The 72,089-nt window shown below is 42.7% G+C and overlaps 2 protein-coding genes and 1 pseudogene across 6 annotated transcripts; 2 read left to right on the plus strand and 1 right to left on the minus strand.

The window, feature by feature from the left end:
• Nucleotides 1-4,566: 4,566 nt before the first annotated feature.
• Nucleotides 4,567-23,602, plus strand: LOC115153031 (tubulin--tyrosine ligase). Of its 5 annotated transcripts, none has more exons than XM_029698041.1 (8): nucleotides 4,567-4,783; nucleotides 5,108-5,196; nucleotides 10,728-10,806; nucleotides 10,934-11,166; nucleotides 11,427-11,562; nucleotides 11,759-12,028; nucleotides 12,221-12,364; nucleotides 22,057-23,602. In XM_029698041.1, exons 3-8 carry the CDS (start codon nucleotides 10,745-10,747, stop codon nucleotides 22,259-22,261), a joined length of 1,050 nt encoding a protein of 349 aa, XP_029553901.1. In that variant the 5' UTR covers nucleotides 4,567-4,783; nucleotides 5,108-5,196; nucleotides 10,728-10,744; the 3' UTR covers nucleotides 22,262-23,602. The 5 variants fall into 5 exon arrangements, with proteins under 5 accessions (XP_029553901.1, XP_029553903.1, XP_029553902.1 ...); XM_029698042.1 differs by lacking the exons at nucleotides 4,567-4,783; nucleotides 5,108-5,196 and adding exons at nucleotides 7,765-7,864; nucleotides 8,225-8,368; XM_029698043.1 differs by lacking the exons at nucleotides 4,567-4,783; nucleotides 5,108-5,196 and adding an exon at nucleotides 7,762-7,864.
• Nucleotides 23,603-35,342: 11,740 nt separating this feature from the next.
• LOC115153665 (DNA-directed RNA polymerase I subunit RPA2-like) lies at nucleotides 35,343-41,356 on the plus strand (annotated as a pseudogene).
• nanp (N-acetylneuraminic acid phosphatase) lies at nucleotides 41,271-42,984 on the minus strand. The gene is made up of 2 exons (XM_029698044.1): nucleotides 42,767-42,984; nucleotides 41,271-42,608 (listed from the first exon to the last, which is right to left on the minus strand). Exons 1-2 carry the CDS (start codon nucleotides 42,854-42,856, stop codon nucleotides 41,967-41,969), a joined length of 732 nt encoding a protein of 243 aa, XP_029553904.1. The 5' UTR covers nucleotides 42,857-42,984; the 3' UTR covers nucleotides 41,271-41,966.
• Nucleotides 42,985-72,089: the final 29,105 nt, after the last annotated feature.

Raw genomic sequence — 72,089 nt, forward strand, 5'->3', positions numbered from 1 at the left:
GAAAAAACTAAACCAGTGTTTATTCGCAGTGCTGAGCTAATATTGTAATGTTAGCTAATGTTTCATCCCCTCTTAACTGAGGTGAATGAATTAGCTATACTAGCTAGTAGCTACAACAGCCAGGTCAGCTCTATCCTCTAGCTATCTGTCAAATAGCGATATGAAGTGGCTATTATTACTATAGTACTGCAGTTGTTTGTATGGAAATGTTTTTTAGCCTTAGTTTTTTCCAGTTTCAACAGAAGTAAATTAACTTGGCTAGCTTTCGCCAGCTGATGTACCGTTAGAGCGAGAGCTGGCCAAATGTTGGCTAACGTTAGTTATTATTTTTTCCTCACTCACACTAGACCTGAATCAAATTATGAAACCATCAGCCAAATGATTAAAGATTGATATTCTGATGTTTTTTTCAGTGCAATGTGAGTTTTTATTAGACAGTATGGCAATGTAATGTTATTGATCTGTCAGTTTCTAGCTAATTCCCTACTTTTCACACTGACATAGTAATAAACAGCTCTAACGTTACAGGCTTCACTGTCATGGTGCACAGTAGAGGTCTTCGTGGGACCAATCTCTTCATTCCGCTCCCGCCAGCCTGCATCTGCAGCTTTTCATACCACACTCCGTCTGACTCCCACCCGCTACCGCAAGAACTGGTCCCAAACCCAACCGCAGTCCCGCCATGTTATTTTAGTGATGCAGCTCACTTGCCAGCCATGGTCCCAGCAATTTTGCGCCCTATAGGCAATATCATATGCGCAAAAATAACTTTTTCACATGGCCCTTACATGGCCCGAACTTCCACCTTGTGTATTCTACTATTCTAACTCAGTAAGTTGAGACCCCGACTGAGTTCCTCCAAAATGTTTTATATTTTTTTCAGTTTTAAAGCAAGTTTTCTGCAGTTCTACACATTTTGCCATGGGGCGGAGAGAACATTTAGCAATTTTATAACAAATTCCATGCAATTCTACCATTTTGCCATGGAGTGGAGATAATGTTTTTTCCGTTTTGAAGCTCATTTCCTGCAATTCTACACATTTTGCCATGACTTAAGCCATGTTAATAATATCTGAGTGAGAGTAACTAACAAAATCAATACGGGCCCCCTGGAGGTCAGGGCCCCTGGGCAAGTGCAATGCGTGACCGGTCAGTATTTGGACATGATAGCTGTCTAGACTAATTTACAAATAAAAAAAGTGTTAGCTGACATGGCTAATTGAGTGACTGTCTTTGACTGACATAACCAAATTTCGAACTTGCACCTTGTGCATTCTACTAATCCGCTTATGTTGCTTATGCCTGGAGCCAGCCCTGACTGTACCTACTGTTTTTTTTGTGTCATTCATTTATTGTGGCCACCAACAATTGGAATGTGCATGCGCACGCACCTACTGTGCGGGAGTGTGTAGTCCACAGGAGGTTGGTGGCACCTTAATTGGGGAGGACAGGCTTGTGGTAATGGCTGGAGCGGATTTAGTGGAACAGTATCATTCCATTTGTTCCCGTTCCAGACATTATTATGAGCCGTCCTCCCCTCAGCAGAGTTCACTGTTGTAGTCGATCACGTTACACTTACTTTGTGATACAAAAAACAGTGTGCTGGCTGTGGTGTAAAGGGAAGTTAAGGGGGGGGATTGCACCACCAACTAACCCTGCACCTATATCCCACTCTCCTATAAAAACATAATGTTAAGAAGCCAACCTTACTGAATGACATATTATTCAGATCACTTTGTATTGGCCTACTACTCACAGGGAACAGATCTCTTATCCTTGCCCATCATCCTCTACTCTCCTCCATGCCTCAGCATACGACACCTTCTGCACTATGACCCTGACAACCTCTACCTGTCTCTCTCGCACCTGACACTTCTGATCCCCAGGGAACCCCCACAGTTGACACACAGCTTTTTCCAATGATTCTACACACTCCTTTGTTTCATGCCCTCCTGACCTGCACACTTCTTACATCTTGGAATCAGTCCTTCCTACACACTGCTGCAACATGCACATAAGCTTGGCATACATTAGGTGGCGTCACTCCTCACGATTCTCGTCCTTCAACGAAGCTGTGATTTGTAGATCTATGTAGCTATGCGGAGGGCTAGATGAGACTTATGTTTAACACTTGTGTAGGATAGGTGTAAAACACTATACTCAAATTGGGCCAAATCCTGAGCCCTCCCATCTTACAGAGCTCAATGATAGTCCATGGTGCCATCTGGTGGTTAAAATATGCAGTGGCAAGAAAAGGTATGTGAACCCTTTGGAATGACTTAGATTTCTGCATAAATTAGTCTTAGAATTTGACCTGATCTTCATTTTAGTCACAACAATAGACAAGCACAGTGTGCTTAAACTAATAACACACAAATTATTGTATTTTTCTTGTCTATATTGAATACATCATTTAAGCATTCAGTGTAGGTTGGAAAACATATGTGAACCCCTAGGCTAATGACTTTTCCAAAAGCGAATTGGAGTCAGGAGTCAGCTAACCTGGAGTCCAATCAAAGAGAAGAGATTGGAGATGTTGGTTAGAGCTGCCCTGCCCTATAAAAAACACTCACAAAATTTGAGTTTGCTATTTACAAGAAGCATTGCCTGATGTGAACCATGCCTCGAACAAAAGAGATCTCAGAAGACCTAAGATTAAGAATTGTTGACTTGCATAAAGCTGGAATGGGTTACAAAAGTATCTCTAAAAGCCTTGATGTTCATTAGTCCACGATAAGACAAATTGTCTGTAAATGGAGAAAGTTCAGCACTGTTGCTACTCTTCCTAGGAGTGGCCGTCTTGCAAAGATGACTGCAGTAGCACAGCACAGAATGCTCAATGAGGTTAAGAGGAATCCTAGAGTGTCAGCTAAAGACTTAAAGAAATCTCTGGAGTCTACGATACGTCAAACACTAAACAAGAATGGTATTCACGGGAGGACACCACGGAAGAAGCCACTGCTTTCCAAAAACAAAACATTACTGCACGTCTGAAGTTCGCAAAAGAGCATCTGGATATTTCACAGCGCTTTTGGCAAAATATTCTGTGGACAGATTAAACTAAAGTTGAGTTGTTTGGAAGGAACACACAACACTATGTGTGGGGGAAAAAAAGGCACAGCACACCAACATCAAAACTTCATCCCAACTGTAAAGTATGGTGGAGGGAGCATCATAGTTTGGGGCTGCCTCAGGGCCTGGACAGCTTGCAATCATCAATGGAAAAAATGAATTCCAAAATGTATCAAGACATTTTGCAGGAGAATGTTAGGTTATCTGTCTGCCAATTGAAGCTCAACAGAAGTTGGGAGATGCAACAGGACAACGACCCCAAACACCAAAGTAAATCAACAACAGAATGGCTTCAACAGAATAAAATATGCCTTCAGAGTCCTGACCTCAACCCGATTTAAAATGCTGTGGCATGACCTCGAGCAGTTCACACCAGACATCCCAAGAATATTGCTGAACTGAAACAGTTTTGTAAAGATGAATGGTCCAAAATTCCTCCTGACCGTTGTTTAGGTCTGATCCACAACTACAGAAAACGTTTGGTTAAGTTTATTGCTGCCAAAGGAGGGTCAACCAGTTATTCACATACTTTTCCCACCCTACACTGTGAATGTTTACACAGTGTGTTCAATAAAGACATGAAAATGTATAGTTGTTTGTTATTAGTTTAAGCAGACTGTTTGTCTATTGTTGTGACTTAGACGAAGATCAGATCAAATTTGATGACCAATTTATGCAGAAATCCAGGTAATTCCAAAGGGTTCACATACTTTTTCTTGCCACTGTAGCTAATAGCAGAACATTGATAGTGTACTGTGGGAATTCAAATATATTTTGTTTAATTGGGGATAGTCCGGGCCAGTCCAGTAAGTTCAGTTCAAGTCTAATTAGTCCAGTCTAGTGTAGTCTAGTCAATCAGTCATGTCTAGCCATGTGTCCAAACAGGCTTTGACCCCGGACATTGCTGTGCATTGCTTTTCACTATATGTCTCATAATTTTATATATAAGATCTGCTGGGTATTGATTGAATAGGAGGCAAGCTCAACTGACCATTATTAGGCAATACTCTCAAGAGAATAAAATACATTAAATCTGCACATTCATTCAGAGATTACATCTGTATCCATTTCAAACAAAATAGAGGTTTCATTTAGACAAAAAAAACTTTCTCTATCAAAACCTTTTGACCCTTAGAACAGAGTTTCTAAACCCAGAGGCGCAACATTTATTTATTTATTTCACCTTTATTTAACCAGGTAGGCAAGTTGAGAACAAGTTCTCATTTACAATTGCGACCTGGCATAACATCGCGAGACTTCCAGGAACGCTTGCGAAACAGACGATGCAGACCGGTTTGGGGTTTGAGAAGTCAATGGCCATGTTCGAGAGGATCAAAAACTGTAGTGTATCATGGGTAAATTGTGACTGACTTATCAACAAATAGAGTAGTTATTTATGATGCAAAGTTATTTGTAGATCAGTCAGTCGGCAGCCAATTGAGAGAAGATAATTTACAACTAAGGGATAATGTTTGTCATAAGTAGTTGAACATGTAATTACTCCAACCTCATAAAATTGACAGACTGACGGTTTTTTTTTTTCGTAAACAACTTCATATTGGAGTTCCTTTCATTTGACGGCCTTTACATGCGCAGTTCGGCGCAAGATGACTGTTAGACCCGATGACGTTATTCTGCGCATGAGCTTAGCTAGATCGTCACTAGTTACCACAGCTACAAAGTCAGATGGCCTGTCTACACAACCAATCAGGTGAGGGAGTGTAATAATATTTCAAGTTCAAGTTTGAGGTTCAATGGTGCTTTCAAGACAATTGCGAATTTGGAAAGAAATTTGGTCAAATCATGACGTCAATGATCTTCAGGTCGGAAAGTCTGAGTTCTAGAAAGATGCAAGTTGCCGACTTGGAATTCCGAGTTGATGACCGTTCAAAACTATTTTTTCCCAGTCAGAGCTAGTTTTTTTCCCTGAGTTCCCAGTTGTCTTGAATGCACTGAAATCAGAAGACAGAGATTTCCGAGTTTCAAGTTGTTTTGAATGCGACACACATAACTAAATATGCCATATTCAAAACAGCTGAGAATCAGGACGTTCAAGACAACTGGGAACCACCAATACATTCGGCAACGCCACTGACGTTCATAACATTGAGAAAGGACAAAAGGGTAAGTTGTCTTTTTCTTTTTTTAGTTAACTAAAATACTAGTTGCAACTCTCATCTAAAATTAGCTAGCTAACTAGCATTCCATTCCAGCCACAGAGTTATTCTATTTGATAGAGCAACGTTTTTAGTTTCTCTACAAGCCTTTCATTATAATAGTAATATAGCCTATCATATTCTTTCTATATTTATTTGTGTTTTTTTTTGGGGGGGGGGGGGGTTAGATCAGCTTCAATATTTCGGCTTCCATCAATGTAATTGTCTGCATCATTTCCTATATACACTGCTCAAAAAAATAAAGGGAACACTTAAACAACACAATGTAACTCCAAGTCAATCACACTTCTGTGAAATCAAACTGTCCACTTAGGAAGCAGCACTAATTGACAATAAATTGCACATGCTGTTGTGCAAATGGAATAGACAACAGGTGGAAATTATAGGCAATTAGCAAGACACCCCCAATAAAGGAGTGGTTCTGCAGGTGGGGACCACAGACCACTTCTCAGTTCCTATGCTTCCTGGCTGATGTTTTGGTCACTTTTGAATGCTGGCGGTGCTTTCACTCTAGTGGTAGCATGAGACGGAGTCTACAACCCACACAAGTGGCTCAGGTAGTGCAGCTCATCCAGGATGGCACATCAATGTGAGCTGTGGCAAGAAGGTTTGCTGTGTCTGTCAGTGTAGTGTCCAGAGCATGGAGGCACTACCAGGAGACAGGCCAGTACATCAGGAGACGTGGAGGAGGCCGTAGGAGGGCAACAACCCAGCAGCAGGACCGCTACCTCAGCCTTTGTGCAAGGAGGAGCAGAAGAAGCACTGCCAGAGCCCTGCAAAATGACCTCTAGCAGGCCACAAATGTGCATGTGTCTGCTCAAACGGTCAGAAACAGACTCCATGAGGGTGGTATGAGGGCCCGACGTCCACAGGTGGGGGTTGTGCTTACAGCCCAACACCGTGCAGGACGTTTGGCATTTGCCAGAGAACACCAAGATTGGCAAATTCGCCACTGGTGCCCTGTGCTCTTCACAGATGAAAGCAGGTTCACACTGAGCACGTGACAGACGTGACAGAGTCTGGAGACGCCGTGGAGAACGTTCTGCTGCCTGCAACATCCTCCAGCATGACCGGTTTGGCGGTGGGTCGGTCATGGTGTGGGGTGGCATTTCTTTGGGGGGCCGCACAGCCCTCCATGTGCTCGCCAGAGGTAGCCTGACTGCCATTAGGTACCGAGATGAGATCCTCAGACCCCTTGTGAGACCATATGCTGGTGCGGTTGGCCCTGGGTTCCTCCTAATGCAAGACAATGCTAGACCTCATGTGGCTGGAGTGTGTCAGCAGTTCCTGCAAGAGGAAGGCATTGATGCTATGGACTGGCCCGCCCGTTCCCCAGACCTGAAACCAATTGAGCACATCTGAGACATCATGTCTCGCTCCATCCACCAACGCCACGTTGCACCACAGACTGTCCAGGAGTTGGCGGATGCTTTAGTCCAGGTCTGGGAGGAGATCCCTCAGGAGACCATCCGCCACCTCATCAGGAGCATGCCCAGGCGTTGTAGGGAGGTCATACAGGCACGTGGAGGCCACACACACTACTGAGCCTCATTTTGACTTGTTTTAAGGACATTACATCAAAGTTGAATCAGCCTGTAGTGTGGTTTTCCACTTTAATTTTGAGTGTGATTCCAAATCCAGACCTCCATGGGTTGATAAATTTGATTTCCATTGATTATTTTTGTGTGATTTTGTTGTCAGCACATTCAACTATGTAAAGAAAAAAGTATTTAATAAGATTATTTCTTTCATTCAGATCATGTGTTGTTTAAGTGTTCCCTTTATTTTTTTGAGCAGTATATATATTTACCTTAAACAAATGCACAACCTTTGGAAGGAAACACTGCAAAGAGCTTTGGGTATTTACATTTTAGTCATTTAGCAGACGCTAGTATCCAGAGCGCCTTACAGTAGTGAATGCATAAATCTTTTTTCCGTACTCGTCAACCATGGGAATCGAACCCACAACCCTGGCGTTGCAAACACCATGCTCTACCAACTGAGCCACACGGGACTTAGAAAATTGACATGCAATTCCAATCAATTATTATAATAATGTTTTGCCATCTTCCGTAGCTTGAAGACCATGCCTTTGCACAGAGATGGAAACTGGTAAAAAAAAAAAAAAAAAAAAGCTGGACTGCAAGGTGATAATAAACATCGCACATGTTATCTGCTTTACTTTCTTGGTTTTAAGGTAAATATGAAAAAGTATATCTACTTACTGTTCGTAAAAGTCTATTGCTGCATTTATTTAAGATGTAAAAAAAATAAAAATAAATGACCGTAGTAAGTGCCAAATAAATCAACAGGGTTGAAATCATCTTAAATTAGCCAAAAATCAACAAATTTAAAAAGGAAAAAAAACTGAACATTTATGCGAAAGTGTGTATGTTTTACTTGTGAATTACTTTTCCGTTTGTTTAAATGCCATTTTAAAATCAATACAGCTGTAGTCAGACACAGTGGACGCATCATAATACCCATAAAACCTAGCGGCCAAACACAGCAATGGTTCCAATTGTCTTTCCACCATTCATTTTTTACATAGTGAATTTTACAAACACTTCAAATTAAGTACAGTATGTGTTTGGTGTAATTCTTTCTCGGACAAGGTGAGTGTTATCAATATATTTGTCTCAATTTACCCTAAAAATCGAAATGCTAATTAGCAACAGAGAAGACCTCAGCAAGACTACAAATTCCTGCAGGAAGCTCCTGCATATCATCTCTAGCCAACGCTTTCAGCTTCGTTCACCAGTGCGATCAGCTAGGAACACAAGCATTTCGCTAGACCAATGTGACCAATAAAATTGATTTTGAATTGAATAGTGTTTAACTTATGTCCCCTTTCTCTGTCTTGGCTAGCCACTGACTACACCTTAACTAGTTAGCAGAGCAGTAGATAAATATTTTTGTATTACTTAGCCTAGATAATTGTTTGTATAGTATGTCGACTCTGGTGTCTATTTCAGACCTTATGACATTTTTCAAGAATGAGCATTAAAAGGGGAGAAGACTGCTCTAAGTCTGGCCATGTGGAGAAGTGCAGCTCTTGTTAGGGGCAACTTACCGGTTTGGTCAAGGCCAGCATGAGGGATAAAGTGTATCCTGTGTCGGTGAGTGTAGCTATTAAGTTTTAGCAATACAATGTGTTCTATACAGCTGTCAACATTCTACAAGGAAAGAGACACGTAAACCTACAATATTTTGGGTTAAGACAAGTTACTATGAGTAAGGGCAAACATCATGATAAACTTGCAAGCTGGGTTTGAATAAGACATCCGATTATCACTTTGCATGTAGAATATTTTGTTTTATTATAGCTAACAAATAACCAAATCATTAATGGATCACGAGTTATCAAACATCACACTCCCTCATCGGATTGGTCGGATTTGTGGCCGTTGTAACTAGTGACGACTGCTAATGTGCTAGTCGGAACTAGGAAGCTCTGAAATAAGCAACTTGCTAACTGGTTGTAGTTATACACGTGCCGCGTTCAAAAATGAGGCTGATATTTAATCGGATGTATAAATATGATACCCTTTTAAATAATCGAACGACCTAGAAAAGCACTCATCGCTCAGCATTATTTACAAAAATGTAACGGACGTTAATGCCGTAGGAGTACATTTTCTGTGAAAATCACTACAATACATGAGCTTTAGCTATCACCCTGGCCTGGCTAAACTATCTAGCTACTAAAAATAAATGACTAAATAAAAAATATACACAAAAATGATAAATAAAAAAAAATTAACATTTCTTGCGACTTGCCTCTCTAAAATGGGGGTCCGCACCGGGATATGCAGTACATCAACATTTCCGTTATACCCAAATTGCTGCTGTTATTATGAGGAAATATACAGTTGAAATGTAAATGTAACTGTTGATTTTGAATCTGCAGAAGGTATTTCATTTGATTACCTTAAGTGAGGTACCAGAATATAAAGACTACAATAACCACAACTGTGAACTCGGAAATCTCCGATTTACTCCAGCGCGTTCAAGACAACTGGGAACTTGGGGAGGGAAACGAGCTCCGCCTGCGAACAATCGTTTTGAACCGTCAACTGGCTTCGTTCAAGAGCTCAGTCTTTCCGACCTGAACATCGACGTCATGATTTGAGCTCTTATTTGTCGAGTTCCCAGTTGTCTTGAAAGTTCCTTAAAATAACCTTTACAGGAAAACGTTAATCTCTTTTCATTGGTTGTTTTTTTGTCTCCCAAGTTAAACAGCTAAAATCTTAGGAAAGTACCAGTTTACATAGATACCGATTTAAACAACAATTAAAACATATATTCAGCTACCGGTAAACGACAGCAAGTTAGCTAGCTACGTAACATTAGCAAGCAAGCCAGATGGGAGAAGCCAGAGGATCTCAGCCAGACGTGGGACCAAGTAACGTTAACGTTGTTAGTCAGGCACACCCTAAATCTGGGCACCCATGACTGAAACGTAACGTCAGGCCAGAGTCATGCAACATGAAATAGTAAGGACTTTTGTGATCATGAAAGACATTCACTAGCAACAAGAACACGCGAAGCACTTTTTTTCAGAACCTGGATATGACTGTCTCATCATCATGCCACAGACACATCCGTCCGCGAGATAGCGTTTGCCAGCCAGTCTGCTAAATTCAATAGCTACACCTGGGCTAGCTAGCTAATAATTCGTTTTGATGTGTGCTTTTGCACATATACTATTGTTGTAATATGAATGCACCGATGTATACATTTGTCGCAAGAGACGAGAACAGCACTATTTATGCTGAAGTTTCCAAAATTCTCGTCGCAACTGGACAATGGAAGAGACTGAAAAGGGATAATCCCAGATTCAATTTGATGTTGGGCGAACGGAACAGACTGCCATTTGGACGGCTTGGTAAGAGTAGCACTTTTGGCATACTCAGTAAATGGTATTGCATGACTTTGAATACCTTTTGGAGTGTCAGTATTCTTGTTCTCACCCTCAAGTTGAACCCATGAATTGTGTCGCATGAAACAGCTAATGTAGAGATCTGATGGAGGCCCATAGTAGATACACACACCACCAGTACTATTATGGCACTCACTGCATCGTTCCCAGCCTCCTTGTGAGTCTAACCAGGACTGCTGCATTATGCAAAGTACAAGAAAGTTATTCCCTTATACCACTAATAATGTTCCTTAATTATTTTTTGTGGCCCACCCCGTTTCACTTTATGATTCATATTTTGGGCTTGACTATCCTGGAGCCTATAGTCTATAGACTATATTGGCTACTATGTTACGAAATTTAAACCTTATCCTGGTGACGTCACTGAATCACATCCTGTGCGGATAAGTAAGAGAATGCCACAAGTAGGCCCTATTGGACACATTGAAGTTTGACTACAGAGAGGGAAAAGGACCAGACGCATGCAAAATGCTTTCCTGTTTACACCGCCCTATTGTCATCACTTTTTTTTTCATGTGTTTGTTTATCCTCCATAGGTCATGAGCCAGGACTGATGCAACAGGTGAATTATTACAGAGGAGCAGACAAGTTGTGCCGCAAAGCATCTTTAGTCAAGTAGGTATTTGAACTTTGGTATTGAAAAGGTTTGTGTAATAATTTTCACTCTGATACTGTAATTTTCACTCAAATTCTAACTGATGCTGTAAATATCATCAATATCCTCTTTCTTTACATTATGCAGGTTAATCAAGACTAGCCCAGAGCTTCCAGACCCCAGCAACTGGTTGCCTGAATCCTACATCATCTATCCTACTAACCTAAATACCCCTGTCGCTCCTGTAAAGAATGGCATCAGCCACCTGAAAAGTAACCCCAAGACAGATGAAAGAGAAGTTTTCCTGGCCTCTTATCACTCAAGAAAGGAAAGCGGAGAGGGAACAGTGTGGATTGCCAAGTCATCTGCTGGAGCAAAAGGTACATCCCAGTCATCACGTCTGAAGGCTCGAGTTTCTATTGACAGCTGGTACTGCTAGATATTGTAGTCATTGGGCACTATGGGGAAAATATAATAGTATAGTTGCCAAAATAATCTATTTTTTTTTAAGTTAATGCTTGCCTCATGTTTTTGGAAGTTTCCTTGGACTGCCCAGTGAGTTACAAACTCTTTATTGGCAAAATATGTATTCCAAGGATTGTATACAAAGATTAGGCTTGGGTTGGTTTTCTTGTTCCAGGTGCTGGAATTTTGATATCCTACGATGCAAATCAATTGCTGGAGTTCATTGATAATCAAGGGCAGGTTCATGTCATTCAGAAGTACCTAGAAAGACCACTACTGCTGCAACCTGGCAACCGTAAATTTGACATCAGGTAAGCAGCTGATACTGATATTTTTGTGAGTGATAGCACATCTAATGTCTGTTTATTACATATTTATTACCAACAAAATACCATATAGCCTTATAAATACACAATTCAGGCTCTCTGAGGAACAGTAACAGAAGCAATGTTATTGCTGGGGTTTTGCCCAGTAGTCTCTAACTCTGCGGGTTTGTATTGTTCTTAGGAGCTGGGTGCTCGTGGACCATCAGTACAACATCTACCTTTACCGGGAGGGTGTGCTGCGGACGGCCTCGGAGCCCTACGACAGCGCCAACTTCCAGGATATGACCAGCCACCTGACTAACCACTGCATCCAGAAAGAGCACTCCCAGAACTACGGCCGCTACGAGGAGGGCAATGAGATGTTCTTCGACGAGTTCCGGCAGTACCTGCTGAGCACCCACAACATAGCACTGGAGACCAGCATTTTACCTCAGATCAAGCAGATCATAAGGTAGCTAGCTACTTTTCTTCCTGTGCTGTGATGTTTTAATTAATTGAAGGTGGAAAAATACCCTCTTTTGTCAGATGACCTTGCCAACATGACCTTTCCCTAACATGCATAGTTCTACAAATAGCTGTGTACAGGTATTTGCTACACCACTACTCAGACTCCTGACAATGGTTGTTCTGTCTGGTCTCCTAGGAGCTGTTTGACATGCATTGAGCCAGCCATCAGCACTAAGCACCTGTCCTATCAGAGTTTCCAGCTCTTTGGCTTTGACTTCATGGTGGACGAAAGCTTCAAGGTGTGGCTGATCGAGATCAATGGAGCTCCGGCCTGCGCACAGTCAGTATTATTTTATATCCTTCTCCTCCTAGTGGTCATATACACATATACAGTGCATTCAGAAAGTTTTCAGACCCTTTCCCTTTTTCCACATTTTGTTACATTACAGCCTTATTCTAAAATTGGTTAAAAACATTTTTTTAACTCATCAATCTACACACAATACCCCCTAACGGCAAAGTGAAAACAGGTAGTTCGAAATGTTTGCACATTTATTAAAAATAAACTGAAATACCTTATTTACGTAAGGTTCAGACCCTTTGCTATGAGACTTGAAATTGAGCTCAGGTGCATCTTGTTTCCATGGATCATCCTTGAGATGTTTCTACAACTTGATTGGAGTCCACCTGTGGTAAATTCAATTGTTTGGACATGATTTGGAAAGGCACACACCTGTCTCTATAAGGTCCCACAGTTGACAGTGCATGTCAGAGCAAAAACCAAGCCATGAGGTCGAAGGAATTGTCTGTAGAGCTCCAAGACAGAATTGTGCCAAGGTACAAATCTGGGAAAGGGTACCAAAAAATGTGCAGCGTTGAAGGTCCCCAAGAACACAGTGGCCTCCATCATTCTTAAATGGAAGACGTTTGGAACCACCAAGCCTCTTCCTATAGCTGGCCGCCCGGCCAAACTGAGCAATCGGGGCAGATGGGCCTTGGTCGGGGGGGTGAACAAGAACCCGATGGTCACTCTGTCAGAGTTCCTCTGTGGAGATGGGAGAACCTTCCATATGATCCAAGATGGCGTTGCAGTAGGACGTGTGTATTTGTTGTCTTGTTCCCGTGTCTTATCCCGTGTAAATAGCCAGTCTTTTTCGCATAGAAAGTGAGATTAAGATATATCTACGAACTAAATATACTTTCCTGCAACCCGCCTCACCCAATGTGGTACGGATCTGCTATTTTTATTCCTTATAACTGGAACTTCCATCCGGAGCTAACTAGCTACTAGTCTTTGTTAGCCACGGCTAGCGGTCTTCACCTTTTTCCGGGTTATCAGCCAGCCTTAGCTCGGACAACACCTGCCAGTCTGCACAGCGCGATATCAACTCAGAGCATATTGGACTGCTTCTCTCTGCCATATCACCGGATTCCTACCGCTCTGGATCATTACGCCGGATCATTGCAGCTAGCTAGCTGCAAACGAGTGGCTTCTGTTAGCTGACACCTCTGTCCCGAAGCAAGCACCAGCTAGCCTTGAGCTAGCCTCGAGCTAGGCTCATATACCAGCTAATTCTAGGGCTACAATACCTCCTTTGCCAATTGGCCTGGACCCTTCATTGTCGACACGGAGCCCCGCCGATCCATCACGACTGGACTGCCAACGTGATCGCCCAATGTGGTCTCAACAGGCTATTCTGTTATGATGTCGCCGAAGAACCATCTACTAGCCCCGGCCCGCTAGCTTCTCTGAACGCTGTGTCCTCTGCTCGCCTAGCGTAGTAGTGACTACCGAACGGCACCCTGATTCACCTATTGCTACATTTTTGACCCTATGATCACTCTGCTACACAGCTGATGCCCCTGGACTGTTTCAATAACACAGTACCTCATTTTGTTTACCTGTCGGCCCCAGCCTCGAACTCAGGTCCTGTATGTACCTAACTGACCCGCTCTGCTCATTCATCGCCATTGACCCGTTGTCTTAGCTCTCCTGATCAACACCTGTGATTGCTTTATGCCTCTGTCAATATGCCTTGTCTACTGCTGTCTTGGCTAGTTCTTATTGTTTTATTTCACTGTAGAGCCCTCAGTCCCGCTCAAAATGCCTTATATAGCTAGCTCTTTTGTCCCACCTCACACACATGTGGAGACCTCACCTGCCTTAACTGGTGCCTCCAGAGACGAAACCTCTCTCATCGTCACTCAACGCCTAGGTTTACCTACACTGTACTCACATCCTACCATACCCTTGTCTGTACATTATGCCTTGAATCTATTCTACCACGCCCAGAAATCTGCTGTTTTTATTCTCTGTCCCCAACGCACTAGACAAACAGTTTTTATAGCCTTTAGCCATACCCTTAGGCCCTGTAGATCCCAGTTCCACTCCTATTCCCCAGCTGAGCCGCTATCATTTGTTGACTTCTATAACTGTAAAAGTGTTGGTTTCATGCATGTTAACATTAGAAGCTTCCTCCCTAACCTCTCTGGGCAAGCGTCCCACCTACTCAACAGCCAGTTGAATCCCGTGGCGCATTATTCAAATACCTTAGAAATGCTATTACTTCAATTTCTCAAACATATGACTATTTTACAGCATTTTAAAGACAAGACTCTCGTTAATCTAACCACACTGTCCGATTTCAAAAAGGCTTTACAACGAAAGCAAAACATTAGATTATGTCAGCAGAGTACCCAGCCAGAAATAATCAGACACCCATTTTTTCAAGCTAGCATATAATGTCACATAAACCCAAACCACAGCTAAATGCAGCACTAACCTTTGATCTTCATCAGATGACAATCTTAGGACATTATGTTATACAATACATGCATGTCTGTTCAATCAAGTTCATATTTATATCAAAAACCAGATTTTTACATTAGCAGGTCACTAGCATGTGACTAGCATTCCCACCGAACACTTCCGGTGAATTTACTAAATTACTCACGATAAACGTTCACAAAAAACATAACAATTATTTTAAGAATTATAGATACAGAACTCCTCTATGCACTCGATATGTCCGATTTTAAAATAGCTTTTCGGTGAAAGCACATTTTGCAATATTCTAAGTAGATAGCCCGGCATCACAGGGCTAGCTATTTAGACACCCAGCAAGTTTAGCACTCACCAAAGTCAGATTTACTATAAGAAAAATGTTATTACCTTTGCTTTTCTTCGTCAGAATGCACTCCCAGGACTTCTACTTCAATAACAAATGTTGGTTTGGTCCCAAATAATCCATTGTTATATCCAAATAGCGGCGTTTTGTTCGTGCGTTCAAGACACTATCCGAAAGGGTAAATAAGGGTGACGAGCACGACGCATTTCGTGACAAAAAAATTCTAAATATTCCATTACCGTACTTTGAAGCATGTCAACCGCTGTTTAAAATAAATTTTTATGCCATTTTTCTCGTAAAAAAGCGATAATATTCCGACCGGGAAATCGTTTTTTTATTACAAAGAGAGTGAAAGTAAAAGCATGCTATCCCCTCATGCACTAGCCTCAGTCTGATGGCCCTCTGATAGAGCACTTGCCAAACACGCTAATGTGTTTCAGCCTGGGGATGGAATTACATCATTCAGCTTTTTCCCGCCTTCTGAGAGCCCATGGGAGCCGTAGGAAGTGTCACGTAACAGCAGAGATCCCCTGTTTTGGATAGAGATGATCAAGGAATATGGCAAGAAATGGTCAGACAGGCCACTTCCTGTAAGGAGTCTTCTCAGGTTTTTGCCTGCCATATGAGTTCTGTTATACTCAGACACCATTCAAACAGTTTTAGAAACTTTAGGATGTTTTCTATCCAAAGCCAATAATTATATGCATATTCTAGTTACTGGGCAGGAGTAGTAACCAGATTAAATCGGGTATGTTTTTTATCCAGCTGTGCAAATACTGCCCCCTATCCCCAACAGGCTAAGTTTGTTTTATTCACTGCTTTAGCACAGTGCGCCAACCCTGAAGTCCTAGCCATGTCTGAATCCTGGCTTAGGAAGGCCACCAAAAATTCTGAAATTTCCATTCCCAACTACAACATTTCCCGCCAAGATAGATAGAACTGCCAAAGGGGGTGGACTTGCCTGCAGAGCTCTGTCATGCTATCCAGGTCTCTGCCCAAACAGTTCGTGCTTCTACTTTTTAAAAATCCACCTTTCCAGAAATAAGTCTCACTGTTGCCACTTGCCCCCCCATTTATATTCAGAGTTTGTACTGTTAGGTGACCTAAGCTGGGACATGCTTAACACCCCGGCCGTCCTACAATCTAAACTAGATGCCCTCAATCTCACACAAATTATCATGGAACCTACCAGGTACAACCCTAAATCCGTATAAACACGGGCACCCTCATAGATATCATCCTGACCAACCTGCCCTCTAAATACATCTCTGCTGTCTTCAACCAGGATCTCAGCGACCACTGCCTCATTGCATGCATCCGTAATGGGTCCGCAGTCAAACGACCACCTCTCATCACTGTCAAACGCTCCCTAAAACACTTCAGAAAGCAGGCCTTTCTAATCGACCTGGCCCGGGTATCCTGGAAGAATATTGACCTCATTCCGTCAGTAGAGGATGCCTGGTTATTCTTTAAAAGTGCTTTCCTCACCATCTTAAATAAGCATGCCCCATTCAAAAAATGTAGAACTAAGAACAGATATAGCACTTGGTTCACTCCAGACCTGACTCCCCTTAACTAACACGAAAACATCCTGTGGCGTACTGCATTACCATCGAATATCCCCCGCGATATGCAACTTTTCAGGGAAGTTAGGAACCAATATACACAGGCAGTTAGGAAAGCAAAGGCTAGCTTTTTTTAAACAGAAATTTGCATCCTGTAGCACAAACTCAAAAGTTCTGGGACACTGTAAAGTCCATAGAGAATAAGAGCACCTCCTCCCAGCTGCTCATTGCACTGAGGCTAGGAACTGTCACCACCGATAAATCCACGATAGTCGAGAATTTCAATAAGCATTTCTACGGCTGGCCATGCTTTCCACCTGGCTACCCCTACCCCGGTCAACAGCTCTGCACCCCCCACAGCAACTTGCCCAAGCCACCCCTATTTCTCCTTCACCCAAATCCAGATAGCTGATGTTCTGAAAGAGCTGCAAAATCTGGACCCCCTACAAATCAGCTGGGCAAAACAATCTGGACCCTCTCTTTCTTAAATTATCCGGCACAATTGTTGCAACCCCTATTACTAACCTGTTCAACCTCTCTTTTGTATTGTCTGAGATTCCCTAATGATTGGAAAGCTGCTGCGGTCATCCCCCTATTCAAAGGGGGAGACACTCTAGAACCAAATTGTTACAGACCTATATCTATCTCGCCCTGTCTTTCTAAAGTCTTCGAAAGCCAAGTTAACAAACAGATCACCGACCATTTTGAATCCCACCGTACCTTCTCCGCTATGCAATCTGGTATTCGAGCTCAAGGTCCTAAACGATATCATAACCTCCATCGATAAAAGACAATACTGTACAGCCGTCTTCAACGACCTGGCCAAGGCTTTCGACTCTGTCAATCACCGCATTCTTATCGGCAGACTCAACAGCCTTGGTTTCTCAAATGACTACCTCGCCTGGTTCACCAACTACTTATCAGATAGAGTTCAGTGTGTCAAATCGGAGGGCCTGTTATCCGAGCCTCTGGCAGTCTCTATGGGGGTGCCACAGGGTTCAATTCTCGGGCCGACTCTTTTTCTCTGTTATATATCAATGATGTTGCTCTTGCTGCTGGTGATTCTCTGATCCACCTCTATGCAGACCACACCATTCTTTATTTGCCCGCCTTTGCTTCCAGTTCTCTGCTGCCAATGACTGGAACGAATTGCAAAAATCACTGAAGCTGGAGACGTATATCTCCCTCACTAACTTTAAGCATCAGCTGTCAGAGCAGCTTACCGATCATTGCACCAGAACACAGCCCATCTGTATATTGCCAACCCAACTACCTCATCCCCATATTGTTATTTATTTTTTACTCCTTTGCACCCCAGTATCTCTACTTGCACCTACATCTTCTGCACATCTATCACTCCAGTGTTTAATTGCTAAATTGTAATGATTTCGCCACTATGGCCTATTTATTGCCTTACCTCCCCAATCTTACTACATTTGCACACACTGAATATAGACCTATCTATTGTGTTATTGACTGTACGTTTGTTTATCTCATGTGTAACTCTGTGCTGTTTGTCGCACTGCTTTGCTTTATCTTGGCCAGGTCGCAGTTGTAAATGAGAACCTGTTCTCAACTGGCCTACCTGGTTAAATAAAGGTGAAATAAAAATAAATAAAGTATTCAGGCCCTTTACTCAGTACTTTGCTGAAAAACCTTTGGCAGCGAATACAGCGTCAAGTCTTCTTGGGTATGAAGCTACCACCTTGGCACACAGGGAGTATTTGGGGAGTTTCTCCTATTCTTCTCAAGCTCTGTCGGGTTGGATGGGGAGCGTCGCTGCACAGCTATTTTCAGGTCTCTCCAGAGATGTTCATTCGTGTTCAAGACCGGGCTCTGGCTGGGCCACTCAAGGACATTCAGAGACTTGTCCCGAAGCCACTCCTGCATTGTCTTGGCTGTGTGCTTAGTGTCGTTGTCCTGTTGGAAGATGAACCTTCGCCCCAGTCTGAGGAACCTGTGCGCCCTGTAGCAGGTTTTCATCAAGGATCTCTCTGTACTTTTCTCCGTTCATCTTTCCCTCAATCCTGTCTCCCAGTCACTGTCGCTGAAAAAAATCCCCACAGCATGATTGCTGCCAACACCGTGCTTCAACGTAGGGATGTTGCCAAGTCTTTTCTAGACATGTCGATCGGCATTCAGGCCAAAGAGTTCAATCTTGTTTTCAACACAGTTACACATGGAATAAACAAGACATACAGTCAATAATACAGTAGAACAAAAGAAAACAAGAAGTATATATACAGTGAGTGCAAACGAGGTAAGTTAATGCAATAAATAGGCCATGGTGGCGAAGTAATTACGAAGTAATTACAATATAGCAATTAAACACTGGAATGGTAGATGTGCAGAAGATGAATGTGCAAGTAGAGATACTGGGGTGCAAAGGAGCAAGATAAATAAATACAGTATGGGGATGAGGTAGGGAGATCGATGGGCTGTTTACAGATGGGCTATGTACAGGTGCAGTGATCTGTGAGCTGCTCTGACAGCTGGTGCTTAAAGCTAGTGAGGGAGATATGAGTCTCCAGCTTCAGAGATTTTTGCAGTTCGTTCCAGTCATTGGCAGCAGAGAACTGGAAGGAAAGGCAGCCAAAGGAGGAATTGGCTTTGGGGGTGACCAGTGAGATATACCTGCTGGAGCGCATGCTACGAGTGGGTGCTGCTATGGTGACCAGTGAGCTGAGATAAGGCGGGGCTTTACCTAGCAGAGACTTGTAGATAACCTGTAGCCAGTGGGTTTGGCGACGAGTATGAAGCGAGGGCCAACCAATGAGAGCGTACAGGTCGCAATGGTGGGTAGTGTATGGGGCTTTGGTGATAAAATGGATGGCACTGTGATAGACTGCATCCAATTTGCTGATTAGAGTGCTGGAAGCTATTTTATAGATGACATCACCGAAGTCGAGGATCGGTAGGATGGTCAGTTTTACGAGGGTGTGTTTGGCAGCATGAGTGAAGGATGCTTTGTTGCGATATAGGAAGCCGATTCTAGATTTAATTTTGGATTGGAGATGCTTAATGTGAGTCTGGAAGGAGAGTTTACAGTCTAACCAGACACCCAGGTATTTGTAGTTGTCCACGTATTCTAAGTCAGAGCCGTCCAGAGTAGTGATGCTGGACAGGCGAGCAGGTGCAGGCAGTGATCGATTGAATAGCATGCATTTAGTTTTACCTGCGTTTAAGAGCAGTTGGAGGCCACGGAAGGAGAGTTGTATGGCATTGAAGCTCGTCTGGAGGTTAGTTAACACAGTATCCAAAGAGGGGCCAGAAGTATACAGAATGGTGTCGTCTGCGTAGAGGTGGATCAGAGAATCACCAGCAGCAAGAGCAACATCATTGAGGTATACAGAGAAGAGAGTCGGCCCGAGAATTGAACCCTGTGGCACACCCATAGACTGCCAGAGTTCCAGACAACAGGCCCTCCGATTTGACACACTGAACTCTATCAGAGAAGTAGTTGGTGAACCAGGTGAGGCAATCATTTGAGAAACCAAGGCTGTCGAGTCTGCCAATAAGAATGTGGTGATTGACAGAGTCGACAGCCTTGGCCAGGTTGAATACGGCTGCACAGTAATGTATCTTATCGATGGCGGTTATGATGTCGTTTAGGACCTTGAGCGTGGCTGAGGTGCACCCATGACCAGCTCTGAAACCAGATTGCATAGCGGAGAAGGTACGGTGGGATTCGAAATGGTCTGTAATCTGTTTGTTAACTTGGCTTTCGAAGACCTTAGAAAGACAGGGTAGGATAGATATAGGTCTGTAGCAGTTTGGGTCTAGAGTGTCACCCACTTTGAAGAGGAGGATGACCGCTGCAGCTTTCCAATCTTTGGGAATCTCAGACGATTGGAAAGAGAGGTTGAACAGGCTAGTAATAGGGGTTGCGACAATTTCGGTAGATAATTTTAGAAAGAGAGGGTCCAGATTGTCTAGCCCGGCTGATTTGTATGGGTCCATATTTTGCAGCTCTTTCAGAACATCAGCTATCTCGATTTGGGTGAAGGAGAAATTGTGGGTGTTTTGGGTGTTGCTGTGGAGGGTGCCGGGCAGTTGACCGGAGTAGGGGTAGCCAGGTGGAGCCAGCCGTAGAGAAATCCTTATTGAAATTCTCAATTATAGTGGATTTATCGGTGGTAAGTGTTTCCTAGCCTCAGAGCAGTGTGCAGCTGGGAGGAGATGCTCTTATTCTCCATGGACTTTACAGTGTCCCAGAACTTTTTTGAGTTGGTACTACAGGATGCAAATTTCTGTTTGAAAAAGCTAGCCTTTTCTAACTGCCTGTGTATATTTGTTCCTAACTTCCCTGAAAGTTGCATATCACGGGGGTTATTCGATGCTAATGCAGAACGCCACAGGATGTTTTTGTGCTGGTCAAGGGCAGACAGGTCTGGAGTGAACCACGGACTATATCTATTCCTAGTTCTACATTTTTTGAGTGGGGCATGCTTATTTAAGATGGTGAGGAAAGCACTTTTAAAGAATAGCCAGGCATCATCTACTGATGAGGTCAATGTCATTCCAGGATACCCCGGCCAGGTCGATTAGAAAGGCCTGCTCGCAGAAGTGTTTTAGCGAGCGTTTGATAGTGATGAGGGGTGGTCGTTTGGTCGCAGACCCATTATGGATGCAGGCAATGAGGCAGTGATCGCTGAGATCTTGATTGAAAACAGCAGAGGTGTATTTAGAGGGCGAGTTAGTTAGGATGACATCTATGAGGGTGGCCGTGTTTACAGATTTGGGGTTGTACCTGGTAGGTTCACTGATAATTTGTGTGAGATTGAGGGCATCAAGCTTAGATTGTAGGATGGCCGGGTTGTTAAGCATGTCCCAGATTAGGTCGCCTAGTAGCACGAGCTCAGAAGATAGATGGGGGGCCAATCAATTCACATATGGTATCGAGGGCACAGCTGGGGGCAGAGGGAGGTCTATATCAAGCGGCAACAGTGAGAGACTTGTTTCTGGAAAGGTGAATTTTTAGAAGTAGAAGCTCGAATTGTTTGGTTACAGACTTGGATAGTAGTACAGAGCCTGCAGAGTTATCTTTGCAGTAGATTGCAAGTTATATATTTGCTCTTTCATGCTAGTTTCTTTTCTGTCCAACCAAGAGGTTTGGGCAGAAATTTGAATTATTTTGAAAATGTTTTGTTCCATTGTTCAAAGCTTAGAGGGCTATGTTAACCTCCCAATTAATGTTGTGTCTTTTGATTACTGACGTCCCAGTGAACCTAAATGTGCTTGTAAAATTGTCCTTTGAATCATTCATTTTTCCCGGTATAATCTCACTAAGCCTGATTTAAGGGGCATCTTATTAATTGCACTATCTCTCCATCCTCTAGGAAACTCTACCCGGAGCTATGCCAAGGTATCGTGGACGTAGCCATCTCCAGTGTCTTCCCACTGAACAATGATTCCGAACCACAATCATCTTCCTCCTCCCCCGCTCCTTACTCCTCCTCCCCCTCCTTTTCCACTCTCAACTCATCCTGTTCCTCTCCAAAACTGAGAGGACCCCTCCACGTGGGCCCATTCACTCGATTGTAAGTCCCTCCTCTGCTTCAGAAGTTCCAACCTCTGCCCTCTGCTCCTCACTCCTACGCTTTTCCCGAGATGTCCCACAGGCCAGGAAGCTTTGCCATCTCATTGGTTCTCGCATGGCAAGTTTTGTCTCGAATGGGAATACCCTTGTGATTGACTGAAGATTGTGTGACTTTCTCGTATGTGCTACCACATTCTCCTCCCCATACCCCACAGTGGAAGCCCATTTCAGAGGAAAGCCTGGACAGGCATGTAGAAAATGAATGTGTGTAGACTTGGTGAATGTTCGGATGGTGATGATGATTAAGATAAATTGGCGACAGACTGATGATGGATTTGGGGGTCCCAGAACAAGGAGAGATTCCCTTGTGAACCAGTGCTGCCACTGAGGCGCCCCTAGACTGTGTATGGACGACCTCTGAAGATGGAGGGGACGCTTCACTTACTATACAGACTTTAGTGCCTTACATCTCCACCCATACCCCCTTAAAGATGCAACCTGTCGATGTAGCATAGCGCCTCTGCTACTGTGTGTGTTATGTGAGCCTGTGTATTGTCAGTCAGGCAAGTGTGTATGTCTGTGTGGTCTAGTCTTTTTTTTTTCTCTCTCTGGGTTTGGAGATCTTTGGATTTTATCCACAAAAGTTAGCATTATCAGGGGGGAAAAAAACTTTCCTATATCTTGATATGAATACCTGACATTGATTATAGACATACTGCATATCATGGTTATTCACAAAGCCCCAGAGTGTTTTTTTTTTGTACTGTATTTTAAGAGGATTAAAGCAGAAAATAGGCTACATTTTTATTGCTACTGTAATTGTATTATTATTGATAGCTATTATTCCATGCACGCTGTGTAGTGTTAGGTCTTCCATTTTGACAGACTTTTATTCAAGTTCATTTAGTCAGTGTTGTTCATTCACACTGTATAAAAGATTCCTAGACAGATTACTCCTTTTTCTCTGTCAACAGAGGTTTTGTGGAATGACTGGAGAGAAACCTCCCCTGTTAATTTGAGACTAGCTTTGCCACTTCAGAACATTTCAACCCATTTGAACCTTCTAAAGGCTCTACCAGTCAAACTGTTACACGGTTATGCATGGGGATCTCCACTACAGCTGTAGATCTGTTTTTGTTTGTGATTTTAATGGAGATTGCATGTCGGTGTGGAAGCATGTTAGTGTCTGAGAGTAGGCCCTCTCCCTTTTGCCTCTAATACTGTTAGTTATTAGCCAAGAGCTGCCTTTTTAAATGGTCTATTTCATAGAAAGTGAGTTTCTTGTTAGTTTTTGCTTGCTTCCTTGAAACCTGTAGTAAACGTAGTAGCTTCAACCCCACAAACTACTACTTTGTCAACGCAAGTATTATTCTTATTTTTATTTTTTAAAGTATTTTTAGACTACTAACGCTGTTGGTTGTGGTGTTGCATAGCTTCCATGATATTATGTGGAGTTGCAATACATGCATGCTAAAAAGTAGTTTTCCCTGCCCTTGTCCTTCTGTTAAACTGTAATATTCAGTGTAGACAACCTGACCACGTTCAGTTTAGAGGCTTTATAGCATTATCGCCCACAGTTAACTCTTAGATTAAGTTACTTTGTCCTCTGTTAAGCTTTTGTTTTAAGTATTAGTTAGTCCCTTAAAAGGGGCAATCCGCAGTTGAAACAATAACAAAGTGCTTCTGTTTCGGTAAAAAGCTAAGGGGATGCGGCTGGAGAAATATAACCACTCAAATTCATAGACCGAGCTATGGATGCAAGGGTTGACCATCCATGATATCAACATTATAGTTTTAACCATGTTTTGAGGCTATATAGGCTATTGTTTGTTTACATTTACTTAGTTTACAAACATTGGAGTAAACCAAACTTATACACTACATGACCAAAAGTATGTGGACACCTGCTCATTGAACATCTCATAAAAAAATCAGCGGCATTAACATGGTCTTGGTCCCCCCTTTGCTGCTAAAACAGCCTCCACTCTTCTGGGAAGGCTTTCCACTATATGTTGGAACATTGCTGTGGGGACTTGCTTCCATTGAGCCACAAGAGTATTAGTGTGGTTGGGCACTGATGTTGGGCGATTAGGCCTGGCTCGCAGTCGGCGTACTAATTCATCCTAAAGGTGTTCGATGGGGTTGATGTCAGGGCTCTGTGCAGGCCAGTCAAGTTCTTCCACACAGATGTCGACAAAACATTTCTGTATGAACCTTGCTTTGTGTACAGGGGCATTGTCATGCTAAAACAGGAAAGGGCCTTCCCCAAACTGTTGCCCCTAAAGTTGGAAGCACAGAATTGTCTAGAATGTCATTTTATGCTGTAGCATTAAGATTTCCCTTCACTGTAACTAAGTGGCCTAGGCTGAACTGTGAAAAACAGCCTCAGATCATTATTCCTCCAAACTATGGATTTGGGCAGGTAGCGTTCTCCTGGCATCTGCCAAACCCAGATTCGTCAGTTGGACTGCCAGATGGTGAAGCGTGATTCGTCACTCCAGAGAACGCGTTTACACTGCTCCAGAGTCCAATGGCGGCGAGCTTTACACCACTCCAGTCAACGCTTGGCATTGCGCATGGAGATCTTGTGTGCGGCTGCTTGGCCATGGAAACCCATTTCATGAAGCTCCCGACGAACAGTTCTTGTGCTGACGTTGTTTCCAGATGCAGTTTGGAACTCGGTAGTATGTGTTGCAACCAAGGACAGACAATTTTTACACGCTTCAGCACTCACGGTCATGTTCTGTGTGCTTGTGTGGTCTACCACTTCAAGGCTGAGCCATTGTTGCTCTTAAACGTTTCCACTTCACAATAACAGAACTTACAGTTTACCGGGGCAGCTCTAACAGGGCAGAAAGTTTACGAACTGACTTATTGGAAAGGTGGCATCCTATGACTGTGCCATGTTGAAAGTCACTGAGCTCTTCAGTAGGCCATTCTCCTGCCAAGGGTTGTGTATGGAGATTGCATGGCTGTGTGCTCGATTTTATACACCTGTCAGCAAGGGTGAGGCTGAAATAGCCGAATCCACTAATTTGAAGGGGTGTCCACATACTTTTGAATATATAGTGTATTTTGGATTCTGATGGGATACGACAGTTGAACTTAACTCATGAGGCATGTACAAGTTATATTCTTCAAGAATCAATGGGTACAACTGCAGATTGCCCCTTTAACCACTACCTCTTCTCTTCATTATCACACATTTTCAAATATTTTAGTTGAGGTCATGCTTCAACATGTTTTGAGTGAAACACCACTTAAGGGACAACATTGGCACATTTATATTTTAATCCGTATCTTATGTTTACAAGATTGCTATAGGGAATGATGTACGTACAAGTGAATGACTGCTAAAATATAATCTATTTGATATGCACATGGTCAAAACATACAATGGCTATGAATTATATTATATAGTATTTGCCGTTTGAATGTTCAGTTAGATTGTATATCATAGGGGCAAAAAAAAAGATGTTTGTTTCTAGATTTAACATTTTTTGGTAAGAGCTAAACTTTATTATTTAACATATTGGAAAATATCCAAAGACAATTATCAGTATTATCAAAATTAGGGAAATGTCTTTCAATCCAAGGGAAGGGGTGTCTTAGTGGGAATTTCCTCTTGATGTTTGGAAGACGCAATAAACCTCCTGCATATAAATGCGTCTTTCATTTGTTTGATTGTGAAGAGATACATTTGGCTATTGCTATCTGGTCTGTGTGACTGTTAATTGTTCAATCTCTTGTAACGTCTGGTTCTCTTCAGTTTATTTGCACTGAACTTTTCTCATTTTTAATTACTTGCATTCTCATTGTATTTTATGAATTCCTATTTCTTACCAAAGAAAATTGCTTGTATGTCTAAAATTAATGTAATTGTTTCCCCCGTAGTATTACTTCTCTGGCTATGAATGTGAGTTTTGGTATTTCAAGGCCTTTAAAGAGAAATGTGTAACTTCCTTTGAGTGTACCGCCATGGGAGACGAAGAAGTGACTTAAATCTGTCATTATCAAACATTTTCACTAAACCAAGGCAGCCAAGAAGAAAGAAATCCGTATAAGACATAACAGCAACATTGGCACATTTGAAATGTTAAGCTCTCCAGTCAACAAGATTTTACTGTACTGTATGTAGTCAGAGGAATGCCTATGTTGTTTTTCTTTAGCTAATGTTTCTCAAACTCTTGCATGAAAACTTGATTGTATGTAGAATAAAATGTATTGTTGATCTGAGTCTCCTGACTTCTCTTGTGGTGTAAACTGATATAAGACCCAGGGATGTACACTAGATAGAACATGAAATAAAATAATATACAGTACTAGTCTAAAGTTTTAGAAAACCTAATTCAAAGGTTTTTCTTTATTTTTACTGTTTTCTACATTGTAGGATTGTAAGGGGTGCGTAACTGGTGGCAGTGAAGTCAGACGCAGGAGAGCAGAACTAGGTAATAGCCGGAGCAGTTTAATTTCAAAACCAACGGCATAAAGAAACAACTTACAACAAACAATTCCACACAAAGACATGGGGGGAACAGAGGGTTAAATACACAACACTTAATGAGGGAAATGAGAACCATGTGTGTAGGAAGACAAAACAAATGGAAAATGAAAAGTGGATTGACGATGGCTAGAAGACTGGTGACGCCGACCGCCGCCCGAACAAGGAGGAACCGACTTCGGTGGAAGTCGTGACAGTATCCCCCCTTTGAGAGCACGGCTCCAGCAGCGCGCCGACACCGGCCTCGGACGACCCGGAGGGCGAGGTGCAGGGCGATCTGGACGGAGATGGTGGAACTCCCGCAGCATTGAAGAGTCCAACACGTCCTACACCGGAACCCAGCATCTCTTCTCCGGACCGTACCCCTCCCAGTCCACGAGGTACTGAAGGAACCTCGCCCGATGCCTCGAATTCAGTATGGATCGAACGGAGTACGCCGGGGCTCCCTAGATGTCCAGAGGAGGGGGAGGAACCTCCCGCACCTCAGACTCCTGGAGCGGGCCAGCCACCACCGGCCTGAGGAGAGACACATGGAACAAGGGGTTAATACGGTAATCGGGGGGAAGCTGTAACCTGTAACTCACCTCGTTCAGTCTCCTCAGGACTTTAAATGGCCCCACAAACCGCAGGGCAGGCGGAGGGGCAGGTTTCGGGTTGAGAGCCAGACCCGGTCCCCCGGTGCGAACGCCGGGGCCTCACTGCGGTGACGGTCTGCGCTGGCTTTCTGGCGTAGCACGGCGCACTGAAGGTTAACATGAGCGGCGTCCCATGTCTCCTCCGTGCGCCGGAACCAGTCGTCCACCGCAGAAGCCTCGGTCTGACTCTGATGCCAAGGAGCCAGAACCGGCTGATACCCTAGTACGCACTGGAAGGGGGAGAGGTTAGTGGAGGAGTGGCGGCGCGAGTTCTGGGCCATCTCTGCCCAGGGCACAAACGCCGCCCACTCCTCCGGCCGGTCCTGGCAATAAACCTCAGAAACCTACCCACATCCTGGTTAACTCGCTCCACCTGCCCGTAACTCTCGGGGTGAAAACCTGAGGTAAGACTGATCGAGACCCCCAGACGTTCCATGAACGCCCTCCAGACCCTCGAAGTGAACTGGGGACCCCGATCAGACACTATATCCTCAGGCACCCCATAGTGCCGGAAGATGTGCGTAAACAAGGCCTCCGCAGTCTGTAGGGCCGTAGGGAGACCGGGCAGAGGAAGGAGACGGCAGGACTTAGAGAAACGATCCACAACAACCACGATCGTGGTGTTTCCCTATGATGGGGGGGGTCGGTCAGGAAATCGATCGACAGGTGCGACCATGGCCGTTGTGGAACGGGTAAGGGGTGTAGCTTACCTCTGGGCAGGTGCCTAGGAGCCTTACACTGAGCGCACACCGAGCAAGAGGAAACATAAACCCTCACGTCCTTGGCCAAAGTGGGCCACCAGTACTTCCCACTCAGACAGCGCACCGTCTGACCGATGCCTGGATCACCAGAGGAAGGTGACGTGTGGGTCCAATAGATCAGCCGATCACGGACAGCTGATGGAACGTACAGACGCCCAGCGGGACACTAGAGGGGAGCGGGCTCTGCACGTAACACCTGCTCAATGTCTGCGTCCAGCTCCCACAGTACTGGTGCCACCAGGCAGGAGGCCGGGAGTATGGGGGTGGGATCCATGGGCCGCTCCTCTGTGTCATACAGCCGGGACAGTGTGTCTGCCTTCACGTTCTGGGAACCTGGTCTGTAAGAAAGTGTGAAAACAAAACGGGTGAAAAACATGGCCCACCTTGCCTGGCGAGGGTTCAATCTCCTCGCTGCCCGGATGTACTCCAGATTGCGGTGGTCAATCCAGATGAGAAAAGGGTGTTTAGCCCCCTCAAGCCAATGTCTTCATGCCTTCAGAGCCTTGACAACAGCAAACAGCTCCCGGTCCCCCACGTCATAGTTTCGCTCCGCCGGGCTGAGCTTCCTCGAGAAGAAGGCACAGGGGCGGAGCTTCGGTGGTGTACCCGAGCGCTGAGAGAGCACGGCTCCTATCCCAGCCTCGGACGCGTCCACCTCCACTATGAACGCCAAAGAGGGATCCGGATGCACCAGCACGGGAGCCGAGGTAAACAGAGCCCTTGGGTGACCAAAAGCCCTGTCCGCCTCAGCCGTTGGAAGAACAGGCATTTCTCAGCCTTGACATACAGGTCATGCTCCAACAGTCGACCAAGCACCCTGCGCACCAGGGACACATGCTCGGCGCGTGTAGCGGAGTATATCAGAATGTCATCAATATACACAACTACACCCTGCCCGTGCAGGTCCCTGAAAATCTCGTCTACAAAGGCTTGGAAGACTGATGGAGCATTCATCAACCCGTACGGCATGACAAGGTACTCATAATGCCCTGAGGTCGTACTGAATGCTGTCTTCCACTCGTCTCCCTCCCTGATACGCACCAGGTTGTAAGCGCTCCTGAGATCTAGTTTGGTGAAGAAGCGCGCCCCGTACATTGACTCAATCGCCGTGGCGATAAGAGGTAGCGGGTAACTGTACCTCACCGTGATCTGATTTAGGCCTCGGTAGTCAATACACGGGCGCAGACCTCCCTCCTTCTTCTTCACAAAAAAGAAACTCGAGGAGGGGGGTGAAGTGGAGGACCGAATGTACCCCTGACGCAGTGATTCGGAGACATACGTTTCCATAGTCTCCGCCTGTGACGGGGATACACGACTCCTGGGAAGTGCAGCGTCTACCAGGAGATTTATAGTACAATCCCCCCATCTATGGAGTGGTTATTGAGTCACCATCTTTTTGGAGAAGGCGAGAGCCAAATCGGCATTTTCGGGGGAAATGCGCACGGTGGAGACCTGGTCTGGACTTTCCACCATAGTAGCACCAACGGAAACCCCTAAACACCTCCCTGAGCACTCTCGCGACCACCACGTGAAAGCCCTCTGTTGCCATGAAATGGTGGGGTCATGACGAGCTAACCAGGGAAGGCCTAGTACCACGGGAAACGCAGGAGAGTCAATGAGGAAGAGACTGATTCTCTCCTCGTGACCCCCCTGCGTCACCATGCCCAGGGGGATGGTAGCTTCCCTAATTAACCCGGACCCTAAGCGTGAACTGGGAAAGGCCTAACCACTGGAACAATAGGGATCCCTAACCTATGGGCGAATGCTCTGTCGTTAAAATTCCCAGCCGCGCTTGAATCTACAAGCGCCTTATGCTGGGAATGCGGGGAAAACTCAGGAAAGTAAACATGCACAAATAGGTGTACAACAGAGGGCTCTGGATGAGAGTGGTGCATGCTCACCTGGGGCGACGCCAGAGTGCCCTGCCTGCTGCCTCGACCCCTAGAGGAACTAACCCGGCACCGACCAGCAGTGTGACCTCTGTGGCCACAGATGGTCCACGTGAAAGCCCCTCCTCCGGCCTCCCTGAGCGCAGCATCTCCCAGCTCCATAGGCACCGGAGCGGTGGTGCTGGGAGAGGGAATCGACAGAGCCAGGGCGAACTCCTGGGTGCTCCTCGTCCCAGAGGGTTAAATACACAACACTTAATGAGGGAAATGAGAACCAGGTAAAGAGAAAACAAGACAAAACGAAAAGTGGATCGACGATGGCTAGAAGACCGGTGACGCCGACCGCCGAATGCCACCCCGAACATGGAGAGGAACCGACTTCGGTGGAAGTCGTGACAAGAATAATAGTGTAGACATCAAATTTATGAAATAACACATGAAATCATGTAGTAACCAAAAAAGTGTTCAAATTAGCTACCCTTTGGTTTGATGATAGCTTTGCACACTATCAACCAGCTTCACCTGGAATGCTTTTCCAACAGTCTTGAAGGAGTTCCCACATGAGCTTTTTCTTCACTCTGTGGTCCAACCCATCCCAAATCATCTCAATTGGGTTGAGGTCGGGTGATTGTGGAGGCCAGGTCATCTGATGCAGCACTCCATCACTCTCCTTCTTGGTCAAATTTAGACTCATCAGATGAAAGGACAGATTTCCACCGGTCTACTGTCCATTGCTCATGTTTCTTGGCCCAAGCAAGTCTTCTTATTGCTGTCCTTTTAGTAGTGGTTTCTTTGCAGCAATTTGACCAAGAAGGCCTGATTCACGCAATTTCCTCTCAACAGATGTTGAGATGTGTCTGTTACTTGAACTCTGTGAAGCATTTATTTGGGCTGCAATTTCTGAGGCTGGTAACTCTAATGAACTTATCCTCTGCAGCAGAGCTAACTCTGGGTGTTCCTTTCCTGTGGTGGTCCTCATGAGAGCCAGTTTCATCATAGCGCTTGATGGTTTTTGTGACTGGACTTGAAGAAACTTTCAAGTTTCTTGAAATGTTCCGGATTGACTGACCTTCATGTCTTAAATTAATGATGGGCTGTCGTTTCTCTTTGCTTATTTGAGCTGTTCTTGCTTGGACTTGGTCTTTTACCAAATAGGGCTATATTCTATATACCAACCCTACCTTGTCATAACACAACTGATTGGTTCAAATACATTAAGAAGGAAAGAAATTCCCCAAATTAACTTTTAACAAGGCACACCTGTTATTTGAAATGCATTCCAGGTGACTACCTCATGAAGCTGGTTGAGAGAATGCCAAGAGTGTGCAAAGCTGTCATCAAGGCAAAGGGTGCCTACAATGAAGAATCTCAAATATAAAATATATTTAGATTTGTTTAACACTTGTTTGGTTACTACATGATTCCATATGTGTTATTAAATAGTTTTGACGTATTCACAACTATTCTACAATGTAGAAAATAGTAAAAAAATTGTAATACCCTTGAATGAGTAGGTTTGTCCAAACTTTTGACTCGTACTGTAGATATTGTAGCATAATAATTTGTTGTACATAATTGCCAACTATGAATGACAGTCATGCTGACTCCGCAATAGACCACTGACACAAAAGGCTTTCCACATTGCAGCTGACTTTAAAGGCTAGTCGAGTCTGACTGATCTACAAATCATCTTGCATCATAAATAACTACTCAATATTATCAATCAGTTGGTCACAGTTTACCCATAATACAACAGTTTTGATGCTCTCGAACTCGGTCAAAATCAATACATAGAGCAACTGAGATCTGATGTACAGTTGAAGTCGTAAGTTTACAAACACTTAGGTTGGAGTCATTAAAACATGTTTTCTACCACTCCACAAATTTCTTGTTAACAAACTATAGTTTTGACAAGTCGGTTAGGACATCTACTTTGTGCATGACGCAAGTAATTTTTCCAACAATTGTTTACAGACAGATTATTTCACTTATAACTCACTGTATCACAATTCCAGTGGGTCAGAAGTTTACATTCACTAAGTTGACTGTGCCTTTAAACAGCTTGGAAAATTCCAGAAAATGATGTCATGGCTTTAGAAGCTTCTGATAGGCTAATTTACATAATTTGAGTCAATTGGAGGTGTACCTGTGTAAGTATTTCAAGGCCAACCTTCAAACTCAGTGCCTCTTTGCTTGACATCATGGGGAAATCAAAAGAAATCAGCAAAGACCTCAGAATTTTTTTTTATACCTCCACAAGCCTGGTTCATCCTTGGGAGCAATTTCCAAACATCTGAAGGTACCATGTTCATCTGTACAAACAATAGTACGCAAGTATAAAAACCATGGGACCACGCAGCCATCATACGGCTCAGGAAGGAGACGCGTTCTGTCTCCTAGAGGTGATCGTACTTTGGTGCAAAAAGTGCAAATCAATCCCAGAACAACATCAAAAGGACCTTGTGAAGATGCTGCAGGAAACAGATACAAAAGTATCTATATCCACAGTAAAACCAGTAGTATATCGACATAACCTAAAAGGCCGCTCAGCAAGGAAGAAGCCACTGCTCCAAAACCGCCATTTAAAAAGCCAGACTACGGTTTGCAACTGGACATGGGGACAAAGATAGTACTTTTTGGAGAAATGTCCTCTGGTCTGATGAAACAAGAATATAACTGTTTGGCCAAAATGACCATCGTTATGTTTGAAGGGAAAAGGGAGAGGCTTGCAAGCCGAAGAACACCATCCCGACCGTGAAGCACGGGGGTGGCAGCATCATGTTGTGGGGGTGCTTTGCTGCAGGAGGGACTGGTGCACTTCACAAAATAGATGACATCACGAGGAAGAAAAATTAAGTGGATATATTGAAGAAACATCTCAAGACATCTGTCAGGAAGTTAAAGCTTGGTCGCAAATGGGTCTTCCAAATGGACAATGACCCCAAGCATACTTCCAAAGTTGTGGAAAATGCCTTAGGACAACAAAGTCAAGGTATTGGAGTGGCCATCACAAAGCCCTGACCTCATCCTATAGACAATTTGTGGGCAGAACTGAAAAAGCATGTGCGAACAAGAAGGCCAACAAACCTGACTCAGTTACACCAGCTCTGTCAGGAGGAAATGGCCAAAATTCACCCAACTTATTGTGGGAAGCTTGTGGAAGGCTACCCAAAACGTTTGACTCAAGTTAAACAATTTAAAGGCAATGCTACCAAATACTAATTGAGTGTATGTAAACTTCTGACCCACTGGGAATGTGATGAAAGATAATCTGAAATAAATAATTTTCTCTACTATTATTCTGACATTTCACATTCTTAAAATAAAGTGGTGATCCTAACTGACATAAGACATGGAATTTTTACTAGGATTAAATGTCAGGAATTGTGAAAAACTGAGTTCAAATGTATTTGGCTAAGGTGTATGTAAACTTCCGACTTCAACTGTGTGTATATATATATATATATATATATATATATAGACCTCTAGCTATTTGGTTACAATGGAAATTATCTTTGATACTGGTCATTCCTTTCTATCAACACATTTCTCACCTCTATGAATCTTCAACCAAACTTAAACGATCACTTTCAAAAAGACAGCTTGGATTTTGTTTGATAGCTCACTCACTTATCAGAAAATTGCAAGCTGTCCTTTTAAAATACTTAACCTTTCACTTACTTCTTATTACGACAAGTGTATTTCCTGGGTCGCTATGCGCATGTGGAAAACAAGAAAAAGCAATCTTCCTGTGAAATTGGCGGCTTTTCACAAGCAGGATTTAATGTGCTGGGTTTTGTTGTATAAACACAACTTTTCACCTCATAAATGTTTTATATGGAACAATGGGTCGATATTACATAGAAACAAAATGTTATTTAACCATAAATGGTTCTCGAAAAACATTGTACTTGTCAGCCAATTAGTTGATAATAGTGGGAATCTATTTATTTATGGAAAGATACAACTTTGAGGTTTCAAGCAAGGAATATGACACTGTTATTAAAGCTATACCTAGTGGGATAAAAACTTTACTTCAGAATAATACATATTTTGGAATATCTCCGATTGTAAGCAATGTTCAGGTGAACGGCATTGGTCTATTAGATACGAAATTCAACAATCGTTTATTAAGGGATATTTTGTACAGGAAGTCTATTCCCTCCGTGATATTTTGTTGGGCTTTATCGTTTGATGTAAACTGGCGCCGTGCTTGGCTCACTCCACACAGATTTATGGTGACCAATAAAGTAAAGGAGATCTCCTTTAAGATAATCCATAGATTCTATCCGTGTAATAGCTTGATTTCTAAATACATACTTGATGTTACCAGTGAATGCAGTTTTTGTGAACTAGAAACGGAATCTATTGAACACTTATTCTGTAATAAGTGTTCAATAGAATAATAAGTGTTCAATTTGTTTGAGGAAGTCACTGATATGTATTTAGGAGAAAGTGACCTAGTTAATGTTACCAGATTGTCTTTAATTTAAGACTTTTTTAAAGCTTCAATTCAATTTGATGTCATTATCCCCAGTACGCCACAAAATCTGACCCAAATACGGTTACCTTCCAACTTTGAGCTGATGTTCACTGTGTTCAAGTTAGCTTAGCTGACGCAGGAACTTGGTTGTAGTTAGCGTCTGTCATTTAAAACCATGCAGTTAGATGTTTTAGAGTTTGTGAAATGTTGGTTTTCTTTTTTCCTTTTCAGGCCATTCCTCCCTTGGAGTTTATGTTTAGGCCACCATCTATAAACCGGGAAACGCTTGTTGTAATCTTGCCAGTAGACCCAACCATACCGTATCCGGATCTACCCCATTCATAGACGTTAACTGCTTTAGCCCCTATAGACGATAGTGTCTTCTGGTCGGGCGCTCGTTTTGAACATTAAAACGCATCTTTTGAGAAATTATTGAAGAAAAAAAATAGGTTAAATTACTACACACCTTTTCTAGGTTTAGTGTTCCCACACGTCCATATCCCCATGTTACAGTGATTTGTTTATGGAAGACAGACTGAAGACAGGCTACCTGTGTGAATTAGCTATATAGCGTGCTACGAACACCTATGTGTAAGCATAACGGCGGAGGATAGGTAGTTATTCAACTGGAGGAACACACAGTGTATTGATCTGTCCAAAACTGCTACAGTAAGTGTATATTTTTTTATTTGAAATATCATTTATGCTGAAATGAAAAATAAGGGGCATTTCAGCATAGTTTTCAAAAACCATTTCCCAAGCGATCATTATTGACGTTTCTAAACGTTAAATCACAGCGTTGGAATTGTATTTCTCACTCAGCCAACTTTGGGCGAAGCTAACTGCTGAAAACCCGACAGATAATAAGAAGGGTTTTCTAGAGCTAATCCGGATTGTACTGTATATGACTGTCAAGACACGGTTTATCTATACTTACAACAGTTGCCCATTGTGATGAATTTAAGTTTTGAGCTGTGATTCATCACAGACAGATGTCAAGTGGTCCGTGAATGGGATTCCCAAAGGCATCAAGCAGTCCCTGGGCCAGGTGCCCATCATGGTGAAGTCTAGGCTGTGTAACCTGCATGGGCTCCATCCCAAAGAGCTCATTGAGCACCACGAGGAGGCTGAGGTAGGAGGACGGGATGCTTCCTAGACCACAGCACATCTGTGGGAACTATTCAATCTTATCATTTGAGCTTCAAAGCAGAAATAAAGGCACTTTTTATGTCTTACTTTACATACTACTTTACATTCTTTAGATTTCAGTATCTCTCCTTTTCTCTACCGCACTCTCTATCCTCATTGAAACAGGAAATGGGTGGTTATTTTGTGAATGGGATCTAGAAGGTTATTCGCATGCTGATCATGCCAAGGAGGAACCAACATATTGCTATGTCAAGACCCAAGTGGAAGAACAGAGGCTAGGGATACACTCAGTATGGTAAGCAAGGCAGTTAATGTACAGTATGTGAAGGGTGTTTATGTACGAGCTGAACATTGCAGTGTTAGAGTATTTAAGACATATGTAGCCTACTGTAAGTAGCCTGACATTGATTTTACATTTTAGTCATTCAGCAGACCCTCTTACAGGAGTAATTAGGGCTAAGTGCAGCATCGAGGGCGCATCGACAGACTTTTCACCTAGTCGGCTCTGGGATTCGAACCAGCGACATTTCGGTTACTGGCCCAACACTTAACCTCTAGGCTACCTGCCGCCCTCATTATCACAATTCTATCACCTTGATCCAGACAAAAGATCAAGCTATGCTTTGTCTGTCTCCCCAGATATCACCATGCACTGTGTGAAGGAGGAGTGCACAGCTATCAATATGAACCTGCTTTACCTGGACAACGGGACTGTGACGCTCAACTTCATCTACCGGAAGGAGCTCTTCTTCCTGCCCCTAGGCTTTGCACTGAAGGTGAAATGAAGCAGTGGTATTTGGAACAGGAACATACATTCACATCAGAGATCTGAATATAATGACGAGATGCTCATGTCGCTGCCCTAACAATGGGAGCCTTTGACCCAAATGGCGGGAAGGCAGGCGACAAGCTTAGGTCCAAAATGAGCCCGTAGAAACGCATTGGGCTTATTTTGGACATATTTTGGCAAGAGTGGAGCCTCGCGCTTCTCCTCTTCCTCTGTTTACACACACACACACAAATCCCCTCCCCCTCCCCCTGCCACTCACACCAACACAGTTGAGATCGCTTCTTCCTCTCTGACAAGCGGTTTCAACTCACTATTTGCATTTGAGGTTTGGTTCAACAGAAATCGGACATATGGACACCAAAACACATTGAGACATTATTTTCTCCAATAGAGAAGTTAACCTCTCTAACAATATCCTTTTTATGTCTCAGCTACTCAAATTGCACGCAGAGCAGACACTACTAAAACAGGAGTATTAAAGAACGTTGATTCTGGAAAATTTATGCTAGCAGCATTTTAGCCAAAGACTGTTCTACTTGCTGTCTAGTCTGTATTTTATAAATGTGCAATAAGCATAAAACACAATTTATAGAAGTAATTGGCAACTCATTCTGAGAAATGAGTTAGGCCACTTGATTTCAACATCTGAACAAAGTGGAAAGGTTAGCATGCTGTTCAGACAGAAAGGTATGTTCATAACAATTCAAATGTTCTCCCTTTGTTAGCTAATAAATACATACAAGTTGTCTAAACTTGAAATATAAAGCACGTGGGCTGGTGCTTGAAAGATTGAGACCTGTGTTTATTTTCTAATGGCTGCTACAAGAAGTTAGTCATTATTAGTGAATTTGCATTATGCATAGTTCTGGTCATTTTTTAATATACAGACTTGAAAGCCAGATCATGATTATTGCAAAGAAGCAGGTTCAATTATTTTGATAGAAGAATTACATTATAAGTGGGGCTTAAATTGAGCCTAATTACACACACACTGAAGTCATTAGATTATTGGTGACTGTTTGAAATGCAGTGTATTTTAACTTTAAATTGTACAACAGCTTATTAAGAGAAAACAATAAAAATATATTGTGAATTGGCCATGAATTTGAAAAAATCAAATGATTTTTAGGCCATATTGCCCAGCCCTACATGTGACATTTTATTACAAACCTCTAGAGTTGATGTCCACACCCCTGCATAAATCAAATTAGCATAATACAAACGTTCACAAAAAAATCTGTCTAAACTAGAGATGTCTGGGTTTTTGCATCAGCAGTGACGGAGCTAGAGCTGTGTTTGTCATGAGACATCCCGAAAACCGGTCTTCTCACAAAATCGTCTGTACAGTCCGAACAGTTTGGCCTACAAAACAAAGTTTGCCCCCCCCACACACACACAAGCGTCTAGGGACTCATATGAAGTCTGTACTGTCCTTCTGCCAACTTCTGTCTGTAGTGTCTGAACAGTTAGGGCTACACACAAATATGATCCCTTTGTGGAAATGTGAGACTCTCACGAACACGTCGGTTGTTTTTCTTCAGGACGCCAACAGGCCTCACAAGACTTGTCTGAAGGTCCCTCGGTACCAGTTGAAAAAATGAATGGAAGTATACTGAGCAGAAATATAAACGCAACAATTAAAGATTTTACTGAGTTACAGTTCATATAAGGAAATCAGTCAATTGAAATAATTTCATTAGGCCCTAATCTATGGATTTCAAATGACTGGTAATACAGACATGCATCTGTTGAACCTCACAATGGGCCTCAGGATCTCGTCATGTTATCTCTGTGCATTCAAATTGCCATTGACTAAAATGCAATTTTGTTTGTTGTCTGTAGGTTATGCTTGTCTATACCATAACCCCACCGCCACCATGGGCCACTGTTCACAACGTTAACATCAGCAAACCGCTTGCCCACACGACACCATACACATGGTCTGCGATTTGAGGCTGGTTAGACGTACTGCCAAATTCTCTAAAACAACGTTGGAGGTGGCTTATGGTAAAATTAACACTAAATTCTATGGCAACAGCTCAGGTGGACATTCCTGCAGTCAGCATTCCAATTGCACGTTCCCTCAACTTGTGACATCTGCAGCATTGTGTTGTGACAACTGCACATTTTAGTGGCCTTTTATTTAATGGAAATCAATGGAAACAGGATGCATCTGAGCTCAATTTCAAGTCTCATAGCAAAGGATCTGAATACTCATGTTTTAAGGTATTTGTTTTTTTATTTTTAATACATTTGCAAAAATGTCTAAACCTATTTTTTCTTTGTCATTATGGGGTATTGTGTGTAGATTGAGTACAACTAATTTAATCCAATTTAGAAAAAAGCTGTAACGTTAAAAAATGTGGAAAAAGGAAAGGGGTCTAATTACTTCCCGAATGCACTGTATATTATAAAATGAATAAGTGTTCTATTTAATTCGGTGTTTGCATGTTTAGAAGGAATGTGTAGATGAGTGCTCATGGTTTCTGTCTTTTCCTACCAGATCCTGAACAAGTCATCATGGGAGAGGAACTTTGGTCACGGCTGTGTTTACTAGACAGAGCTGGTGGACCTGGTTGAGAAGGGTGAGGACAACTTGTTGTTTGGGGTCAAACCCGGTGATCCCAAGGTAATGGACAAACCGGATGCTGATGGTCTGCCCCCCACCCGTCGGAGCCTTGCTACAGTACTGAGACCTACAGCTACATCAACCTCAACACCGGACAGAGCTTTGTCAACTTCTACACTTGAGTCTGTCTCTGCTCTATGATAATGAGTCGGCCAGATGCAGCTGCCAATGCAATTTATAACCTGCTGTTTTCTCTCGCTTGCGTAGGAGTCAAGAAAGCTGTGTGGTAGACAACACCAAGGTGTGCAGCAACGACGCTGGCTCGGGCTGGTTCAACCGCATCTGCAATACGGTGCGAGGGCCCTGTAACCCCACCATCGGGGACAAGTTCACCAGCCACCACTGGCAGAAGGTCATCCTGAGCCGCCTGTGGCCTGCCGAGGACATGCCCTTCACGGAGAGCGGCATGACCCCTGACATCCTGTCCAATCCCCACGGCTTCCCCTCCCCCATGACCATTGGCATGCTCATCGAGAGCATGGCTAGCAAGTAGGCACCCTCCACGGCCTGTGCCAATACGCCACGCCCTTCACCTTTTCTGAGGAGAGCTCGGCGCTGGAGCATTTCAGCGGCATGCTACGCGCCGCCAGCTACAACCACTATAGCACCGAGCGCCTCTCCAGCTGGCCTAAGCGGCCTTGAGCTGAATGGGGACATCTTCGTCGGCGTGGTCTACTACCAGCGGCTACGTCACATGGTCTCCGACAAGATCCAGGTTCGGACTGCGGGACAAGGTGACCAACCAGCTGGTGGGCGAGAGGAACATCCAGGGGGGCATCCGCTTTGGGGAGATGGAGCGTGACGACCCCTGCTGGCGCACGGGATCTCATTCCTTCTCCACGACCACCTATTACACTGCTCTGACTGCCTCAATCCTCGGGCCGACTCTTTCTCTGTATATATCAATGATGTTGCTCTTGCTGCTGGTGATTCTCTGATCCATCTCTACGCAGATGACACCATTCTGTATACTTCTGGCCCTTCTTTGGACACTGTGTTAACAAACCTCCTGACAAGCTTCAATGCCATATAACACTCCTTCCATGGCCTCCAACTGCTCTTTAAATGCTAGTAAAACTAAATGCATGCTCTTCAACCGATCGCTGCCCTCACCCGCCCGCCCGACTAGCATCACTACTATGGACGGTTCTGACTTAGAATAGGTGGACAACTACAAATACCTAGGTGTCTGGTTAGACTGTAAACTCTCCTTTCAGACTCACATTAAGCATCTCCAATCCAAAATGTAATCTAGAATCGGCTTCCTATTTCGCAACAAAGCATCCTTCACTCATGCTGCTGAACATACCCTCGTAAAACTGACTATCCTACCGATCCTTGACTTCGGCGATGTCATTTACAAAATAGCCTCCAACACTCTACTCAGCAAACTGGATGTAGTCTATCACAGTGCCATCCGTTTTGTCACCAAAGCCCCATATACTACCCACCACTGCGACCTGTATGCTCTCGTTGGCTGGCCCTCGCTTCATATTCGTCGCCAAACCCACTGGCTCCAGGTCATCTAAGTCTTTGCAAGGTAAAGCCCCGCCTTATCTCAGCTCACTGGTCACCATAGCAACACCCACCTGTAGCACGTGCTCCAGCAGGTATATTTCACTGGTCACCCCCAAAGCCAACTCCTCCTTTGGCTGCCTTCCAGTTTTCTGCTGCCAATGACTGGAACGAATTGCAAAAATCACTGAAGCTGGAGACGTATCTCCCTCACTAACTTTAAGCATCAGCTTTCAGAGCAGATTACCGATCATTGCACCTGTACACGGCCCATCTGTAAATAGCCCACCCAACTACCTCATTCTTATGTTATTTATTTTTGCACCCCAGTATCTCTACTTGCACAACTATCACTCCAGTGTGAATGCTAAATTGTAATTATTTTGCCACTATGGCCTATTTATTGCCTTACCTCCATAATCTTACTACATTTGCACACACTGTATATAGATTTTTCTATTGTGTTATTATTGACTGTACGTTTGTTTATCCCATGTGTAACTGTGTTGTTTTTGTCACACTGCTTTGCTTTATCTTGGCCAGGTCAGTTGTAAATGAGAACTTGTTCTCAACTGGCCTACCTGGTTAAATAAAGGTGAAATAGAAAATGGTCTCTAACCTATCATAAATAATGGCTGAGTTAAGAGACAAGTCAAAGGATAGTTGGAATCTACCAAAATTTTTTAATCTATTGCACAATAACTGTTTAATATATAAATAACATCTCATTTTGCAGACGCTCTTATAGACTTACAATTAGTACATTCATCTTAAGGTGGCTAGGTGAGACACACATCACAATCATATCAAGTACATTTTCCCTCAAAGTATTTATCAGCACACAATACTGTAAATCAAGTGACATTCTGTAAGAAAATACACTTTGATGGTGTACTTTAAGCATTAGACAAAGTTGATTAATGTGACCACTAGGGAAAGTGAGTTTTGACATTTAGACTGAGTAGACGTTACTTTTCGGACTGACAATCAAGACACATTCAAGTGGATCAGTTGTTTCGGCCCTAACCAGCGCCTTGACACTGCTGTGCACAGGGCTTCAGCTTCTTATTTCCAGTAAACTATATGTAATACCTACCTCCACCAACAGATAACATAAAATGACCAAATTATACATTAGCTGCATTAGAGAGTAGAGACAGTGAACAGAGTTGGTAGGTAAGCAAATAATTGTTTGTTGCTGTAAAGTCATTTTGTCTTTCATCCAGATTGAATATGAAAGAAAATAAGCTGATAGATTTTTTTACAATCCCTTTTACAAAAAAAAAACATGTTTTCATGAACTCAGGCCTTCGGAAACAATCTTCATGTGATTGGTTTAGACATTGTTCCCCGTACTTTCACTTCAACTTGGCCAGCACGTCGGGTAAATCCAGCACAGAGGGAATGGTGTAGTCTGGATGGACAGATCCCTCAGGTGGACGCACCCCTCCGTTATTAATCCACACTGTGGCTCTAACCCCTGCATTAAACCCCCCGACAATGTCTGTGTCAAGGGAGTCTCCCACCATAACACAGTCGTGAGCCTGCACCCCGAGCTTGCCAAAGCAATGGGTGAAGATGGAGCGGGCTGGCTTCTCTTCTGCATGCTCTCCCCCCACCACCACAGCATCAAACAGCCCCTGACACCCCAACCCCACTACCTTCTCCCTCTGTGTCTGGGTTTCTCCATTGGTCAGCAGCAGCAGTTTGTGGCTGGTCCTCAGCTGCTTCAGCAGGGTAAGTACTGGAGGTGTTATGGTTAGAAGCTCAAGGCGAGTGTTCTTCCACTGGTAGTAGCACTCACTGGCAAGGGTGGGGTTAGAGCTGGTACTCCCACCCATAACCTCCTGGATGCTCTCCTCCCAGTGACTGATCCGCACCTCGTCTATTGTCCTACCACCAGCTGGGTCAAAGGTCTCGTGATGGAGCTTGTGCTTAAATCTGTCACAAATGGCAATGGTGTGTTCATGGCCAAATGTTGTCTTTAAGAGCTCTGTGACCTGGGAAACAAGGAAATCAATGCTGATTGTAATATGTGTACCTAAACAACCCAGGGAATGTTTTGAACAAACAAAGGACAATCTAATCAAGTACCTGTAAGCCTACTTTACTCGAAATAAAAAAAAATGGTATGTCATGAAACGGCCGGGCTACTCACTTTTTGAATAGCCACTCCACCGGCACCCGCTGTGTCAATGAGCGTGTTATCCAAGTCGAGCAATATCGCCTTGATACCTTCACTGTTCATTGCAGCTATCAACAGGTTACACAGAAATGTAATGTTAGTAAAGCTTTTATACGGCGAAACAAGTTACTAGCTAGCTACTGTAAATTCATGCCTTCAATGCGGAAATGTTGGCAATAAAGAAACGCATTATGGGAGCTGTAGGTTTTCAGATCTATTTTCTTTTCGTTTTGTCCACTAGAGAGCGTCAATATATCACATAAAACAGTATACGTTCCAGATAAATAGGCCTAATTGCAAGCAATTTCAAGGACATCATCAACCCCCGCTAAAAGCCTTTTAAAGCTACAATATGGAACTTTTTGGGTGACCCGATCCAGTTATGGATCTGTGATTCTCATTGAAAGCAAGTTAAGAAGCGGTAGATTGTTCAATGTGCGATATTTTTATTCTTCCCGTTCTTAAATTTAGGTTTTGTTTATGTTTGTACACCAGCAAACAGCTGAAAATACAATATTTTTGGTTATGGAAAAGATATCTCACAGCAGTTTAGATGGTACAATGACTCCTTGTTTTGTCACAAACTGAAATTAGGCGAGTATTCGAATTTCAGCAACCAGGAAATGGAGCGATTTATGCATATTGCACCTTTTAACTAAAGATTTACACATTACTTTCACTAATTTATATCATTTATGATGCATGAGTTGCAATTGTTAAGTTAAAGCATTTTTTTTATGAAACTGCTTGAGTGATCAATTAAAATCGAAATATACAGTGCCTTGCAGACGTATTCATACCCCTTGTATTTCTTCAAATTGTTTTAAGTGTGATTAAAATTTATTTAATTGTCATTTGTTGTCAACAATGAACTCAATACTCTGTCAGTGGAAGGAAAATAGAGATTCATAAGATATGTTAACTAATACACTGCTCAAAAAAATAAAGGGGACACTTAAACAACACATCCTAGATCTGAATGAAAGAAATAATCTTATTAAATACTTTTTTCTTTACATAGTTGAATGTGCTGACAACAAAATCACACAAAAATAATCAATGGAAATCCAATTTATCAACCCATGGAGGTCTGGATTTGGAGTCACACTCAAAATTAAAGTGGAAAACCACACCACAGGCTGATCCAACTTTCATGTAATGTCCTTAAAACAAGTCAAAATGAGGCTCAGTAGTGTGTGTGGCCTCCACGTGCCTGGATGACCTCCCTACAACGCCTGGGCATGCTCCTGATGAGGTGGCGGATGGTCTCCTGAGGGATCTCCTCCCAGACCTGGACTAAAGCATCCGCCAACTCCTGGACAGTCTGTGGTGCAACATGGCGTTGGTGGATGGAGCGAGACATGATGTCCCAGATGTGCTCAATTGGATTCGGGTCTGGGGAACGGGCGGGCCAGTCCATAGCATCAATGCCTTCCTCTTGCAGGAACTGCTGACACACTCCAGCCACATGAGGTCTAGCATTGTCTTGCATTCGGAGGAACCCAGGGCCAACCGCACCAGCATATGGTCTCACAAGGAGTCTGAGGATCTCATCTCGGTACCTAATGGCAGTCAGGCTACCTCTGGCGAGCACATGGAGGGCTGTGCGGCCCCCCAAAGAAATGCCATCCCACACCATGACTGACCCACCACCAAACCGGTCATGCTGGAGGATGTTGCAGGCAGCAGAACGTTCTCCACGGCGTCTCCAGACTCTGTCACGTCTGTCACGTGCTCAGTGTGAACCTGCTTTCATCTGTGAAGAGCACAGGGCGCCAGTGGCGAATTTGCCAATCTTGGTGTTCTCTGGCAAATGCCAAACGTCCTGCACGGTGTTGGGCTTTAAGCACAACCCCCACCTGTGGACGTCGGGCCCTCATACCACCCTCATGGAGTCTGTTTCTGACCGTTTGAGCAGACACATGCACATTTGTGGCCTGCTGGAGGTCATTTTGCAGGGCTCTGGCAGTGCTCCTCCTGCTCCTCCTTGCACAAAGGCGGAGGTAGCGGTCCTGCTGCTGGGTTGTTGCCCTCCTACGGCCTCCTCCATGTCTCCTGATGTACTGGCCTGTCTCCTGGTAGCGCCTCCATGCTCTGGACACTACGCTGACAGACATAGCAAACCTTCTTGCCACAGCTCGCATTGATGTGCCATCCTGGATGAGCTGCATTACCTGAGCCACTTGTGTGGGTTGTAGACTCCGTCTCATGCTACCACTAGAGTGAAAGCACCGCCAGCATTCAAAAGTGACCAAAACAGCAGCCAGGAAGCATAGGAACTGAGAAGTGGTCTGTGGTCACCACCTGCCGAACCACTCCTTTATTGGGGGTGTCTTGCTAATTGCCTATAATTTCCACCTGTTGTCTATTCCATTTGCACAACAGCATGTGAAATGTATTGTCAATCAGTGTTGCTTCCTAAGTGGACAGTTTGATTTCACAGAAGTGTGATTGACTTGGAGTTACATTGTGTTGTTTAAGTGTTCCCTTTATTTTTTGGAGCAGTATATATAGTCATTGCATAAGTGTTCAGCCCTTTTGTTAAGGCAAGCTGAAATAATTAGCTCAGGAGTAAAATTTGGCTTAACAAATCACAGAATATATAACATGGACTCTATGTGAAATAATAGGGGTTAACATGATTTTCTTATGACTAACCCTTCCTCTGTCCCCATACAGTACATACAACTGTAAGGTCCCTCAGTCAAGTTTTGAATTTCAAGCACAGATTCAACTACAAAGACCAGGGAGCCTATCAAAAGCCTCATTAAATGGCAGTGATTGTTAGATCAGTAACAATATCAAATCAGACATTGAATATCTCTTTAAGCATGGTGAAGTTAATAATTATGCTGTGGATTATGTATTAAACCACCCAGACACAAAGATACATGTGTCCTTCTGAACTGAGTTGCAGGACAGGAATGAAACTGCTCAGGGATGTTACCATGAGGCCATTGGTGATTGTAAAACCATTACAGACTTCAATGGCTGTGATGGGAGAAAACTGAGGATGGATCAACAACATTGTAGTGACTCCACGAGAATGATTTAAATGACAGAGTGAAAAGAATAATACAAATATACAGAATGCCTAAATGCAAAGCCTTATGTTTGGGGCAAATCCAACACAAGACATCGCTGAGTAACTGCCGCCTTATTTTCAAGCATGGTGGTGGCTGCATCATGGTATGGGTATGCTTGACATCGGCAAATACTGAGGAGATTTTTAGGATAAAAAGAAACGGTATGGAGCTAAGCACAGGCACAATTCTAGAGGAAAACCTGCTTCAGTCTGCTTTACAACAGACACTGGGGGAGAATTCACCTTTCAGCAGGACAATAGCCTACAACGCAAGGCCAAATCTACATGAGTTGCTTACTAAGAAGACAGAATGTTCCTGAGTGGCAGTTGACTAAAATATGCTTGAAAATCCATGGCAAGATTTGAAAATTGCTTTGTAGTCATGAGCACCAACATCTTGACAGAGATTGAAGAATTGTGAAAATAATAAAGGGCTAATATTGCACAATCCAGATCTGCAAAGCTCTTCGAGACTTACTCAAGAAGGCTCACAGCTGTAATCATTGCCAAAGGTGTTTCTAACATGTATTGACTCAGGGGGTTGAATACTTATGCAACGACTATATTTTAGTTATTTAATATCTATCAATCTTTATATATAGTAGCCAGCCTTTGCCTTGACTACAGCTTTGCACACTCTTGGCATTCTCTCAACCAGCTTCATGAGGAATGCTTTTCCAACAGTCTTGAAGGAGTTCCAACATATGCTGAGCACTTGTTGGCTGATTTTCCTTCACTCTGTGGTCCAACTCATCCCAAACCATCTCATTTGGGTTGAGGTCGGGTGATTGTGATGTGATTGTGATGCAGGACTCCATCAATCTCCTTCTTGGTCAAATAGCCTTTACACGGCCTGGATGTGTGTTTGGGGTCATTGTCCTGTTGAAAAACAAATGATAGTCCCACATCCCAGCGCAAACCAGATGGGATGGCGTATCACTGCAGAATGCTGTTGTAGCCATGCTGGTTAAGTGTACCTTGAATTCTAAATAAATCAATGACAGTGTCACCAGCAAAACACCCACACACCATCACACCACCTGCTTCATGGTGGGAACCACACATGTGGAGGTCATCCGTTCACCTACTCTGCGTCTCACAAAGACACAGCAGTTGGAACCAAAAATCTCAAATATAGACTCGTTAGACCAAAGGACAGATTTCCACCAGTCTAATGTCCGTTGCTTGTGTTTCTTGGCCCAGGCAAGTCTCTTCTTATTAGTGTTGTCGTGAAGTGACTATCATTCATTTGATGACATGGTATTTATTGAATAATTAGCCATGTTTAATTATTATGTGATTCAATTAATAATGTAACAATTAACTGATTAGTAACCTGGGGCACTACGGGAAAAGTTTGTTTAATGAGTTACCGTTTCCAGAATTAACTCAAGAATATATCAGAATCTCTATCATAGCAGTCAATAATTTCCTTATATCAGCAGACATGCCAACATGCACGTATTTTGCACGCAATTCTTTGTCCATGTACGAGATCCGAGTTAAAGGTACGCAGAAATGAATAGGGCCCGATTTCTATTTAATAAAAAAAAAAAAATGGAATAAAAAATAAATCCACTGACTGTCAGCTGTATGTAAACACTAATTGTTTCAAGCTAACGTTAGCGAACATAAGGACATTGTGGGCTCTAAAGTGCCAGCAGGTCACTCGCATTTGCTAGTGAAAGGAATTAAATGCAAATACAAAAAATAACTGGTCGCATTTGTGAGAGTGTGATATACATATAATTCTGCGTCCCGTTAGTTGTATTTTCCATGTAACATTACGAGGATCTCGCAACCTGAGACTCCTACTGTAATTATGATCAACGTCACAAAAAGCATTACAAAAGTATAATAAAAAATAAATAGAAACATCTTGGCATTAAATGTTGGGAGTTTAGAAGACTGCGCGATGAAGAATGAATGAGTGTCCGGTATCAGCTATAGAGGCAATGCTTCTAAAATGCCTTTGCACTACATTTGAGAGATTATCAATTTCGAAAATCTGAAATGATGTATGCGCTGTAAAGAAATACAATAGGCACCTTTACATATACTGAAACACTGTATTATTCTAGCGAACAGTGTTCAGATTCCCTTTGCGGTAGCCTACTTAAGCTTTGTGTAGCCAGTTTGCGGCCTGTGTTGATGCGATCATTTGTTTTTGTTTTTATGTTTTCAAAATTATTTTGCTTTTAGTGTTGATTAGGAACTGTGTCTAAAAAACCAAAACTTGTGAGCTGGCCTTAGTGATTGGCCCTGTTTGAGAGGTGACAAGCGTTCCTCTGCTATAGAGACTAAACTTGGGGGCATGTGCTAAGAAAAACGTTATAGATAATTATCTCCATTCTACACTGTCTGTATGTTTATTCCATTACATGTACAATCTTTGCTTATTCCACAAAACATATATTTATTTTATATGTTCTGTACTTATCAGTATGAATCTCTTATGTTTTGTAAACACCTTTTCAAAGGACTGAACTGAACCAGGTGTGATTCATAATGTTTATGTGTTGATGATCTCCGTTGGGTATCTCTGTTGGATGTCTTCGGATTAGCCTGGTCTTTAAAAAATGTAGATAAAAAAAATATGTACCCCTTTTTTCTCCCCAGTTTCGTGGTATCCAATTGGTAGTAGTTAGTCTTGTCTCATCACTGTAACTCCCGTACGGACTCGGGAGAGGCGAAGGTCGAGAGCAATGCGTCCTCCGAAACACATACCAACCAAGCCGCGCTGCTTCTTGACACAATGCCCATCCAACCCGGAAGCCAGCCGCACCAATGTGTCAGAGGAAACACCGTACACCTGGCGACCTGGTCAGCGTGCACTGCACCCGGCCCACCACAGGAGTCGCTAGTGCACGATGAGGCAAGAATATCCCTGCCGGCCAAACCCTAACGATGCTGGGCCACTTGTGCGCCGCCCCATGGGCCTCCCTGTCGCGGCCAGCTACGTAAAGTATGCAAACAAGTACACAAACTCTTCAAGTTAAAATGTTTTCGTTATAACATCTTCATTTAACTTTTCATAACATCATCAAATAGACATTTAATTTTCATATTCCATCCATCATGATTCCCATCCATTCGGATGATGAAATATATTGTCCCAGAGTCCATTTATTTGATCTAGTTTTGGGCTGTAAACCCATAAGGCACAAAGACAGTCCAGACACCCATACTAGGTGTCATAAAACCCCCACATTCAACCCTCCCCCCTCTGTGGGAGGGAGAGATCTCTGTCAAGCTGATCCACCGTAGCCTGATCCTTTGACCCTCCCAGGAGTAATGACAGTGTCCTTTAGTAGTGGTTTCTTTGCAGCAATTTGACCATGAAGGACTGATTCATGCAGTCTCCTCTGAACAGTTGATGTTGAGATGTGTCTGTTACTTGAACTCGTTGAAGCATTTATTTGGGCTGCAATCTGAGGTGCAGTTAACTCTAATTAACTTATCCTCTGCAGCAGAGGTAACTCTGGGTCTTCCTTTCCTGTGGCGGTCCTCATGAGAGCCAGTTTCATCATAGCGCTTCATGGTTTTTGTGACTGGACTTGAAGAAACGTTCAAAGTTCTGGATTGACTGACCTTCATGTCTTAAAGTCATGATGGACTGGCGTTTCCCTTTGTTTATTTGAGCTGTTCTTGCCATAATATGGTCTTGGTCTTTTACCAAATAGGGATATCTTCTGTACACCACCCCTACCTTGTTACAACACAACTGATTGGCTCAAACGCATTAATAAAACGGCAAGAAGTTCCACAAATGAACTTTTAACAAGGCACACCTGTTAATTGAAATGCATTCCAGGTGACTACCTCATGAAGCTGGTTGAGAGAATGCCAAGAGTGTGCAAAGCTGTCATCAAGGCAAAGGGTGGCTATTTTGAAGAATCTCAAATATAAAATATATTTTGATTTGTTTAAAACTTTTTTGGTTACTACATGTGTTATTTCATAGTTGTGATGTCTTCACTATTATTCTACAATGTAGAAAATAGTAAAAATAAAGAAAAACCCTTGAATGAGTAGGTATGTCCATACTTTTGACTGGTACTGTATATTTAACCTAAATGTCCACAAAATATATAAGTATGAGAATACTTTCAAAAACGCATGTGAACAAAAATTAGCATATTACCCAGCAGCCTTTTCTTCAACTGAAGTTTTGATTTATAATCTGATAGAGTTACTCATTTAGCTTATTAAAATGTTTTGATGTTAATTTTCAAACTGAATATTATTTTACTTTTACATATTACACATTATTGAAATGTTAATTTATTACAGTAATATGAACATCTAACGTGTGAAATGCCAATGGTGCACAGTTCTCAATATTGTTTCTTTTAAATTGTTGCTCCAGCCACAACTGCTTTGTAAATATCATGTTAACATTTGCTGAGAAGACACCTTGGTCAATCAAGGTAACCTTTACATGGCTGATGTAGGTAATTAGTAGAAGTGTATTTGTAAAAGTATACTTGAAACATTATAAATACACTTTTTTGTCAAGAAAATACAGGACTTCTAATTTAAATACCTTTTATTATAATTCAAATTTATGTTAAATATATATATATATATATATATATATATATATATATATATATATATATACATATGTCCTCTGGTCTGATGAAACAAAAATATAACTGTTTGGCCATAATGACCATCGTTGTGTTTGGATGAAACAGGGGGAGGCTTGCGAGATTAAGAACACCATCCCAACCGTGAAGCCCGGGGGTGGCAGCATCATGTTGTGGGGGTGCTTTGCTGAGGAGGGACTGGTGCACTTCACAAAATAGATGGCATCATGAGGAAGAAAAATTATGTGGATATATTGAAGCAACATCTCAAGACATCAGTCAGGAAGTTAAAGCTTGGTTGCAAATGGGTCTTCCAAATGGACAATGACCCCAAGCATACTTCTACATTTGTGGCAAAATCACAAAGCCCTGACCTCAATCCTATAGAACATTGGTGGGCAGAACTGAAAAAGTGTGTGCGAGCAAGGAGGCCTACAAACCTGACTCAGTTACACCAGCTCTGTCAGGAGGAATGGGCCAAAATTCAGCTTTTGGAAGGCTACCCAAAACATTTGACCCAAGTTAAACAATTTAAAGGCAATGCTACCAAATACTAATTGAGTGTATGTAAACTTCTGACCCACTAGGAATGTGATGAAAGAAATAAAAGCTGAAATAAATCATTCTCTCAACTATTATTCTGACATTTCACATTCTTAAAATAAAGTGGTGATCCTAACTGACCTAAGACAGGGAATTTTTACTAGGATTAAATATCAGGAATTGTGAAAAACTGAGTTAAATGTCTTTGGCTAAGGTGTATGTAAACTTCCGACTTCAACTGTATATACTGTATTCTACTGCTGTACACACCCATTCTATTCATAAGCTGTCCATAATGTCTATACACACCATCATGTACAGTGGCAAGAAAAAGTATGTGAACCCTTTGGAATTATCTGGATTTCTACATAAATTGGTCATCAAATTTGATCTGATCTTCATCTAAGTCACAACAATAGACAAACATAGTGTGCTTAAACTAATAACACAATGATTGTATATTTCTTGTCTATATTGAGTACATCATTTAAACATTCACAGTGTAGGTTGGAAAAAGTATGTGAACACTTAGGCTAATGACTTCTCCAAAGGCGAATTGGAGTCGCTTATCTCCCTAGGAGTTGCTACTCTCCCTAGGAGTGGCCGTCCTGCAAAGATGACTGCAAGAGCACAGTGCAGAATGCTCAATGAGGTTAAGAAGAATCCTAGAGTGTCAGCTAAAGACTTACAGAAATCTCTGGAATATGCTAACATCTCTGTTGACGAGTCTACAATACATAAAACACTAAACAAGAATGGTGTTCAAGGAAGGACATTACGGAAGAAGCCACTGCTGCACGTCCTGAAGTTTGCAGAAGTGCACCTGCATGTTCCACAGCTCTACTGGCAAAATATTCTGTGGACAGATTAAACTACAGTTTAGTTGTTTGGAAGGAACACAACACTATGTGTGGAGAAAAAAAGGCAAAGTATGGTGGAGGGAGCATCATAGTTTGGGGCTGCTTTGCTGCCTCAGGGCCTGGACAGCTTGCTATCGTTGACGGAAAAATGTATTCCCAAGTTTATCAAGACATTTTGCAGGAGAATGTCAGGGTGATGCAACAGGACAATGACCCAAAACACAGAAGTAAACCAACAACAGAATGACTTCAACAGAAGAAAATACGCCTTCTGAAATGGCGCAGTCAGAGTCCTGACCTCATCCCGATTGAGATGCGGTGGCATGACCTCAAGAGACTAGTTCACACTAGACATCCCAAGAATATTGCTGAACTGAAACAGTTTTGTAAAGAGGAATGGTCCAAAATTCCTCCATACCGTTGTGCAGGTCCGATCCGCAACTACAGAAAATGTTTGGTTGAGGTCATTGCTGCCAAAGTAGGGTCAACCAGTTATTAAGTCCAAGGGTTCACATACTTTTTCAACCCTGTACTGTGAATGTTTACACGGTGTGTTCAATTAAGACATGATAATGTGTAATTGTTTGTGTGTTATTAGTTTAAGCAGACTGTTTGTCTATTGTTGTGACCTAGATGAAGATCAGATCAAATTTTATGACCAATTTATGCAGAAATCCAGGTATTTCCAAAGGGTTCACATACTTTTTCTTGCCACTGTACATATATATTTATATTCCGGACTATGACATTGCTCGTTTTTTCTTAATTCCTTTCTTTTTGTTTTGGGGATTTGTGTGTATTGTTGGGTATTACTGCACAGATGGTGCTAGGAGTCATTTCGCTACACCCATGATAACATCTGCAAAATATGTATACGCGACCAATTCAATTGTATTTGATTTATAGAAAGTGTGAAGGTATGAATATGAAATTGCATTTCCCCTTTGATAACAAAAACAGATGACTTCATAATGAGTTCTAAGAAAGTACTGGCATCTAAAGGAATCATGGGACATTCTTTGTCTCCGCTTGCAGACAGACACCTCCATTCCCATTTTATCTCGGTGGGTGTTCATGGCTGCACCAGTCACACGCTCGCTTCTCTGCTGTCCACTCCCCTCTCCCAAACTGATAATACGGTGCCCCATCACATCCTAGACAGAACATTTAGATAAAACCTGGACATCGGCTTCTTTTTCCACACTCAGATAACTGACAGAGAAAAGGCAGCTAGTCTCAAAGATATCTGGCCTTATTTTTTGTCTGGAGAACTGACCTCTAGGCCCTCTTCGGGCTAGGTGTCCCACTAGCGGGACAACTTCCGGTGAAACTGGAGGGTGCACAATCCAAATAAATAATCATAAAAATTATGGATATTAAACATTTAGGTACATATAAGTGTCTTATATCAGTTGAAAGCTTAAATTCTTGTTAATCTAACTGCACTGTCCGATTTACAGTAGCCATTACAGCGAAAGCATGCCATGCGATTGTTTGAGGACAACGCCCCAAATCAAAATATTTTTCCACATGAACAGGTTTCATAAATTCACAAGTAGCGATTAAATATTCACTTACTTTTTGAAAATCTTCCTCTGATTTGTCATCCGAAGGGTCCCAGCTATAACACGTAGTGTCGTTTTGTTAGAAAAAAATCCTTCTTTATATCCCAAAAAGTCTGTTTAGTTGGCGCCATCGATTTGAGTAATCCACTCGTTCAACATGCAGAGAAAAGAATCCGAAAATCTACCCCTAAACTTTGTTTCAACAAGTCAAAATACATTTCTATTCACTCATCAGATACCCTAAAATTTAATCAAACTACAATATTTCTTACGGAAAGAAGTATGTTCAATAGGAAACCGATTTTAGCAGGTGCGTTCTGTCTTCATCGTGCGCATATACGAATTTCCAAGACTGTGTCCCTGTACTAAAACTGATATTACTTATTCGTTTTGGAAGTTACAAGCCTGAAACCTTGAACATAGTCTGCTGACACGCTGTGGAATCCATAGGAATTGCATCCTGGGAGCTAGAATTCAGTATGCCCCTATACTTTCCATTGTAAGAGCATGGGCTCTCAAAAAAAGACAATTTCCTGTTGGTTTTTCTTTGGATTTTCTCCTACCATATCTATTGTGTTATATTCTCTTACATTATTTTAACATTTCTACAAACTTCAAAGTGTTTTCTTTCCAATGGTACAAAGTATATGCATATCCTGGCTTCAGGGCCTGAGCAACAGGCAGTTTACTTTGGGCACGTCCTTCAGGCAGAAATTGAGAAAAAGGGGCCTCGGGAATAGCTCACAAAATTGCAACCTCCCACTCTTTTGTTGATGGACTCACTACAATAAGTCATATGTCAGAGGTGAGGACTTGGTGATGTCATAGTGGAGCGTTAGCTCTGAGCATGACTAGATGAGTGACACATAGCATCCACATGGCGTCACGTCTGCTCCACGTCAACATCCAGACCATCCATCTAGATAGTTCCTAAAACAACCACACGTTCTTTTCCTTCTCTAATGAAAGGGAAAAGGATTGGATCGGAAAGCAATTTAACCGCTGTATACGTAAAGCATCTGTTCTATTCGTCCATTCATCCTCCACTCCTATATCCCAAGGATTACTGTATTGAAACAACTTGTACACATCTTGATCCAATCAAATACCGTAAGCAATAGGAACTTCACTTACATTTACATTTACATTTAAGTCATTTAGCAGACGCTCTTATCCAGAGCGACTTACAAATTGGTGCATTCACCTTATGATATCCAGTGGAACAACCACTTTACAATAGTGCATCTAAATCTTTTGGGGGGGGGGGGTTAGAAGGATTACTTTATCCTATCCCAGGTATTCCTTAAAGAGGTGGGGTTTCAGGTGTCTCCGGAAGGTGGTGATTGACTCCGCTGTCCTGGCGTCGTGAGGGAGCTTGTTCCACCATTGGGGTGCCAGAGCAGCGAACAGTTTTGACTGGGCTGAGCGGGAACTGTGCTTCCTCAGAGGTAGGGAGGCGAGCAGGCCAGAGGTGGATGAACGCAGTGCCCTTGTTTGGGTGTAGGGCCTGATCAGAGCCTGAAGGTACGGAGGTGCCGTTCCCCTCACAGCTCCGTAGGCAAGCGCCATGGTTTGTTTTCCCGATCCTTGAGTGAAGAACCATAGAAATGTCCATTGTAAATGGTAGTCAGCCCTAGGGAGTGGAGACCTATATTTACATGCAGACAGAGAGAACAGAAAGGCCCGAGGTGGCCCCCATATCTATGCTCTTGATAAACCAGGGCTCCACACTCCCTTGCCCCAGCAGCTGCAATTTATGCTGTTACCAGTCTACCACTATATTATACTTTTGGATTGCTTCTAAACCCAACAAAACTAGCATACCATTCTAAAATGTGCATACAATAATTGACAGTTGATGCTCCAACCTTAGAGAATCTCTTGGAAACCTGCTTCTCCATATCTAGATGTGTTTGGTTACCCATACCTCTTCTGTGAGTCAGTTCCTAAAAAACCTTGCTGTGCTGTTTGACTTGACACACCAAGGATTCTAATGTACAGGATGCACTTATAGAACATTCTGCTTTTATGAGTTTAAAGAAACAAGTTACTGGTGAGTTGTGCTTGCACACACACACACACAGTGGCAAATACAAACAGAATAATGTGATATGCTTCCCCATGTGATATCAATAATGTAGAGTGAAATGCTACTCTAGGCTCATGGTGCCTCCAACATAGTTCACAATTATATATTGATGCTATAGGTGATATCATACGATCGTATATTACAAAAGCGCCTGAGTAGGATTGTCCTGTCCTGCTGAAGTTGTTTGTGTCAGCGTGCAGGTTGCCTTACTCCCACCGTTGCCATGGCAGATTGAATTAGCCGCAGCAGTGCTCTTGTATTTAGACTACAGCTCATACATACAGCTCTGTGCTTGATAAAATCTCACATGTATGTGTGTGTGACCAGTGTCACGACCTTGACAACAGGAGGTCAGTAGAATACATAGATCCTCTATGTTAACTCAACACATGGTATGTACAGTGTAGCAGTTTTGGGTGGTGGACCATTCTTGATACACATGGGAAGCTGTTGAGCGTGAAAAACCCAGCAGCGTTGCAGTTCTTGACACACTCAAACCAGTGTGCCTGGCACCTAGTACCATACCCTGTTCAAAGGCACTTAAATCTTTTGTCTTGCCCATTCACCCTCTAAATGGCACACATACAAATTACATTTCTCAATTGTCTCAAGGATTAAAAATCCTTCTTTAACCTGTCTCCTCCCCTTCATCTACACTGATTGAAGTGAATTTAACAGGTGACATCAATAAAGGATCATAACTTTCACCTGGATTCACTTGGTCGGTCTATATCATGGAAAGACCAGGTGTTTGTTTTGTACACAATGTAAACTCTAGCTCTACATGACTCTGGATAGAACATCTACAATGTTTTGTAGTAATGTCTCATTCTACGAAAACATGTAATCTCTTCCTTGCCTTCAAAGACATGCATAAACAAGCAGCCCTGTGATTGCAAGCCACCTCTAGGCTGAAGGTCTGTGCACCTCAACCCCTTTCTCCCTGCCCGTGTAGCTAACCACTTTGGCTGTTGCAGTGTACTTTTATTGATTGGGGTTTACATTCAAACACCAGATGTCAGGTTAGGTGCACTACTTTTCATGGTTTAATTACACAAATCATTGTGTTTTGAGTCTTTCTATTTTTACGGTGTAGTATTTTTCCCAGGCTGGGACACACAGTGCAGTGAGTGCACCCAGTATGCATACATAACTGTAAATATATACAAAATGATCAACAACTTACATCACTACATTAAACATGTCTAACAAAACCAAACACAGGTAAATAGAACCTCTTGTTGTTTCTGTCCATGACGATGACATCACTCTCAGAGGTGCAGTCACAACATGTAGAGATTCACACAAGCAAACCATTAAGTAATGTAGCGATTTTAGTGAAAAGGGGGGTTACATGCTTTTCAAAACATTTTATTCAAATGTGTGTGAACCTGTAAAGCAGAGGTAACATCCCATGCCTGTCCTATAAAAGTGAACCCTATACTGTATTTTGTTGTTGATGGCCTCTGGTCATGGGTACTAAAATGTAATGAAACTCTCTCACAGCCATAAACATAACAGTAACATGGGGTGGGAAATCACAGATGAATTTAGGATATTGACATCAATTAGCAACAAATGAAAACAGTGGTCTGTCACCAAGTCCTGTTCGAAAGTGTTAAATTCAGCACACTCCTCCGAAAGCTAGGAAGGAATGGTCGGAGCTTACACACCACAATGAGAAAGCTGTCAATGCCACTATCAGCAAGCCAGTAATTAATGAATGCCTTAGTCAGACTTCCAACACCGTTGGGAGGAGGATCTCAGTTACAGATGATAAAACTCTCAATATAACAGCACAAACTACGTTTTAGAAAAATGCCTTTGACAGGATTTACGGTCAACTGTGATCCAAACACAATGTGACATGGGAGAGTCAATAAAGTTTGGCACACGAAAAGCTCAGCTTGTAAGGGAACGTATTAGAAGTTAATGGAATATTCTACATAGTTTGTACTGCTGCGCAGTTATGTCCACACATTTCCATGTACGCACATCACAGGAAAGGAAGAGGATTCACTGACTCCTAATAGGTTCGAAACAATTTCCTCCATCAATCAAAGGTTTGGTTTAGATGTTTTGGCTCTAATAACACTATTGTACTATTTATTTGTAAAGCAGGTCCCCACACAGAAGTTATAGAACAGCCAACAGGCATCAATGGTGAAGTGACATATTAGTCAGACCTTCAGAATTTAGGACAATTTGGCAAGTAGGCAAGTGTCCTAGGAAGACAAGGGACAGGTAGGATACCCAGTGACACAAATGCCCGTCTCAAAAACTGCTCATCTCTATGCCTATACAATTACAAAGCAATTACTAAACAAATGATTATTCTGAAACAAAAATGTTGTTACTGAAGTAATGACAGTGTTATTACACAGGCATATGAGCAATTTAATATAAAGTCTTAACGCTGTTCCTGTGTGGTACTTGCTGAACTAGTCACACCACTTGAAACACGTTTAAAGGTGAAACCACTGCTTACATATTGTTATCATAAAGATTAAGCCACAATTTTTATTTTTATTTTATTTCACCATTATTTAACCAAGTTAAAGCTCAGACACACCGGTAGGATTGTCAAATGTTTTCCCGCCGACAGTACTTAGCACCTCTAAAGAGAGTGTCGGCAGTCAGTCCCTTTAGTGTTCACACAGCAAAGACCTTGAAGTCGTCAGCTGCTCAGCGTGGTGAAAATAATCCAAACCAGACGGTGGCAGTAGCGTTGTTTGGCAATACATGTCCATGTGTGTTGCTTAGTTTATGGTCTAGATTTCAATGTTAGCTAGCTAGCTGCACTAATGTTGCTATTTTGTAGAAATCCCTTGTTGATACTAGTCAGATGGCCACAACTAGATAAGTATCTAGCAAGATGACAAAGAAACAATTTAAATGACTCTCCATAATCCCATACTGCCAGTGCCAGCCCATAGCCAAATGTTTAGCTAGCTAACTAATGCTAGCATATTCGCTAGCTAGTACAACATAGTATCAGTACCAATGGTATCTAAAGATCCCTGCTTGACTTCCAGCATGCCCAACTTCTCATCATCCCAAACTCCCAGATATGTGTATGCTTTGACTTGCTCTATGGAATGATCTCTAAGGTAGTAATGATGGTTTTAGTATTTAGTTATGGAAAATACCATGCATTGGCATAGGACCAAAAAAGCTCTGAAGTCGACACTTGTGTGCTGCTTGTTTACATTGGCCCACAGCACAGCTACCCGCATGAGGGATGCACTATGTACTATCCCGTCCTAGGTCTAACAAGAATTGTTGCTGTTTTCGTTAGGTTTACATAATTAGCATTCAGCCATTTAGCTGTGACAAAGGCCCCAGACATGGAGAAGAAGTCAACATTCAGGGACTATTGTTGCATTAACATGTTTATCACAATCTAAACTGCAATTAGGAATACCTTTTGACTTGTTATACTTTTCTGCGATATGCTGTCAGAGGCAATTAAATCTCTCTTGACGCCAGCCCAAATTAAACTCATGCTCTGTCAAACTCAGTTCCCTATAAAATACAGAAATACAGTATACACACCAGTACATTAAGAGTTAAATATTTCACTACATACATACAGTATAACAAATGAGGTGTAATCATTGAAAGTGAAGAAAAAAAATCCTGAATAGACTATGGTAGGACCCCAAATACATAGCAGTTTCCTTTGCAGCTGCAATAAATGCATTCAGGTCATATTTCTGTGGGATTGAACAAATAACTGTAGAGGTTGTGCGAGTTCTGCGTCTAGGAAAACTGTCTGACTTCCTCAAACTGTCCATGGCAGCCTGAAGAAAACATAATGTTGATGAAGATGTCAGATTAGAGTCTGATGAGTTCTTAGAAAAGGAAAATAGAAAAGTATAGCATTGTACGAGTGATCCTTCTCTACAAGTCCTGCTCAGATTTCCCTTGAGCACGTTTTCCCCTCCCTCTCTGAGTGTGTTCGTGAGAAGACGGTGCAACAGAAAGTTGTCAGGGCAGAGCCGCCACACGAGATATACTGTTCTATAACAATAACACTACGGCAGCTCCTCTTACCTCTGTAAACCTTGATGTCTGACTGACATAGAAACGTGTAGTAGGCAATCAACAGAGCCAGGAGAGGCACACATTCAAACACAACAACATATCACAGTATTCTATGACATAGTGAACAGAGCATATAGACGTTATAATTTATGACACATTTACTTTTGCATTTTGCATAATGCTATTTCCCCCACACTAAAAAAATGATAAGAAACATAAAAAATGCTTCATTTTGAATCACTTGAAATGTTGATACATAAAGAGACGTAACATATTATAAGCCTTATTATGAGACATTATAAAGTCTCATATAGTACATGCTTATAATAAATTGCAATGCTTTAAAGAAAGTGTTACTTATACTCCTAATAGCCAAGTATTTCTTAAGTGTATTCCTGTCTTTAGAAATGAACTGAAGAGTGCGGGTCTAGTTCTGTTGTGAGGGGTGTGTTTGTAAATGTGTACGTGTTAGCGTGCGAGAGTCGGGAGATTACAGAGCCCCCGTGTGTGTTTATCCTGCTGCGACCTTGCCAATCCAGTTTGCCGTGTTCTATTCAGCTTGACACAAAATCCATTTCCTGGTTACATAAACGAATGTAAACAATGAGCCCTCCTGTAAAAAAAGGCACTGTCACGTTCTACAGAGCACAATACTTTTATCAATGGAAACACAAGAGGGTAAAAATGTCGCACCATTTATAAATCCACCATAAATCCACCATATGTACACAACTACTAGGTAATGTATTCCTGAGCAAACATAGGCCCCTTCAAAGGCTGAACATAGTGTCATAAAATCACTTAGCTCTCAGCCATAGTGCCAACACGTGCTGCACAATCACTGATGGACTATTATCAATAAACTTTTCAATAAATGCATATAGACCAAAATGTAATTGGAAAAAAATGCACATACAAAAACAAAAAGCGTACACACAAGCGTACACACAAACACAGTTTTGAAATGTTATTCTTGTGGCAACCAAAGAATTGATTCTAATCCTAACCGTAACCCCAAAGCCATAAAACCATATCTAACCGTAACTCTTAACCATAACCGTAACCCCTAACCTTAATTGTAACTCTAATTGTAACCCTAACCCTGAAATAGCATTTTTCCTTGTGGGTCCGGCAAAATGTCCCCACCAGTGGAGACTCCTCCTCAGAGGAAGAAAATTACCATCCTCCTCAGTGAATTTTTATAAAAATAAAAATAGTGAACCATTTAAAAAGTTTTATTTTTTGTTAAAACTATACTAAATATATTCACTTTACTAAATAATTGATTAAAACACACTGTTTTGCAATGGAGGTCTACAGTAGCCTCAACAGCACTCTGTAGGGTAGCACCATGGTGTTGACTTTAATACAAAACCTAGGAGGCTCATGGTTCTCATCCCTTTCCATAGACTTACACAGTAATTATGACAACTTCCAGAGGATGTCCTCCAACCTGACAGAGCTCTTGCAGCATGAACTGACATGTTGTCCACCCAATCAAAGGATCAGATAATTAATCTAGTACTGAAAGCATAAGCTACAGCTAGCTAGCACTGCAGTGCATAAAATGTAGTGAGTAGTTGACTCAGAGAAAGAAAGACAATAGTTGAACAGTTTTCAACAAATGAATTACTTAAAAAATTAAGGAGAAGCAAGAGCTCTCTCTCTCGCTCTCTCGCCATGTGTCACCTCAAAATTATCTTGACCTGTGTGCGCCAACGTTGCAAACTTCCATTCATAGGCCAGGTTGTAGCAACCTCATGATGGATACAGGGAAGATTTGAGTATCATGTAGTAGACTGCTACGCCATCTTGTTTATCCAAGATGGCGTAGCAGTCGGTCGTGTGTTTGTCTTTGTCTTATCCCGTGTCTGATCCCGTGTAAATAGACGTTTTTTTTCTTTTCTCGTAGACATTTTAATCTCACTTTCTATCTACGAATGAAATATACTTTCTGTTACGGCTGTCGTTGAGAGGGTACCAAAGCGCAGTGTGGTAAGTGTTCATTATTATTTTTTAAAACAATGAAACACTAGAACAAAGCCAAACAGTTCTTTCAGGTCACATACAAAACATAAAACAACTACCCACAAACACAGGTGGGAAAAGGCTGCCTAAGTATGATTCCTAATCAGAGACAACGATAGACAGCTGCCTCTGATTAGGAACCAAACTCGGCCCAACACAAAGAAATACAAAACATAGAATGCCCACCCCACACCCTGACCGAACAAAATAGAGAAATAAACCCTCTCTCAGGTCAGGGTGTGACACTTTCCTGCAACCCGCCTCACCCAATGTGGTACGGACCTGTATTCCTTATAACTGGAACCTCCATCAGGAGCTAGCCAGCTAACTAGCTACTAGTCTTTGTTAGCCACGGCTAGCGGTCTTCACCTTTTAGCTCTGACACTGCCAGCTTTAGCTCGAACAATACATGCCAGTCTGCACAGCGCGATATCAACCCAGAGCATGTCGGACTGCTTCTCCCTACCACATCACCGGATTCCTGCCACTTTGGATCATTACACCGAGTCATCGCAGCTTGCTAGCTGCTACCGAGTGGCTACTGTTAGCTATCGCCTCTGTCCCGAAGCAAGCACCAGCTAGCCTTGATCTAGCCATGAACTAGGTCCATATACCAGCTAATTCTAGGGCTACAATACCTCTTTTGCCAATTGGCCTGGACCCTTTGTCGTCGACACGGAGCCCGCCGATCCATCACGACTGGTCTGCCGACGTGGTCACCCGATGCGGTCTCAACGGGCTTTTCCGTTGCGATGTCACGGAAGACCCATCTTCTTGCCCCGGCCTGCAAGCTGTCCAAGCGCCGTGTCTCCCACTCGCCTAGCGTAGTACTGACTACTGAACGGTTCCCTGATTCACCTATTGCTGTTCTTTGGACCCTATGATCACTCGACTACACAGCTGATGGCACCTGGACTGTTTCAAAAACACGGTACCTCATTTTGTTTATCTGTCGGCCCCAGCCTCAAACTCAGGTCCTGAATGTACCTCACTGACCCACTCTGCCCATTCATCGCCATTTACCTGTTGTTGTCTTAGCTCTCCTGATCAACACCTATGACTGCTTTATGCCTCTCACTAATGTCAATATGTCTCTCTCTAATGTCAATATGCCTTGTCTACTGCTGTCTCGGCTAGTCCTTATTGTTTTATTTCACTGTAGAGCCCTCAGTCCCGCTCACCTTGCCTTAGATAGCTCTTTTGTCCCACCCCCCACACATCCGGAGACCTGACCTGGCTTAACTGGTCCCACCAGAGACGAAACCTCTCTCATCGTCACTCAACGCCTAGGTTTACCTACACTGTACTCACATTCTACCATACCCATGTCTGTACATTATGCCCTGAATCTATTCTACCACGCCAAGAAATCTGCTCCTTTTTTTCTTTGTCCCCAATGCACTAGATGACCAGTTCTTATTGCCTTTAGCCGTACCCTTATCCTACTTCTCCTCTGTTCCTCTAGTGATGTAGAGGTTAACCCAGGCCCTGAAGACCCCAGTTCCACATCTATTCCCCAGGTGTAAACATTTGTTGACTTCTGTAACCGTAAACACCTTGGTTTTATGCATTTTAACATCAGAAGCCTGGTCACCATAGCAACACCCACCCGTAGCACGCGCTCCAGCAGGTATATTTCACTGGTCATCCCCAAAGCCAATTCCTCCTTTGGCCGCCTTTCCTTCCAGTTCTCTGCTGCCAATGACTGGAACGAATTGCAAAAATCACTGATGCTGTAGACTTATATCTCCCTCACTAACTTTAAGCATCAGCTGTCAGAGCAGCTTACCAATCACTGCACCTGTACACAGCCAAACTGTAAATAGCCCACCCAACTACCTCATTCCCATATTGTTATTTATTTTTGCTCTTTTGCACCCCAGTATCTCCACTTGCACATCATCATCTGCAAATCTATCACTCCAGCGTTAATGTTAAATTGTAATTATTTTGCCACTATGGCCTATACCTCCCTAATCTTACTACATTTTCACACATTGTATATAGATGTTTCTATTGTGTTATTGACTGTATGTTTGTTTATCCCATGTGTAACTCTGTGTTGTTGTATGTGTCGCACTGCTTTGCTTTATCTTGGCCAGGTCGCAGTTGTAAATGAGAACTTGTTATCAACTGGCCTACCTGGTTAAATAAAGGTTAAATAAAGAAAATATATTTTAAAAAGTAGCCTAAACCTATTGATGTTAAATTGAACTGGGTGAATGCAATATGAATGACAGTCATCCAATTTGCTGTAATTGAAAATAAGGCAATACTCGTAAAAAAAATAATCATCCTCCCTCATCTTAAACGGCACGAACACCGCTGGTCACCACCTGTCAGAATTTTCCTTGTTTTACTATCCTTGTGAGGACTTCTGGTACCCACAAGTATAGTTAAACAAACACACACACACACACACACACACACACACACACACACACACACACACACACACACACACACACACACACACACACACACACACACACACACACACACACACACACACACAACTGCTCTTCTCTCTCTCTGCTACAGATAGGAGCCAATCTAAACACTCGGGGAGGAAGCCTGGGTTCCACAGCATGTAAATGTTGTCTGCCGCTGTCACCATACTTCAAAGCTTGTTGAGACAGAAGTAATCCCGACTAACAGGCCAGCCCTTACCTCCACGCTAGAGTACCAAAGCCATGACAGCCTCTTTATTTGAACTATGAGAAACAAAACAATCCCAGCAGGGCAATCCTTCCTGGCACAACTCTACACACCTTGTTAACTTCTTAGTAACCTCCACAGCAGTGCTCCAAACACTGAAAGAGAGCATCCATGGTTCTCAAGGATATGCAAAAAGGTGTGAAGCTCTAATCTCAATCCTAGAAATGAATAGGAATTTAAATTTAACATAAAACCTTCTGTGCTCATCTTTTTCCAGTTCGGGCCTGTTTAAAGTAGACAGAAATTGAGAGTTTCCAATTTGTCCCTGGAGCTAGGGCAGTGAAAGTGGATTTTGATGAGGTACATTAGGGGTGTATTGGGGAGTAAAGGGTGAGTGTTTGTGGAGGGTCGTGTTAAGGTGTTTCCTCTCCCTTTGATTGGGGCCATGCGAGGGCAGCTGTGTTTCTTCCTTGCACCCTATTCGATCAACCCTTCTGCCATTCCAGGGGAGAGGGGGGAGAGACCAAACAAGGAATACGTTTCATAAGTTTTCATTATATACAGGGAGTGCGGTACCGAGTCATTGTACGGGGGGTACAGGTTAGTCGAGGTCTTATACATGTAGGTAGGGGTAAAGTGAATATGCATAGATAATAAACAGTGAGTAGCAGCAGCGTAGAAAACTGTTTAACAGTCCTATGGCTTAGGGGTAAAAACTGTTAAGGAGCCTTTTCGAACTAGACTTGGTGCTCCAGTACAGCTTGCTGTGCGATAGCAGAAAGAACAGTCTATGACTAGAGTGGCTGGAGTCTTTGACAATTTTTAGGGCCTTCCTCTGACACCGCCTGGTACAGAGGTCCTAGATGGCAGGAAGCGATGTACTGGGCCTGTCATGACAAATGTCCCCCGGCCAAATAGTGCCCCCCTCTACGTCACAATGGGATTCGATATACTATTAGCATCCGTTATTATATCAACACCGTGATGACCTAATGATTACAATTTTGGAGATCATTACGGCCTAAATTACGTTATTTTCATTATCGCTGTGCAAGCAAGGCTGATTTTCGCAACAATTTCGCTATTTAAACAAGTTTTGTTTCGCTAATAAAATGAAAACATTAATTTGAACTACTTTTGGGTACCTTGTTAACATTACAACATGAAATCCATGTCTTAAATGTTGCTACGTTTCGGGAAATGGTAAAGAAAATGTGTAATCGGCTTGACACATTAAAGTTACTTACCTTACAGATCAGGAAGTCAGCTAATTTCCACTACATTTATATGCAAATCCGGTTGATTCATACACTGGCTTGTCTGGCTGTCATGTTTTATTTTAACCTGCCTTTCCCTTGTCTACACTGAAGTAATATAATGTCAGTAGTACTCTATTATGATAAAAAAAAGTATATCTTGCATAGCTCATTAGTACACCCTTGGGGTTGAATATATATGTATCTATTGTAGGTCCTAGGATACAACAAGGAATAATGTGGAACAAATAAATACAATCAAAGGAGAATTTACAATAATGAACACCTTGTGAAACAGCTGTGAAAACCAACCTGGCAATATTTAAGATTATAATGCATACACTTTGATAGTCTTTGGTACAATTGTGTCATTCATTTATTTTCACAGATGTACACTCACATGGCAATCATAGACCAAAATACTGAATTCAGGTGTGTGGAAAATAGAGGAGGTAGTTGCGAGGTTCTGCCTGTCACTTGTTCTCAATAGACAACCAGTGTCAGAAGGGGGATTTGAAGAGGAGACTGCAAAGTCCAGGCACTGCTGCTCTCTTTGTTCTGAGTGTTTGCAGTGCTAGTGTTTTAAGTTCATCTGTGTATCTCACATATTATGTACCCAGTATGATAGAGCAAGAAAACTTTCTGAACAGATAATGACAACAGTAGCTGTAGATGATGTAATGAAAAGTTGGAGGGTGATTGGTAATGGAGGACATCTGGTGGATCCGCGTCTGGGTGTTGGGCAGAACCCCTAGGTCCTGAAGAACAGGAGCAGAGTTAAAGGGAACAGGGTTGGAGACAGAGACGTAAACAAGCAAACACACTTTACTGTGAGAAAATGTGATGGATTAGTGCAGTGTTATAAATGGGAGATATATACTTTTCAACACTTTTGGAAGGTATAGCCTACCTCAAGTTGGTCCCCCTCCGACTCAGAGCACAGAGATTCAGACTGATCCGAACTCACTAGTTCTGGAGGACGGGATACATCCTGGGGCGCAGGTGTTGAAGATGTCCACCATCGCCTTGGAGGTGGCCTCTCTAGTCTCGTCCTTGATGGGTATCATACAAAACAAAAATCTATTTTTGGTTCCAAGCACCCTTTTTAATGGGTTTCAGAAGGGAATTGAGAGTTAAGCACGTGCTCTTCCTTTACTGGGTATTGCCTCCACCCACTTGGTAAAGTGATCGGTCGCCATCACACACCAGCTGTTGCCGTTCCTGGATTTCGTGAAGGGTTCGAGGAGGTCTACCCTTAACATTTAAAGTGTTAGAGAGATGATTACTTTATTCTTACCCGTATCTGTGTCATACAGTATGCAGATTTTCATATTTGTAAGGACACTGACACAAACACACATTCTATAATATTGAACTCTGCTGTGGTCAAATAAAGAAACCATTACAAAACAACTTATCAGGGCATAATTAGAATTGGGACACTTACTGATCATGTGCCATTGTGAAACAACTTTCACAGTCCTCGCCATCTCAAACTTCTGGCAGGCTAGACAGGGTACTGACCTTTAAGCACAAAGTGACAAATTGAAACATTGTGTGCTCTCAGATATGACTGACATTCATTGAAATCATAATAATTTCAAAGATAATAGATAAACAAACAAAAGGTTTACTTGCCCAGCTGTCCACCTCCTTGACGGTTCCCCATCAGATGAAGCATAGGTTGATTTAGGCAATCATGCGCTTCACTCCGAAATGTCCAGCATGCATCTCGGTCAGCACGGCCTCCTTCTCCTCCTTAGTAGAAATCCCCCTCCTGTGTGGCTGGCCATTCTTTCCCCGTAAGTAGATATGATTGCCTAACAAGTTGGAATAGAAGAGTTGTGGAAATACTCAAGTCTAAGTATATTTGCACTGCTGTCTTTCTCTCTGTTTCTCTCTCTCTCCAGCTCTCTCTCTGTCTGTCTTCTACTCTCTTCCCACCTCCCCCCCTCTCTGTGTCTGTCTAGAGAAGACACCTAGTTAAGGGCATTTGGAATTACCATAATTGCTTACACCTATCCATTTGATTGATCAGGTTTAACTTATAGCTAGACACCTCAATATGACAGTCATATAACTATATCAGTGGAGGCTGCTGAGGGGAGGACGGCTCATAATAATGTCTGGAAGGGAGTCAATTGAATGGTATCAACCACATGGAAACCACATGTTTCATTCCATTCCATTTACTCCATGTTATGAGCCATCCTCCCCTCAGCAGCCTACACTGAACTATATGTATAGCTAGCAACTAGCTAACGTTAGATGGAAAATGGTTGCTAAAAAATGGTTGTACATAGCTAAATCCGTCCAGTTATCTAATTTAAGTTAACTGCTTAACTTTACCCTGAATTGTGAATTTCTCTGAATGTTGCGCCTCTTGTCAAGATCAGTGGTGTCTTCATAGAACTTTGCCTTGTTGGAAAGATAAAAGAAAATTATGCCGTGAAATAGAACTAGAACAGCCCGCATCCTCATTCCTTTGCGACCGCTATGAGGTAAAATAGAGCCAAGCAACCAGCATAGCATGGACACTTGGGTTCATTATGTAATCGGATCAGAATGTTGCAAGTTCTAGCAACAGCCCAAGCAACAAAAGTTGGAACTCATCGAATCCCATTGTGACGTATAGGGGGACACTATTTGGCCGGGGGACACTTTTTGGCATGACAGGCCATACGCACTACCCTCTGTAGCGCCTTGCGGTAAGATGCAGAGCATTTGCCATACCAAGTGGTGATGCAACAAGTCAGGATGCTCTCGATGGTGCAGCTGTAGAACTTTGAGGATCTGAGGACCTGTGCTCGGCCCTCCTTTTCCTATAGTCCATGATCAGCTCACGTTGAGGGAGAGGTTGTTGTCCTGGCACAACTGTAAGAGGTGCGTGACTGGCTGCAGGGAAGTCAGGCGCAGGAGAGCAGAACTGGGTAATAACCGGAGCAGTTTAATATGCAAAAAACCAACGGCACCCAGAACAACAAAATATGGGTACAAAATTACCCGTTGCGAACCAGTCAGAGTCCACAAACACTTTACAACAAACAATTTCACACACAGACATGGGGGAACAGAGGGTTATATACACGACAAGAAATTAGGGAATGGAAACCAGGTGTGTGGGAAAACAAGACAAAACAAATGGAAAATGAAAGGTGGATCGGCGATGACTAGAAGACCGGTGACGTCGACCGCTGAATGCCGCCCGAACAAGGAGAGGAACCGACTTCGACGGAAGTCGTGACAACAACACTGCCAGGTCTCTGACATCCTCCCTATAGGCTCTCATCATTGTCAGTGATCAGGCCTACCATCGTTGTGTCATCGGCAATCTTAATGATGGTGTTGGAGTCGTGCTTGGCCACGCAGTTGTGGGTGAACAGGGAGTACAGGAGAGGCCTAAGCACGCACCACCGAGGGGCCCTGTGTTGAGGATCAGCATGGCAGAAGTGTTGTTGCCTACCCTTACCACCTGGGGGCTTGACAGGAGGTCCAGGATCCAGTTGCAGAGGAAGGTGTTGAATCCCAGGGTCCTTGGCTTAGCGATGAGCTTTGAGGGCACTATGATGTTGAATGCTGAAATGTGGTCAATGAACATCATTCTCACATAGGTGTTCCTTTTGTCCAGGTGGGAAAGGGCAGTGTGCAGTGCAATATAGATTGCATCATCTGTGGATCTGTTGGGGTTGTATGCAAATTTTAGTGGGTCTAGCATTTCTGGGATGATAGTGTTGATGTGAGCCATGATCTGCCTTTCAAAGCACTTCCTTGCTACAGATTTGAGTGCTATGGCCGGAAGTCATTTAGGCAGGTTACCTTAGTGTTCTTGGGCACACTGACTATGGTGATTGGCTTGAAACATGTAGGTATTACAGACTCGGTCAGGGAGAGGTTGAAAATGTCAGTGAAGACAATTGGTCAGCGCATGCTTTGAGTATGCGTCCTGGTAATCTGCCTGTTCCTGCGGCCTTGTGAACGATTGACCTGTTTAAAAGGTCTTACTCACATCGGCTACAGAGGGCGTGATCACAGTCATAAGTATATGAACTGTAAGGATGCCATGCCAAATTTGACTTGGTATACCCCCGTTTTCTTGACATGAGAGCATTTAAGATTTCCTTTAACATATACTACTACATCTTAACGAGTCATAACAGCACAACTGGGCTGAACGTTGCACACAACACATTACATCATGGCTTTGGATCAAAGCTTGCTGTGCCAGTAAAATGTGTTAACAGTCCGTGACCTTCCTGAAAATGTTTAACATATGCACCCTAATTACCTCAAGTCATGAGATGCTCATCAGGAGTCGGCTTGGACAACATACAGGTAACTGACAAAATAATGGAAACACCAACATAAAGTGTCTTTATTGGGCCACCACGAACCGCCAGAACAGATTCAATGCGCCTTGACATAGATTCTACAAGTGTCTGGAACTCTATTGGAGGGATGTGACACCATTCTTCCACAAGAAATTCCATCATTTGGTGTTTTGTTGATGGTGGTGGAAAACACTGTCTCAGGCGCCACTCCAGGATCTCCCATAAGTGTTCAATTGGGGTTTCACCATAGGTTGAAGGTGCTCACTCAGAATGGCTGTCTATTTATTGCCATTTACCTTACCCTCGTGGGTAAGGCTCGTAGGTAAGGTAAATCTAAACCATGCCAGGTAAATGCACCCCACACCATAACAAAGCCTCTAGAACCCTCATCCCTTCAATTGTTTCCATTATTTCAGCAGTTGGTGTAACGTGTACGCTAAGAATCGGGAAGCAAGTACAGGGAGTGAATTTAATAAATAACGGAACATGATATGAAACACAGAAACAGAGTCAATAACGCATGGGGAAAGAACCAACGGGAGTGACAGATATAGGAGAGGTAATCAGGAAGGTGATGGAGTCCAAGTGAGTCTCATGAGGCGCAGGTGTGCGTAATGATGGTGGCAGGTGTGCGTAATGATGGTGGCAGGTGTGCGTAATGATGGTGTACATCGCGCCGGAGCGCCGGAGAGGGGGAGTGGGAGTAGACGTGACAGTTGGCTGTAAATTGGGATGTGATAAAACATTTTAGATAGAGAAAAGGGTATATTAGTTCATTTTTGTTCCTGGAAAATGTGTTATTCAAATAAACTTCATCCGGTATGCTTGAAATGTTTCATGAGTGTTTGACATTGTACATCTATTACCAGCTTATATACACCTCCAATAATATTTATATGATAAACTTGTATTTGTTGTCTTCATGGATCTTTTGCTTATAGCTACAATGTGTCAACTAGCTCATTTAGAGAAACCTGAGGGAACTACAGGGCTAGAGCTTGTGTTATGTTCTAACATTTGACAAATTTAGCATTTATAAATTTCAACTTAAAATGAAAAGTCCCCTCCTATTAGGTTACAAAAGTTTCAAAACACAAACTTTGTACACACTGGAAAGGTGAGAAAAACAGCTAATCAGTGACATAATCAAAGACATTTAGAAAAACCTTAAAAGTTTTGATCTTCCCGTGCCCTTTTTCCATGTACCTCGTTTTAAGGAGCTGTGACATTCTACTGATGTTGTGGCAAAATTGTCTGTGTATAAGACTGACAGTTGAATGAGTTCAAACATAACACCATAGGAAACTTTACAGATAAGTTCTCACCATTTTCCTCTCCTCTTTGGTTGAACATTAGCCCACTTGCCAAACTGTTAAATGTTCACATGGACACTTTTACAATTTTTTTTGCATTGGCTGTAGCGCAATCCACTGAATCCACCACTTTAAGTCATTCGCCTATTCGGTGGACAGGTGCTTCCCAAAGTCACTTTTTGTCAGACATGAGAGGATGCCAAAAAGGAAATTTTCACGAAATCATCTTTAAAGTCTGAATAGTTTAAGCTAGAAATTATTTGGACCCGAGTATCGATAGCTGAGACTCTCACCAGTCTAATAGCAGTAATGCCAAATTCAATATTTCATAAAATAATTTTAAAAAATGGATACCTACAGTGGTCCTAGAATTCTAAATCAAGGCTCAGACTCACAAGGGTTTTTTATGAATGGCATTTAAATGTGTTCATTCATAACATTCCTACCCCTCTCCACCTTCCCTCCTTTCATTGGACTAGCCCCACTGGGGCTCTCTATTACTGTCGGGAGTAATGTGTCTCCTGGCAAACGGGGACGTGGGTGGAAGGGAAGTGCCTTGTTTTCCACTGTGAAAGCTGGGACCTACAGAGGCGAGGTGGCACAACGATGGGGTGTGTGGGTTTCCATGCACGTGTGCGTGTCTTGATAGCAGTAGAGGTGGGGGTCATCGTCTGGCATTGTTTTTTATGCAGCTCCAAAAGTCACACAGCTTCCTTCCTGTAGGGACCGGGCTTGGCTAGCTGAACCATATTGTTGACATCAACATCATACTGATCTGGGTCCACATTAAATGAATGAAAAATAGACCCCTCCTTTGCTCCTCCAGGCCATGAATGCAACAAGGGCAGGACAACAACCACAACAACGTACTCTGACTGCAAGTCACCTCTGAAGAAGTCTCCCAGGTCTGCTATTGACCCCTTGCCTAATGG

The sequence above is a fragment of the Salmo trutta genome, chromosome 18, assembly GCF_901001165.1.
Source record: "Salmo trutta chromosome 18, fSalTru1.1, whole genome shotgun sequence".
NCBI lineage: Eukaryota > Metazoa > Chordata > Actinopteri > Salmoniformes > Salmonidae > Salmo > Salmo trutta.

What these genes read in the sequence shown, in the direction of transcription:
- LOC115153031 (XM_029698039.1), top strand. Translation starts at nt 9,969, where the DNA reads ATGAATGCACCGATGTATACATTTGTCGCAAGAGACGAGAACAGCACT. An exon ending in ACTGCCATTTGGACGGCTTG is followed by an intron (nt 10,138 to 10,727) that starts GTAAGAGTAGCA and finishes TATCCTCCATAG; the next exon opens with GTCATGAGCCAGGACTGATG. An exon ending in CAGATCAAGCAGATCATAAG is followed by an intron (nt 12,029 to 12,220) that starts GTAGCTAGCTAC and finishes CTGGTCTCCTAG; the next exon opens with GAGCTGTTTGACATGCATTG.
- nanp (XM_029698044.1), bottom strand. Translation starts at nt 42,856, where the DNA reads ATGAACAGTGAAGGTATCAAGGCGATATTGCTCGACTTGGATAACACG. An exon ending in GTGGAGTGGCTATTCAAAAA is followed by an intron (nt 42,609 to 42,766) that starts GTGAGTAGCCCG and finishes CTTGTTTCCCAG; the next exon opens with GTCACAGAGCTCTTAAAGAC.